The 72,089-nt window shown below is 37.5% G+C and overlaps 1 protein-coding gene and 1 pseudogene across 1 annotated transcript; one reads left to right on the plus strand and one right to left on the minus strand.

Annotated features, from left to right (window-relative positions):
- Positions 1-6,556: 6,556 nt before the first annotated feature.
- On the minus strand, positions 6,557-44,221 carry LOC131904868 (selection and upkeep of intraepithelial T-cells protein 10-like). Its single transcript, XM_059255866.1, has 7 exons — positions 44,128-44,221; positions 38,863-39,138; positions 35,323-35,472; positions 34,979-35,000; positions 32,899-33,032; positions 28,166-28,288; positions 6,557-6,771 (listed from the first exon to the last, which is right to left on the minus strand). Exons 1-7 carry the CDS (start codon positions 44,201-44,203, stop codon positions 6,557-6,559), a joined length of 996 nt encoding a protein of 331 aa, XP_059111849.1. The 5' UTR covers positions 44,204-44,221.
- An 11,473-nt stretch (positions 44,222-55,694) lies between these two features.
- LOC131904869 (E3 ubiquitin ligase TRAF3IP2-like) lies at positions 55,695-60,436 on the plus strand (annotated as a pseudogene).
- Positions 60,437-72,089: the final 11,653 nt, after the last annotated feature.

Here is a 72,089-nt window from a genome sequence, read left to right on the forward strand (position 1 = left end):
ATTCTGCTTGTAGAATAATTGGAGGCTCCCTCACATTAAAAAATACAGCAGAAGTAATCGGATCTTTCAGATTACTAGCTGAGGCACTAAAGAAAGAGGTCCCAAAAGGAGGCTCTTGAACCAGATATGCAAAGGAACATCGCTGCCTGAGGGTCTGAACTTTTTTGACTCAAGATATGTGAAGGCAATACCTTTGCATCAAGAATGGCACGGGGAGTATAGCTTTCCCAACATATGGGCAAAACCTTTGGAATTTCCTGTTGGGGCATAAAGGTCACATCTAGAATACTGGTCAGGAGCCAGACTTCTCTCATCTCATCACATTGTTTGTATCTTGCTTGATATTTGTGCTTCCTGTGCTTAGTTTCTGCCACTACGAAAAACAACCTAGTCATTTTTTACAGTCACAAGGATGGGTTAATTATAGATAAAAAGTAGTTCAGCTCCTGTACCAAATATTTTTTAGTGCAAGTGCCATTTACCTGTTAACCTGATGGTATTAACAGCAGGGTTGAAGGCAGGATGTATTACTGTCTCTCAGTGAAGCAAACATGAACTCTCCTTTCAGCTACATGGAACTGAAGATTGCTTATTGCTATTGCTTCTCTGTGTCCCATGAAGAACAACCACAGAGCTGATTCAGCTATTTAAATATTTTATTAATTTATATTTTTCATTTTCCCAAAACTCTGTGAAAATAATATGTTAACTGATTTGACCAACAGATTACACAATGCATCAAAGAACATACCATTCTACTTGTCACCAAATGTGCTCTGTTATGTCTCATATTGTGAATTTCATCCCATGCCTAGTTTGTGCAAACTTCACTCAATGACATGCTTTATCCCCCTTGAGTTCATTCTTTTTGTTATTGCTAGACTTTGAAATTCTTCATTTGACATTTCAACTACTTCAGTATATTTTTATCTTATGATTAGGCAGTTGACACTGAAATGTTGCCTTTTTTCCTTTCTTGTGTTACTGCATTGTGACTTGCATATCTGTTGGATAGCTCTCACCATTTACTTCAGGATTTTCTTACTAGGGGATTTTCTTGAAGGCTCAATCCCTAGTATCACTTAGTGAGGAGAAAATAAATCATGCAACAACAACAATGGCCAAACTAAACCAAATAAAAGGAATACAATATGTATTTAAATATGTTAAAATCAACTGCTGAATCACCAGTGATCACAGAAAATAAAATACAAAGACATATAGAGGAAGCAATAAACCTCTCCCTTGAGATACTGCCTGCCTGTAACTCTCCAAGATCTGGAGAATAATGCAATGGATTTCTTCTCCAATTCTAAGGCATTATACAGATTCACTGTCAAATTAAGTGTCCCCACTGGAATTAAGACTTTGAGAAAGGTTGGCTTGGTTTGTGAGTTTGATTGGCAGTTTTGATTGGCATATATCCCCAAGAATATATGACTTAACCTGTGGGTGTGGTTTTGTCTTTCTTTCACTGCTGTGAGAGAGCTGAGTCTAGAGTTTTGGACTATTCCCTGTTTCCCCTCTTTTATTCTGGATTCCCTTTTTGTGTCTCTGTGCTTTTCCTCTGTCTTATCAACTCTTTAATTATTCCTCCTCTTTTTCTTCAGAACATCCTGGCATTTCTTATTTATAAGGTCATTCATAGATAACTTATAATCTACCATTTTATTCAGAAGTCAAAAAATACCTTTTATTACAATTACAATCCATATTTCAGTTATAAAGATGCTCTGTGTAGAGTAATTTAGCCTATCTTCTGGAGTGATTTATTCCTTGCAAGATTCCTCCCAGAAGACTTTATACTCTCATTAATTTAAACTGGATAATTCAAGTTAACCAATTTGTAAACTAATGTTTTTCTTCATAATGCTTTTCAATAATATCACAGCATCTCAAAGGAAATTAATATATTCTCAATAGTGTTCCCATCTCAACTAAACCTCTTGCCTTTAGTAAGAGGTGAAATCACAATAACCAGTAAATTGTATTTCTTTAACTGTCCATCTTACAGGAGCACAGGACCACGCACAGTACCAAGGATAGAGAATCTACAGTGCAACTATGTGCTGTTTTATCACAGAAGAAAATAACTATGTGATCACAGAATTTTGAATATGACCAAGTATTTGACATTATGAGTGTGAAGATGTATCTGGCTATTCAAGTTCAAATATTTGTGGTTCCTGTGAACAGTAACCTACTAAAAGTTGGAAATAAATCAGAGTAGGTGGTACAGTAATAACAAGGATAAAAACCAATAATCCAAATGGTGGAAATGGTGGTAATTTTCAGAAAATAAAAAGAATTTTTATTAGCAGTGAAATGTTGCATTTGTGTTTAATTACTCTAAGTAATCATAAATATTTGTAGTGATTAAGCATCTTAATTCATTGATCATAATTATTAAGCTGAAAAAAGGCACATACTATATGTTCTCACTTATTTTTGAAAATTTGCTGCCAATCTGATAGAACAGAATGAATTAATAGTCACTGGAGTTAGGGAAGGTCCTGGAGAGGATTTATGAACAAAGGCACAATGGAATGTCCCAAGACATGAAGTAAAATTACTTCTGGTTCTTCTAGAACATAGTAGAGTAGCTACATTTAAAAAAACTATGACAGTTCAAAAAAATTTCTAAATACAATTCAAATACCCCAACACATCAAAATGATAAAAGATTGGAAGATAGAGATGCTTATTACCCTGAGTCAATTACTAGAATTTGAATTTTACATTGAATGGTTTGGTATATGATATCTCCTAAAAGCTCCTGCAGTACAAGATTGTTCCTTGTCTCATGGTTTTAGGGTGTGGTAGAAATATCAGGTGGTGGAGCCTAGATGAAGGAAATAGATCACTGGAGGAATATTCATATGTGCTATGCATTTACCACTGACCTCTACATCTTCCTTCTCCTCCCCTTTTCCTCTTCCTTCTTTGTCTTCCCCCTCCTTCTTTCTTTCTCTATCTCCCTCCCTCACTCTATACCTTTCTGTCTCCCTAGGCAGGATGTAAAAACCCTCACCTCACCCAAACAACACAACCAGATAACAATGATTTAAACTCTCTGAAATTATTATTGTTGTGGGAACCAGCCCTCAGAAGGTCAGGTACTGAAGAGGAGATGTGGAGTCAAGGAACTGTGGACAAATGCAGAGACACACATGAGAACTTTATCTGAGGATCAAACCTTAGATGTTCATTTTATTTTTTTCTTTCTGCTGCTCCTACTGTTTTCTCTATTCTGTTCTTCTACCCCATTGTTTTCCTTCTTCTTCCCAGTTGTTTTTCTCCTCCATCTTCCCTGATGTTCTCCTCCTCCATCTTCCTTGATGTTCTCCTCCATCTTCCCTGATGTTTTCCTTCTACTTCTCTTATTTTTTCTATCCCTTTTATACCACCTAAGACAAAAATTTCTACACCAGAAAAGATTACCTCACAACCACAAGTTACATGTTTTCCAGAAACAAATTGAAATCTTTACACAGGAAGAAATTACATTATGATCACAAGTTACATGTTTTTCTCAGAAGCCCACAAGTAGTTAAGTATTTTTCTTTGTATTAATTTTCCCACCATAGAATTTTCACCCCAAAGCAATGATTCTTTTATAAATTGATTAACAAAATTTTAAGAAAGCCAAGGATATTTCAGCCACTTACTTTGTACTGACAGGCAGCTGTTTGTGGTTACAAAGAAAGGATCAATCATATTATTATTTATCTGACAAGAGACCTTAAAAGAATCACAAATCTAAACTTTTAAATATACGAACAATCAGTTATTTCTACTTTAGATCCTCAGAGTACACATCCACTCATCTACATTTTTTTATTAAATCACACTAGGAAGCCAAGGGTAAAAATGGATACAAGAAATTAATCATCACCTTTGGTCACCAACCCATCTTTAGCAAGAAAGGCACATCAGCTAGTAATATCTAGGCTGCCTTTGTTCTTGTTCCTTGATCTCAAAGAATTACTTGTTCAATAATTAACAGTGTGCCTTCCTAACTTTAAATTGTTCCCCAAGATTGTCTACATCAAAGCCATTAACAAAGATATCTTAACCTAACTTTACTAATGATCTACATCTCTAAATTCTTTCAAAGGGTGGTGGTTGAATCATTAATCTGCTCAATCAACAATGCTTAGAAAAAGTCAATCACTATTATTGTAAATACCAGTGACACTGCCCAGTGATGGGCTAGAAACCCCCTTAGAGTTTTCATCCAACTCATAGATTGTGAGAAACATGGTGACCTCAAGGACAACAAGCAGAGCTATGCTCAGTAACAGCATAAGGTCCTCACAAAACTAGTCCTCTGTGCTCTGTCTCTCCAAGCCTCACCCAATGTGGTTATGCTAACTGCTAGGCTGTTTTCCATGAGTTCCAAAGCTGCTTTCTATTCCTCTAGCATGGCCCTCAACAATCTATAAAAAGTATTTCTCCTTTAAGTTGATTAACTTGGGTATTTTTTACAATGATGAAAAGCCCAATAACAGAAAATTTAAACAAAAAAGCAAGATCATTGTTGTGCAACAATGTCTATGAGTTGTGTGGCATTCTTTGGAAGTGATTTGTGAGTACAACCTGGAAAAGTTTGGAGGTACAGGTTCAAGAATCTTTAAAACATTTCTAGGGTGATTCAGGTGGGACATTGGAATAAAAGAACAAATTCTTATTGCAATGGGGGTAGTAAAACTGTGCTCATGAGCTCTCAGAAGAGAACAAGAACTTTTTTGATAAATGGACAAGAGAGAATTCATGTTACATTCTGACAAAGAATTTGTTGACATTTTATCAATTGACTATTGGTGAACTAATTACTTTTGCAGAGGAAATGTCATTGCAGCATTTAGCTATAGTACAGATAGATACCTTTTTTATTGTATTTGGTTTTGGTTTTTTGTCATTTACAAATAGAACTGTGAACACAAAGCAGAGCAAAAGCTTTGAAAATTTGCCATTTATCCAAAAAGGAAAAGGAACCTGTAAAGTTTTGTCCAAAGACACCATGGCCCTGAAGGTGTAGGGGCCATTAGACAATGGGGAATTGCCTTGAATGCATCACAGTAACTGGCCAGATCCCACACATCACAAGCTGAGGTTATTAACTTTTGGAAGTTTTCAGAAGTCTTCGAACACAGGGTCACCAAAAGAAACATCCTTACATTCTTTCTTCCAGGCACACAGAGACAACTGCAGCCATGGTCCAAGAGGATGTACTTATCATTTGAGCTAGCAACATTCTTTGGTGTCATACATATGATGCTGTTTGGGGCACAGTTACATTAAGTTTTCCTGGGGAGACATGAACGTCTATTCACACTATATTGAGCACCAGGAACAGGTCAAATAAAAATTCCACCAAAGTCCAATTTGGTGAGCCACTGAGATTATTGGGCTTACTTGGGGAACATGAGTGGTGGGCTACACGCAGGAGCATGAGTGGTTCCTAGACAGCTTCATCATAGCAAATTATTTCCATCATTAATGACAACCTCATAAGCATTTCTTCAATTAGCTGCTGTTCAGTTAACTTTCCCCTTCTTATACATTCTAGAATCTTCCAAGATTATTTGTAGCAAGGGTGTGGTAGGAAGGAAGGAGTCATGGCTACAATCTCAGATGATAAGTCTAAGACCCTCCTCGTCCTCCTTCAACAACATCATTACCAGTAGCACAGATTTTGCTACCTCTGTATTGTCCTGATGGGATCCCCAGTTTCCTGACACAGCCACCTGCTGTCATACCTCTCTCTCTCTAGCCATCAGGGACCCCATCCACCCCTGAAACTATAGTCAAAGACAAACTTTCTTTGACAAGTCAATTTAAATTGTGGCATTATTTTTACAGACATATTTTTATTAAGTAACCTTTACAACACTTGTAAACCACAGGTAGACTTGGTTTTTCCCATTCTCCCTGCTTTGATAAATACACAAGCTCTGTTACAAAAATAATGCAAAAATGTTGACACCAATCTACTATGCCCCAGAAATCTGATCAACTCTTACCAAGTATCCAAAGTCAAGATTAAAAAAAAAAGCAGGTGGTTAACTTACTCCTGATTCTGACCACATTATTTTTCTAATTCTCATGTTCTCAAAATATGCCCTTAATTTCCAGCCAATGTCTCTGTTGTGGGGAAATGATTATTCGTAGTCCAGCACCAACTCTCCTGAGGGGAGGCAAACTGGTCCCTTTAATCTCGAGCTCAATGGGGGCAGCAGCCACCCCATGCACCAGCCTGCGGTGGTGCGCACAATTTAACCCTTAGCTCAGACAGTCCTCCCTTTGCAGAACAGGTCCAGTGGGGGAGAACACTACTTCCTCTTCTTCCCACCTTGGTGCGGCACTCCTTTCTTCTTGCCACCGAAAGAGGGAGGCCTGGAATGCTTCTTGCCTCCCAAGCCTCCTTTCCTCTTCTCTCCCTGGCCCGGCGGTCCACCTTTTCTCTTGCTCAAAGGTCCCTGCCGGCCCCCCTTTCTCTTGCCCTTCTGGCCCATTTTCCTCCCCTTAGCAGCCTCTTCTTGGTCCTCCTCCCTCATCTGCTTCCAGCTGAGGCTTCTTGCTGTTCATGACTCAAAGTAGCTCCAACTGGTTCTTCTTCTCGGCTGCAAAGTCCCCAAAGAGGGGCTGAAACTTCCTCTTCTTGCCAGTAATTAATAAAGGTGTTGATTAGCAAAGAGTGGGGTGTTGCTAAGAAGAATCCTACCCTGATGGCTTTTGGAGAAACGTAGACGACTTTGGAACTTTGGACTAGAAAATCAGTCAAAGTTTACACAAATAACTTAACAGGCAATTCTACTAGGAGCCTGGAAAACAGTACTGAGAATAGAGTGGACTAGATAGACACAGCTCAAGAGCTTCCAAGGGAAATAAAGTCTCTGTAAACAACTGGACTAAAGGCCATTCAAAGGGTATTTTGGCAAAAAAAAAAAAAAATCTGGCTATCTTCTGTCCGCGTATGGCCAATTTGCTGAACTTAAAAGTAATGGACTCATTTCTTTGGCGTAGGATATTTCAAGAGTATATAATTTTAGAAAATTGTCTCTCCCTCTCCTAAAAGCTAACAATTGCCAATAACTCCAAAGCTAGGGATGAAATTTCATGTTCAATTCTTATTACTTGCTGTGGTTTGGTCTGGTTTAGGCTTGCACAGGTCTTTTGCATGCTGTTACAATTATTGTGAGTTAATGTATAGCTTCTGTGTTGTAGCAGAATCTACTGCTCACTTATAGTTATTTCCCACCTCTGGCTCTTACATGCTCCTACAATGATCCTTGAGTCCTGAGAGAGGGTTGCAGTATATATGCCCACTTTAGAGCTGAGCATCCTGCAGTTGTTTAGTGCCTGTACCTTGGCCAGTTGTGAGTCTCTGTGTTAATCATTGTCTACTGCAAATGTAGGCTTCTCGGGTGAGTTTTCAGAGATGCAGTGATCTGTGAATATAATAACAAGTTATTAGGAATTGGTTTAATGCTATGTCCATTAGTCAGGATTATGGTAGTAGGTCCCTCCCCCCACTTACAGCCTATGTCCTGTTTAGCCACGGGTTCTTTGCCTGATAATGGAGCCAGATATGAGATTCATCTTGTGGATTGGAACTTAAATCCAATGAAAAAGTGGTTGGTTAATCTTTTGATGTCTGTGTCACTATTACAGCAGCAGGCTGGCAGGGTTCACAGCTGTGTATAATTAATAATTACTTTTATCCTCTGGTAGCATACATAGTACCTTCCAGAACTATGAAAGCTAGCTAATATTGATGGAGCTTTCAGATCTGAGCTGGAAAGATGGCTCAGTCTTTAAAGACTAAGGCTTACCTTCAGTGATTTCTTGTTCTATTTCTTTACATTGAAACTGTTTTTATTAATCATTTTAAGAATATATTCTAAAAAATCCAAACACCCATTTTTTTCACTTAGTTTCATCATCATCTCGAAAAAGCAGAGATTTGGGTCCATTTATCAGTGTATTTTAAGGATTTTTTTTCACTTTTAATCATGTTTGTCTGTGACTGTGTGTGGGTATGTATATGAGAGTACATATGCAAAAATTAAGTTTCGAAAGGGTTTTGGATTCTTTGGAACTGGAGTTACATGTGCTTATAAGCCATCTAATAAGGGTACTGGGATCCAAACTCTGGTCCTCTGAAAGAGCAACAAATACTCTTAATCACTGAGCCATCTCTCCAGCCCCTCTCACTGATGTATTTTAATTCTTTCAGGAAATATTTAGACTTTTTGGTTCATTTTATGTGTAGGTATTCTCATACCCAGGAGTTATTATTTATGATACTAATATATTTATTTTGATACTATTATATGAAAATTGCAAAGATAATACATAGGTAATATATTTTTGAATTTTTGAAGACTAGGAAAATATTTCATTTTGCTGCTAAACATTGGCTTTATATGAAAGTATATTATTTGGTTTAAAATACATTTCCCTAAAGTTTTGTATCATTGTTTTCACTGCCTTAGTGATCCTTTCTTCAAAAGTGAAATCCTATGTTCACATTTGAAGAAAATTTGTCAAAGAATCATTTTAAACAAATCCATGTTGATTCAATCCTTACTGAGTTTAAGATGTGGAGGAGAGTATGCATCACAGGCCACATGGACACTCATTGGCATCTATATGATGACAAAGCTCAAAATAAAAATGTCATTTTTTGCCCTGAAAATACATATACAAACAACAAAAAACAGTCTCAGCACGTTGTATTTATATATCTGTGCATACATATACATATATGTGTGTTTAACAAAAATAAAGAAAAAGAGACTATCATTTTGAGGGGGCATGAGAAGGCTTGGAAGGAGGGTACCTTAAAGGAGATAGAGAATAAAGAGAAGGGAGATGCAATGTAATTGTATTTTAATTTAAAAATGTATTTTTAAAAATCTACACTTTTTAGACAGAACAAAATTTGATCAAAGAACCTCTCAATTGTATATTTTGCAGATATAAATTTTATAGTTCAAATCAGAATCCTTTTCTCTCTTTCTTTACTGTCTCAGGTTCCCGAATTGAGACTGCAATTCAATCTTAAGGGCTGAAGAGGATTGAAGATCTCCTCTTCACAGCTTCCTTGGGGCTGATTGAAGATCTCCTCTACAATACTTCCTTGGAGCTGGACCGTTTCCTCTCTGCAATCTCTGAGGAACTGAGCAAATACATAGATATTTTAGTTTGAGAAGGGTCTGGGAAACTCCATACTCATGGAAGGTTGTGGGGTCATCTTATAGTATAATCTGACACATCAACACACACACACACACACACACACACACACACTGTATCATTTAGCAACTTGTTATTCACAATCTTCATATTAATGTTAATAAAAGGTCTTCTTCTACCATAAGGTACTCAAGAACCACAGTGTTAGGAAGTAATTAGACTTAAGGCAGAATCTGACAATGTAAATCATGGTAGATGATGACATTTTGTTTCAGTTGTTTGGTGTATATATACAGATCTCTTAAGATGACTGTCCTCAACATCTTAACTTTTGAGTTTAGAAATGAGGTCTCGGGAACTGTTATCTTTATAGATTATTTAAAGCAGAAGTGACTAAAACAGTTCATTTTTATAAAGAAACATGAACTGTGAAGTCTCTCTTCATTTTATTTGTTCTTCTCTCACACAATACATCCTGACTACAGTTTTCCCTCCCTCCACTCCTCCCAGTTCCCTCCACCACCTCTCCTCTCCCACAGATCCACCCCTCCTCTGTTTCAGAAAAGAGCAGGCCTCACAGGGATATCAACTAAATGTGGCATAACAAGGTGAAATAAGACTAGGCACATACCTTCATATCAAGGCTGGACAAGGCAACCCAGTAGGAGGGAAAAAGTGTGAAGAGCAGGTGAAAGAGTCAGAAATATCCCCTCTCCCACCGTTAGGAGTCCCACAAAAATGTCAAGCTAACAACCATGACATTTGCAGAGGATCTAACACAGACCCATGCAGGCTCTGCAATTATCACTTCACTCTCTATAAGTCCCTATGAACACCACTTAGTAGATTCTGTGGGCCATGTTCTTGTGGTGTCCTTGATCCCTCTGGCTCTTACAATTCTCATCCATCTCCACCCCCACTTTCTGTGGGATTCCCCAAGCTCTAAGGGGAGAGACCTGAGGAAGATCTCCAATTTGGGCTCCCTTTACCTAATGTTTGGCTATGGGTCTCTGTATCTGATCCCATAAGCTGTCAGAGGGTGCCTCTCTGGTGACAGTTGGGCTAGGCACTGATCTATGAGTTTAACAGAATATCATTAGGAATCATTTTGTTGACTTTTTTCTATCTTAGGTCTCTGGGTTGTCTAGTCTCCAGTTCCTGGTCATCTAAACAATGTCAGGCATCGGCTCCCTCTCCTGGGATGGGCTTCAAATTAAAGCAGTCATTGAATGGCCACTCCACAAGTTCTGCCCCTCAGTTGCCCCAGCACACCTCACAGGCAGGATAGATTGTAGGTCAAAGGTTTTGTGTCTGGGTTGGTCCAGTCCCACCACTGGAGGACTTGCCTGGTTATAGAAGATGGCCAGTTCATGATCTGTATCCTCCATTACTAGAAGTCCTTGATAAGGTCACCCTAATAGAATCCTGGGAGTTTCTAGTAAACTAGGTTTCCACATGACCCCCAAACACTAATTCCACTTATCCTTCCCAGTGCTATTTCCCTCCATCCCTCTGCTTAACTGTCCCCTTCTGTTCCCATTGTCACTTGCCCCCAGAACACTCACAAAAATGTACTCAATTTCCCCTTCCCATGGAGATCCATGTGTCCCCCTTAGAGGCCTCCTTAATACTTAGTCTTTCTGGGTCTGTGGAATTATACCATGATTATCATTTATTTAACAGCTAATATCCACTTATAAGTGAGTACACACTATGTTCATCTTTCTGGGTCTGTGTTACCTCACTCAGGATGATTTTTTTTCCTAGATCCATCCATTTGCATGTAAATTTCATGATGTCATTTTTTTAACAGCTGAGTAATACTCCCCTGTGTAAGTGTACCATATTCCCTTTACTCATTCTTTGGATGAGGGACATCTAGATTGTTTCAGATTATTATGAATAAAGTCACTACAAAGTTAGTTGAGCAAGTGTGTTTGTGGTAAGATGGAGCATCCTTCAGGTATATATCCAGTAATGGTATAGCTGGGTCTTGAGGTAGGTCAATTCCCAGTTTTCTGTGGAACTGCCATATGGATTTCCATAGTGGTTGTATAAATTTGCAATCCCACCAGCATTGGAAGGGGGTTCCCCTTGCTCCATATCCTCTTCAGCTAGAGCTGTTGCTTGTGCTTTTGATCTTAGCTATTCTGACAGGTGTAAGTTGGAATTTCAGAGTTGTCTTGATTTTGCTTTTCCCTGATAGCTAAGAATGTTGAACATTTCTTTAACTGTTTCTCAGCAATTTGAGATTTCTCTATTGAGAATTCTCTGTTTAGCTCTGTATACCATTTTTATTGGATTATTTGGTTTGTTGATATCTAGTTTCTTTAGTTCTTTATATATTTTCGATATTAGTCCCCTGTTAGATGTGTAGCTGATAAAAATCATTTCCTGTTTCATAGGCTGTTGTTTTGTCCTATTGACAGTGTCCTTTGCCTTACAGAAGCTTTTCGGTTTCATGAGGTTCCATTTATTAATTGTTGATCTTAGTGCCTGTGCTATTCGTTTTCTGTTCAGGAAGCTGTCTCCTGTAACAATGTGTTCAAGTCTATTCCCCACTTTCTCTTCTATCAGGTTCAGTATATCTGATTTTATGTTGCGGTCTTTGGTCCACTTGGATTTGAGTTTTGTGTAGGATGATAAACATGGATCTATTTGCATTCTTCTACATGCAGGCATCGAGTTAGACTAGCACTACTTGTAGATGCTTTCTTTTTTCCATTGTACACTGTTGGCTTCCTTGTCAAATATGAGGCATCCATAGGTGTGTGAAATTATGTCTAGGTCTTCAGTTAAATTCCATTAATCACCTTTCTGTTTTTATGCCAATGCCATGTGGGTTTTATTTCTCTTGCTCTGTAGTACAGGAGAAATCAGGGCTGGTGATACCTCCAGAAGTTCTTTTACTGATGTTGATCCTACTGATCCTTGAACATGGGAGATCTTTTTATCTTTTGATATCCTCTTCAATTTCTTTCTTCAATCAAAAACTTGAAGTTTTTTATCATACAAGTCTTTTGCTTGCTTGGTTAGTGTTACCTCAGAATAATTTATATTATTTGAGGATATTGTTTCTCTGATTTCTTCCTCACTCCATTTGTTATTTGTATGTAAGAGGGCTACTGATTATTATTTTTTAGAGTTAATCTAGTGTCCAGCCACTTTGCTAAAGGTGTTATCAGCAGTTCCTAGAACTAGAATTTGCTAGAATTTTGGGGGTTGTTTATGTATAATAACATATCATTTGTAAATAGCAATGGTTTGACTTCTTTCTTTTTTTGTGTCCTCTTGATCTCCTTCAGCTTTCTTATCACTTTAGCTAGAACTTCAAGAACTATATTGAGTAGATATGGAAAGAATGGACATCCTTGTATTCCTGATTTTAGTGAAATTTCTTTGTGTTTCTCTCCATTTAATTTGATGTTGGCTATTGGCTTGCTGTACATTGCATTATTATGTTGAGGTATGTTTCTTGTATCCCTGATCTCTCCAAGAGTTTACATCTATGCCTCAAATGCAAGCATACCCACCCTTGTAAAAGAAACATTACTAAAACTTAAATCACACATTGACCCTCACACATTGATAGTGAGAGACTTTAGTACCCCGTGCTCACCAACAGACAGATCATCTTGACAAAACTCAAAAGAAATACTGGAGCTAACAGATGTTATATGCCAAATGGATCTAACAGATATCTACAGAACATTTTACCCAAACACAAAAGAATATACCTTTTTTCAGTGCCTCTCCAAACTTTCTCCAAAATTGATCATATACTCAGTCACCAAACAAATTTCTACTAGAAACATCTACTAGAAATTTTGAAATAATACCCCATATCCTATCAGACTGCCATGGATTGAAGCTGGATTTCAACAACAGAAAGCCTACAAATTCATGGAAACTGATAAACTCTCTACTGAATGAAAAGTGAGTCAGGACAGAAATAAAGAAATTAAAGACTTTCTAGAATTCAGTGAAAATGAATACACAACACAGCAAAGCTTATGGGACACCATGAAAGTAGCGCTAAGAGGAAAGTTTATAGCACTAAGTGGTACATTAAAAAGAAATTTTGTGAGATCTCATATTAACAACTTAACAGCACACCTGAAAGCTCTAGATAAAAAAGAAGTAGGCATACCTAAGAGGAGTAGATGCCAGGAAATAACTTATGAAACTGAGGGCTGAAAACTATAAGATATAAACAAAGAGAGTAATACAAAGAATCAATGAAACAAAGAGTTGGTTCTTTGAGAAAAATCAGCAAGATAGACAAATCTTTATCCAAACTAACTAAAAGACACAGAGAGAATATCCAAATTTACAAAATAAGAAACAATAAAGGGACATAAAAACATATTCTGAAGAAATCCAAATAATCATTAGGTTATACTTTAAAAACTTGTACTCGCCGGGCAGTGGTGGCGCACGCCTTTAATCCCAGCACTTGGGAGGCAGAGGCAGGTGGATCTCTGTGAGTTCGAGGTCAGCCTGGGCTACCAAGTGAGTTCCAGGAAAGGCACAAAGCTACACAGAGAAACCTTGTCTCGAAAACCCAAAAAAAAAAAAAAAAAAAAAAAAAAAAACAGTACTCCACAAAATTGGAAAGCCTTAAAAGCAGTGGATTTCTTGATAGATAATTTTCTTGATAGATGCCATTTACCAAAGTTAAATCAAGGACAGATAAACACTTAAAACAGACCTATAACCAACCCCTAAGGATATAAAAGAAGTCATTAAAAGCCTCCCAATCGCTCAAGGCTTTAGGCCCAGGGGTACAACCTGTGCCACCATACCCCCACCCACTGCAGCCCCAATTACAGGCCAGTAGGCAGGACTCCTGCAGGCAGGCTTGACTACCACCCCCCATTAGAACCTGTAACTTACAAGCCCCACTCTACCCACCCCAAACCCACCCATCCTTGAGACTGCAGCCTCTCCTTGAGACACAGACTCCACCAGCTCCAATTGACAAAGAACTCTGATTGGACCAAGAGTGTCAATTGGACCAAGAGAGGTTCCCAGAGACACAGACACCATTAACACCAATTGGAGGAAGAGATGGATAGATGCCAGTGCAAGAATATATTCAATAGCATAAAGAGAAGTATAGCACCACCAGAACCCAGTGGGTCTACATCAGCAAGACCTGAACATCCCAATGTAGAAGAAGCAGAAGAAAATGACCTTAAAATGACTTTAAGAAGATGATAGAGGTCTTTAAAGAGGAAATGAAAAATCCCCTTAAAGAAACTGAGGAAAAGACAAACAAAAACTGGAAGAAATCAATAAATCCTTTTAAAAAAAAAAGGTCAAGAAAAACAAGAAAAAGCAATCAAACAGATGGAGGAAACAGTTCAACATTTGAAAACTGAAATAGAGGTGATAAAGAAGACAAAAATGGAGGGAATACTGGAAATGGAAAGCCTGAGTAAATGAACAGGAACTCCACATGCAAGCATAACCAACAGAATGCAAGAGATAGAGGAGAGAATCTCCAGTATTGAAGGTACAATAGAGGAAATAGATTCATCAGTCAAAGAAAACATTAAAGACTACAAAATCATAACACAAAACATCCAGGATATCTGGGACACCATGAAAAAACCAAACCTAAGAATAATAGGGATAGAAGAAAAAGAAGAATACCAGCTCAAAAGCACACAGAATATATTCAACAAAATCATATAAGAAAACTTTTCCAACCTAAGGAAGGAAATGTCTATGAAGATACAAGAAGCTTACAGAACACCAAATAGACTGGACCAAAAAAACTCTCCTTGCCACATAATAATCAAACCACTAACCATACAGAGTAAAGAAAAAATACTAAGAAGTGCAAAGGAAAAAGGTCAAGTAACATAAAGGCTGACCCATCAGAAAAACACCTGACTTCTCAATGGAGACTCTGAAAGACAGAAGGTTCTGAACAGACATATGAAGACACTAAGAGACCATAGATGCCAGTCCAGAATATTATACCCAGTAAAATTCTCAATTGCCATAGATGGAGTAAATACGATATTCTGTGATAAAACCAGATTTAAACTACTGTGGATATTGCTTTGTATAAATAAAATGCTGATTGGCCAGGAGCCAGGCAAGAAGTATAGGCGGGACAAGCAGAAAAGAGAATTCTGGGAACAGGAAAGCTGAGTCAGGACACGCTGCCAGCCACTGCCATGAGTACCAACATGTAAGATACTGGTAAGCCATGAGCCATGTGGCAAGGTATAAATTTATAGAAATGGGTTAATTTTAGATGTAAGAACTAGATAGCTAGAAGCCTGAGCCATTAGGCCAAGCAGTTTAAATAATATAAGGTGGGAGCTGGAGAGAAACTCTCCAGTTACAGTCCACAAATCCAGCCTGACAGAAAGCACTAGAAGGAAAAATCCAGCCTAAGGAAGTTAGATGCACCCATGAAAATACAGGGAATAGATAATCCCACACCAACACATCCCAAAGAAGGGAAACACACACCACTACCACCAAAAAATAACAGGAATTCACAATCACTGGCCATTAATATCCCTTCATATCAATAGACTCGTTTCGCCTATAAAAAGACACAGACTAACAGAATGGATACAAAAACAGGATCCATCCTTCTGCTGCATACAAGAAACACACCCAAGCCTAAAAGACAGACACCAACTCAGAGTAAAGGGCTGGCAAAAGTCTTTCCAGTCAAATGGGCTTAATAAGCAAGCTGGTGTAGCTATTCTAGTATCTAACAAAATAGACTTCCAACTAAAATTAATCAAAAGAGATTGAGAAGGACATTACTTATTCTTTACAGGAAAAATCTTGAAGACAAAGTCTCAATTCTGAACATTTATGCCCCCAAATACAAGGGCACCCACATATGTAAAAGAAACATTACAAAAATTTAAATCAACATCAAACCATTTGAGTCATAACATCAGTTAAGTCCTTTATTTCTCTGTTAAGTTTCAATTTGAGAGATCTGTCCAGTGGTGAAAGTGGGGTGTTAAAGTCTCCCACTATTAATGTGTGGGGTTTTATATGTGGTTTAAGCTTTAGTAATGTTTCTTTTACATATGTGGGTGCCCTCGTGTTTGGGGCATAAATGTTCAGAATTGAAACTTCATCTTGGTGGATCTTTCCTGTGATGAGTATATAATGCCCTTATTGATCTCTTTTGATTGATTTTAGTTTGAAGTCTATTTTGCTGGATATTAGGATGGCTACACCCGCTTGCTTCTTAAGACCATTTGATTGAAAAGTCTTTTCCCAGCCTTTTATTCTTAGGTAGTGTCTATCTTTGAATTTGAGATGTGTTTCTTGTATGCAGCAGAAAGATGGGTCCTGCTTTCGTATCCATTCTGTAAGCCTGTGTCTTTTTATAGGTGAATTAAGTCCATTGATATTAAAGGACATTAATGACCAGTGATTGTTCATTCCTGTTATTTTTTGGTGGTATTGTGTGTGTACTTCTCTTCTTTGGGGTTTACTGCTGTGGCATTATCTATTGCCTGTGTTTTCAGGGGTGTATCTGACTTCCTTAGGTTGGAATTTTCCTTCTAGTGCTTTCTGTAGGGCTGGGTTTGTGGATAAGTATTGTTTAAATCTAGCTTTGTCTTGGAATGTCTTGTTCATTCCATCTATGATGATTGAAAGTTTTTCTGCGTATATTAGTCTAGGCTGGCATCCGTGGTCTCTTAGTGTCTGCATTACATCTGTCCAGGTCTTCTGGCTTTCAGAGTCTCCATTGAGAAATCGGGTGTTATTCTGATGGGTTTGCCTTTATAAATCACTTGGCCTTTTTCCTTTGCTACTCTTAATATTCTTTCTTTATTCTGTACATTTAGTTGTTTAATTATTATGTGGCAAGGGGACTTTTTGGGGGGGTCTAGTCTGTTTGGTGTCCTATAGGATTCTTATATCTTCATAGACATTTCCTTCTTTAAGTTGGGAAAGTTTTTTCTATGATCTTGTTGAATAATGAAATTGAGGAAAAGGCAAACAAAAAATGGGAAGAACACTATAAAAAAAAAACTAGAGGAAAGGACAAATAAAGCAGAAGAAAACAATAAATCCCTGAAAGAAAATCATGAAAAAACAATGAAACAGATGAAGGAAACAGTCCAAGACCTGAAAAAAGAAAGAGAAAAAATGAAGAAGACACAAACAGAGGGAATGCTGGAAATAGAAAATCTGAGTAAATGAACAGGAACTTCAGATGCAAGTATAACCAACAGAATGCAAGAGATGGAAGAGAGAATCTCTGGCATTGAAGATATGGTAGAAGAAATAGATTCATCAGTCAAAGAAAACACTAAAGTCAACAAAGCCATGACCCAAAATGTCCAAGAAATTTGGGACACTATGAAAAGACCAAACCTATGAATAATAGGGATGAGGAAAGAGAAGAATACCAACTCAAAAGCACACAAAATATGTAAAGACTTAAGAAACTAGACAGCAAAATACCAAACAATCCAATTTTAAAAATGGACTACAGATCTAAACAGAGAATTCTCAAAAGAAGAATCCCAAATGGCTGAAAGACATTTAAGGAACTGCTCAACATCCTTAGTCATCAGGGAAATGCAAATCAAAACAACTCTGAGATACCATCTTACACCTGTCAGAATGGCTAAGATCAAAAGCATTGCAGACAGCTTCTGTTGAAGAGGATGTGGAACAAGGGGAACACTCCTCCACTGTTAGTAGGACTGTAAACTTGTACAGCCACTCTGGAAATCAGTATTGAGACTTCTCAGGAAAGTGGAAATCAATCTACCTCAAGACCCAATGATACCACTCTTGGGCATATACCCAAGGGAGGCTCAATTATACCACAAGGACACTTGTTCAACTATGTTCATAGCACCATTATTCATAATAGCCAGAACCTGGAAGCAACCTAGATTCCCTTCAACCAAAGAATGGATTAAAAAAAAATGTGGTACATATACACAATGGACTATTACTCAGGTGTAAAAAAAAATGACATCATGAAATTTCAGGCAAATGGATGGAACTAGAAAATATCATCCTGAGTGAGGTAACCCAGACTCAGAAAGACAAACATGGTATGTACTCACTCATAAGTGGATACTAGATATAAAGCAAATGATAACCAGACTACAACCCACAGTTCCAGAGAAGCTAGGAAACAAGGAGGACCCTAAGAAGGATGTGTGGATCACCTTGGGAAGGAGAAACAGAGGAGATCTCCATGAGTAAACTGGGGATGGGGGGCAATAGAGAGGAGAGGATAGAGGATTAGAACATGAGGGAATAGGGTGGTTGAGCTGGGAGAGGGACAAGTGGGAGAGCAATGAAAGAGATACCATGATAGAGGGAGACATCACGGTGATAAGGAGAAACCAGGTGCTAGGAAAATCCCCAGGAATCCACAAGGATAACTCCAGATTAGACTACTAGCAATAGTGGTGAGGGTGCCTGATCTGGCCTACCCTGGTAATCAGATTGGTGAATACCAAATCCCTTAAAGCCTGCTCAACAACTACAGACTGCACGCACAACCATCCCCTTTTGCCCCCCACCCCTGGTTCCATATTCTTGTCTACAACTTCAGAAGAAGACTTCTGCTTCACCTCAGGCCAGACTGGATCTAGGGACCCCGTGTCTACAATTTCAAAAGAAGATTTCAGCTTTATCGGAGCACAGGCCTTCAGTTTTACTGGAGCACATGGCAGATCTAGCGACCCCGTGCTGACAGCTGTGTTGGAGGCCAGTCTGATCCTAGAGACCCAAGAGACCAGATCAGATCTAGGGATCCCTGTCAGCACCCCTTCCACTTGACTCCATATCATAGTTGATGACTTCAGAAGAAGAATCTGGCTTTACCAGAGGCCAGGCCACATCTAGGGACCCCTAGATGCCAAAACCCCAGAAGGGACACCCTACTAGACCTGAAGACTTGCTAGTCACCAGAACCCTTGCTTATTTAGGCCAGAAGACCTGAGAGGAAAGAGAAACTAAAGAACAAAACACACATCTAACAAAGACAAACTCAGGAGTCAACACCTACTGCTGGTAGCTAGTAGCCATGTCAGAGGAACAGCAGGTTGCAATTGGGGTTCAGGGTGTCAGCCCACCAGAAGAAAATCTCTCTGATGAATGTATCTCATTTATGCAAGGCTTACCAAAATAGAGACTCCAGAATGTCTTTTGCTTCTTTTGTGCCTTTACATGTTGCTGCTACAATCTTTTCTCTGGTATCTGACATGGTATATTTAGATGTGGGGAGTCTACCACTGCCTGTATTATGGTGTGTTTATCTCATGAATAAATCCTGATCTACTGAGCATTTACATCTGTGGATTGTCAGGAAGATGATTCATCCTTAAGTTGTATAATTTTCATGAATAAAAATGAATTCAAGGATAGCCTACACAATCAGGGCCCATTAGTTCTCCCTAAGGATCTAATTCTGATCACAGCTCAAATTAATGATTGACATGAGCCAGAATGGCTGAAATTTCTTTAATTTTATTGCTGAGCACCACTATCTGATACAAAGCTTCAAAATAGATTTAGATTAGACAACATGCCTTGCTAATAGTTTTTAAGATAAACATTCCCAGAAAAACTATCTGTAGTTCACAAGGGCATAGCTGAGCAATCTGGCTAGGTCATAAATACAAAATAGCCCAGTTATTGCTAGCTGGCAAATGATTAATCCCTTGCACCCATTCCTGACCTCAATTTGTGAAAATAAATTCTGACTAGTCAAGGCTACAAAAAAATAATTTGACTCTGTAGCCCCAATAAGGATTATAGGTTTCTTTTGATAGTCAGGAATCACACACAGGATAAAAAGTACATTTTAAGATTTATGCATTATGGTACCATAATATCCTAGAAAGTGCCTGCTGAGCTGATACTAAAAGATACATGGTACCTGAGCCTGAACTAGAGAATCTGTGACACAAACCTGGCACTCACTAGGCAACTTGGAAATCTAAAGAGAATTCAGAATTTATGATTCCTGATTGCAGAGTGTTGGTTAAAAATGTTTATGTGGTTGTGAGTTAGTTTAATTTGCCTGCTTGAAAGAATGCAGGGGCAAAAGGTCGAAATAAATATACACTCAGATAGGTTGCAAGTACATGATTTTCTCATTTTCTTGGTTTCTTCAACAGTTTTAGGTGTACTATTCATTTAAAATTCCTTATAAGATTACCTCTCAAGATAGATAATAAAGTAATTGATTCTTTCTTTGTAACTACAATTTACAGCCTGTCAATAAAAGGGTTGGCTAAGAAAATAAGCTCCTTGCGTTCTACTTAGATATATTGCATGAGAGTTATTGAGATGTCTGTTTCTAATTATATTTTTACCTATAGCATGAGACTTTTTTGTGACTCCTGTTTTGCCTAAAAGAGTTTTTGGGGATATGTAAGCTGTAAAAAGACATGAGAGGAGAGAGCAACAAGGGAGAACAATATGAGTGAGAACATCATGAGAGAATAAAAGAAGAAACCATCAAGAGAGTGTGTGAGTGTCCTCATTTTCTCTAACCCCTCAGATAGAAAAACACTGTGGATTCCTTTCAAACCCTATGCTGCCTTAGGGGCTGGTTCCCCAGAGCAGAAATAACCTAGACCTATAATCATCCCAAATCCAGATGCCTAAATGCCAATGTAAGAACACAACCAATAACAGAATAGGCAATATGGTATCACCAGAGCCCAGCTATTCTATAGCAGTAAGACCTGTTTTCTCCATCCATGGCAATTAACAGTTTTGCTGGGTAAAGTATTCTGTGCTGGCATCTGTGATCTCTTAGAGTCTGCAAGACATCAATCTAGGCCCTTCTGGATTTTAGAGTCTCCACTAAGAAGTCAGATGTGATTCTAATAGGTCTGCCTTTATATGCTAAACATATAAACACAGCTGAAGCACAAGAAAATAACCTCAAAATTACTTTATAAAGGTGATAGAGGTTCTTAAAAAGGATATGAACAAATCCCTTAAAGAAAGTGAGAAAAAGACAAATAAAATATTGGAAAAAAATCAATAAACTTCTAAATGAAAACTAAGAAAGCACAAACAAACAGACAAAGAAAACTGTTCAAAACCTGAAAATGGAAATAGAAGAAATAAAGAAAATACAAACTGAGTGAATGATGGAAATGGAAAATCTGAGAAAGCAAACAGGAGCTACAGATGCAAGCATCACCATAGCATATAAGAGATGGAAGACAGAATCTCAGGTGTTAAAGACATGATAGAGCAAATATATTCATCAGTCAAAGAAAATGTTAAATCAAAAAAATTTCTAACACAAAACATCCAGAAAATCTAGGACACTATGAAATAACCAAAAGTAAGTATAATAGGAATAGAAGCGCTAGAAGTAAACCAGCTCAAAGACCCAGAAAATCATAGAAGAAAATTTTCCCAACCTAAATAAGAACATGCCTGTAAAGGTACAAGAAGCTTAAAAAGTACAAAATATATTGGATCAGAAGAGAAAATCCCCTCACCACATAATAATCAAAATACTAAACATACATAACAAAGAAAGAATATTAAAAGCAACAAGGGGAAAAGTAGCATGTAAGGGTAGACTTATTAGAATCATGCCCAACTTCTTAACAGAGACCATAAAATCCAGAAGGGCCTAGACTGATGTCTTACAGACTCTAAGAGACCACAGATACTAGCTCAGACTACTATACCCAGCAAAACTGTCAATCACCATAGATGGAGAAAACAAGATATTGAACAACAATGTTAAATTTAAACAATATCTGTTCACAAACCTAGCCTTAAAGAAGGTACTAGAAGGAAAATTCCAACCCCAGGAAGTTAACTGCACCCACAAAAACATGGGCAATAGATAATCTCACAGCAGCATAACCCAAAGAAGGGAAACACACACACACTACCATCAACAATAACAAAATGACAGGAATTAACAATCATTGGTTATTAATATGCCTCAATATCAATGGACTCAATTCATCAATAAAAAGACAAGCTAACAGATAGGATGTGAAAAACAAGTTCCATCAGTCTGCTGTATACAAGAAGCATACCCCAACATCAAAGACAGATATTACCTCAGAATAAAGGGTTGGGAAAAATGGAGACTTTAAAACCCCACTCTCCCCTTTAGACAGGTCATCCAGACAGAAATTAAACAGAGAAATAACAGAACTAACAGACATTATGACTCAAAAGTACCTAATAGATATCTATGGAACATTTCACCCAAACACAAAAGTATTTACCTCCTTCTCAGCACCACATGGAATCTTCTCTAAAATTGACCATATACTTGGCCACAAAGCAAATCTCAACAGATACAAAAATGTGATATAACCCTCTGTATCTTATCAGACCACCATGGATTAAAGCTGAATTTCAACAACAACAGAAAGTCTACAAATTAATGAAAACTGAACAACTCTCTACTGAGTTACCACTAGGTCAAGGAAGAAATAAAGGAAGAAGTTAAAGACATTCTAGAATTCAATTGAAATTAATGCACAAGATACCCAAAATTATAAGAAACAATGAAAGCACTACTAAGAGGAAAGTTCATAGCACTAAGGGCCTTCATGAAGAATTTGGCGCTATCTTATACTAGCGATTTAAGAGCTCACCTGAAAGCTCCAGAACAAAAAGAATCAGACATATCTAAAAGGAGTAGATGCTAGAAAATGATCAAACTGAGGGCTGAAATCAATAAAATAGAAACAAACAGAACAATACAAAGAATCAATGAAACAAAGAGATGGTTCTTCAAGAAAATAAACAAAATAGATAAACCCTCATCCAAACTAACTAAAAGCCAGAGAGAGAATATTCGAATCAATGAAGTTGAACAAAAAGGGGGACAAAAACAACAGACTCCAAGAAATCCAGAGAAATATTAGGCCATACTTCAAAAACCTGTACTCCACAAAAGTGCAAAATCTAAAAGAAATGAACAAATTTCTTGATAGATAGCACTTACCTAAGTTAAATCAAGATAAGATAAACAATTTAAATAGACCAATATCCCCCTAAGGAAATAGAAGCAGTCGTTAAAATTTTTCTAAAGCAAAACAAAAAACAGAAAAACAAAACAGGGCCGGAGGGTTTTAATACACAACTCTACCAGACTTTCAAAGAAGTGCTAATACCAATACTCTTCAAATTATTCCACAAAATAGAAACAGAAGGAACATTGCTAAATTCTTTCTGTGAGGCCACAGTCACCCTGACCCCCAAACCACACAAAGACTCAACAAAGAAAGAGTTACGGTCCAATTTCACTCTGAACATCGATGCAAAAATACTCAATAAAATACTGAAAAACCAAATCCAAGAACACACCAAAAAGATCATTCACTATGATCAAGTTGGTTTCATCGCAGAAATGCAGGGATGGTTCAACATATGAAAAACTTTTAATGTAATGCATCATACAAACTGAAAGAAAAAAAAAACACATGATTATCTTGTTAGATGCTGAACAAGCCTTTGACAAAATCCAACAACCCTCAATGATAAAAGTCTTGGAGAGATGAGGGATACAAGAGACATACCTAAACATAATAAAAGCAATATACAGCAAGCTGATTGCCAACATCAAATTAAATGGAGAGAAATTCAAAGCAATTCCACTAAAATCAGGAAAATGACAAGGCTATCCACTTTCTCCATACCTATTCAATACAATACCTGAAGTTCCAGCTAGAGCAATAAAACAGCTAAAGGAAATCAAATGGATACAAATTTGAAAGGAAGAAGTCCAAGTATCATTATTTGTACATGATATAATAGTATACATAAGCGATCCCAAAAACTCTACCAGGGAACTCCTGCATCTGATAAACACCTTTAGTCAAGTGGCTGGATACAAGATTAACTTTAAAAAATCAGTAGCCCTCCTATATACAAAGGATAATCAGGCTGGGAAAGAAATCAGAAAAACAACACCCTTTACAATAGCCTCAAATAATATAATGTATCTTGGGGTAACTCTAACCAAGAAGGCAAAAGACTTGTATGACAAGAATTTCAAGTCTTTGAAGAAAGAAATTGGAGAAGATATCAGAAAACAGGAAGATCTCCCATGCTCATGGATTGGTAGGACTATCATAGTATAAATAGCCATTTTACCAAAAACAATCTACAGATTCAATGCAATCCCCATTAAAAAACACACAGTTCTTTATAGTATTGAAAAGACAATACTCAACTTCATATGGGAAAGCAAAAAAATCCAGGATAGCTAAAACAATCCTGTACAATAAAAGTACTTCTAGAGGTATCACCATCCCTGATTTCAAGCTCTACTACAGAGCTAAAGTAATAAAAACTGCATGGTATTGGCATGAAAACAGACAGGTGGATCAATGGAATTGAATTAAATCCACACACTTACGGACACTTGATTTTCAACAAAGAGGCCAAAATATACAATGGAAAAAGAGAAAACATCTTCAACAAATGGTGCTGGTCTAAGTGGATGTCAGCATGTAGAAGAATGTAAATTGATCCATATCTACCTCCCTGCACAGAATTCAGGTCCACATGGATCAAAGACCTCAACATAAAATCAGATAATAATAAACCTGATACAAGAATAAGTGGGGAATAGACACAGGAGACAACTTCCTCAACAGAACACCAATCGCACAGGCACTAAGACCAACAATTAATAAATGGGACCTCATGAAGTTGAAAAGTTTCTGTAAGGAAAAGAAGACTGACAAGAGGTAAAACAGTAGCATACAGAAAGGAAAAAGATCTTCACCATACCCATATCTGACAGAGGGATGATTTCCCAAATACATAAAGAACTCAGTAAACTAGATATCAACAAACCAAATAATCTAATTAAAAATGCAGTATAGATCTAAACAGAGATTTCTCAACAGAAGAATTTCAAATGGATGAGAAACACTTAAGGAGATGTTCAACATCGTTAGCCATCATGGAAATGCAAACCAAAATGACTCTGACATGCCATCTTACACCTGTCAGAATGGCTAAGATCAAAACCACAAGTGACAGCTCATGATGGATAGAATGTGAATCAAGGGCAGCACTCCTCCATTGCTGGTGGGAGTGCAAACTTGTACAGCCACTTTGGAGGTCAGTGGTGGTTTCTCAGAAAACTGGGAATCAACCTACCACAAGATCCACTTATATTGCTCTTGGGCATATACCCAAAGATACTCAATCATACCACAAGACACTTACTCAAATATGTTCATATCAGCTTTATTTGTAATAAACAGAACCTGGAAACAACCTAGATGTCCCTCAGCAGAGGGATGGATAAAGAAAATGTGGTATATTTAAACAATGGAGTATTACTCAACTTTTGTTTTGTTTTGTTTTGTTTTGGAGACAGCATTTCTCTGTGTAGCTTTGTGCCTTTCCTAGAACTCACTCTGTAGCCCAGGCTGGACTCAAACTCATAGAGATCCTCCTGCCTCTGCCTCCCAAGTGCTGGGATTAGAGGCGTGTGCCACCACTGCCCCGCATATTACTAAACTTTTAAAAACAAGGACACCAGGAAATTTTAAGGCAAATGGGTGTAACTAGAAAAAAATCATCCTGAGTGGACTAACCCATACCAGTAAAGACAAACATGGTATGTACTCACTAATAAGTAGATATTGCTGTAAAATAAAGAACTATGCTACAATCCACAGACCCAGAGAGACTAGATAACAAAGAGGGTTCATGGGAGGAACACCCAGATCTCCCTTGGAAGGGGAAATAGAAGAGATTTCATGAGTGGACAGAGGGCAGGTGAGGATGGGAACATGAATGATCAGGATGTGGGGGGTGGAGGGATGAAGGAGAGTAATGAAAAAGACTACTGGAAAGGGAGGAGTATTTTGAGATCAGGTAAAAACCTTGTGCAAGGGAATCTCCCAGGAATCTACAAGGAAGACCCCAGCTTATAGCAATAGCATATACATATGCCAAATTGGCTGTCTCCTGTGACCAGATTGGTGCGTAGCCCAATTGTCATCAGAGAAGCATTATCCAGTAACTGATGGAAACAGGACAGACCCACAACTAAACATTAGGCAGAGTTTCAGGAATCTTGTAGAAGAAGAGGAGAAGAGTGAAAGAGCTAGAGGGGTCAAGGGCACCACAAAAAAACTCAGAGAATCAACTAACCTAGGTTCATAAGGGCTCACAGATATTGAACCAACAACCATGGAGCCTACATGGGACTGACCTAGGCACTCAGCGTATATGTTACAGTTGTGTATTGTGGTCCTCCTCTGGGATTCCTTATGGCGGGAAGAGGGCTTGTCTCCAATTCTTTTACAGGCTTTTGAGCACCTACTCCTCATGCTGGGTCACCTCATCCAGCCTTAATACATGGAGAGGCACTTAGTCTTACTGCAACTTGGTATGTCATGTTTTGTTGATACTAATGGGAGACCTGCCCTTTCTTAAACAGAAATGTAGGAGTGGATGGGGTGGAGGGTAGAAGCAGAGGTGGGATGGGGCAGAGAGACTGGAAAGAGAGGAGGGAGGGGAAACTGTGGCCAAGATGCAAAATGAATGAATGGATAGATGGATAGATACATACATACATACATACATACATACATACATACATACATACATACATATATACATACATACGAAAGAGTTACCGGAAATGGTGACCTTTGTTCTGTGAACTCCTGTGAAAGCTGGTATAAGGGTAGGATTTCATCCTCCAGTGGCTGGCACTGTGCTTTCTGTTCTTTGGCTAATGGAAAGGAAACAGTGGAATAAATCATATTTGGGGATTGCATTAAACCAAAAGGAAAGAATATTCCTGAAAAAAGAAATCCATAGCAATCAATCAGTAAAAGAATCTCAAGTATACATTGTTTCTTTTTAGAATATGTGTTGGAAGAAAACCTGTATTAAAATTTATGTAGCCATTATAAAATGTTGTGATGACAAAAATTTTTACCTTATGATGCCAAACAATATTGTTTTAAGAAAAGAAAAATGTACTTTTCTTAGTGTTTTAGGTGTTTATACCTTTCCCCATTTTCTTCTATCTTTTTCTTTTTTATATTGGCTAAATGTCTAAACATGATTTCACACACACTGGGCTTTCTCATTCACTCTGTGAAACAAGTCTTCCCTTCTGGGTGTGAGTACTTGCCAGTCTCCAAAACATATGACTGTCTCTCTTCCTCTTCCTCATCTCCTCATGCCAGCAGATGCTAAGATTTACAGTTTGAGGGTCCTGATGATTTTCTCTTACACTAATAAAACTGTACCACAGTTTCCCTTCATGTCTGTCTTTAAATTGTTTTATTAATGAAACTAAGAACTCAAAGAAGAAAAGCAAGATTCTCTCTATTTTAATAGGTTTAAATAGCTCTGGGGGGGTCTATTTTCTCTCTGGGTGCCCCTGGAGACCTTTTCTGAGTCTGCTTTATTGAATGGCTTTGTAAGAGTTCAAAGAGAGTTTGATACAGGAGATGGATAAATGAAAACTCGTGGAGTTAGTTTAGTCTTGGTAAGTTATAGAAGATGCTTCCTTAAAACAGCATTCGGTGAGAATCCAGCATTAAAGATGGGAAATTAAACTTTCTCAGTGGGCAAAGCTCAACATGGTAACAGCATTGTGGAGGAGACGGCTGATAGAACTCCCCATAGTTGAGGTTAGCATCACAGAAAGTACTTAAAGGAAGAACAGTGAATGTTATAAGAAAGTTCTCAGTTAAGGTCTCAATTTTCCCATCTCAACTAACCTAATAAAGATAGTTTCCCACAGGCAAGCCTACCTGAACACTTAGCAAGGTCTAAACAAATCCCACAATATCTCCCAATCTGCTTATGGAAGTAAAGAAAGATAGCAATAACCCAGGCCTCTATTTTCCTCCAGTTTTACCAAGTGAAGATTAGATTCATGGGGATTCAAGTAGAGAGACAGGAGACTCATCCTTGGAGTTCCTACTCCCACTGCGTCACTTACTGTTTAAAGTCACAAATAGAAGCAAAATGAGTCCAGTGAAAAATAGCATCATTACAACCAAGATTATGCATACATCCCACAGCCAATTACTGTACAGTGGGTATGCATTGTCCAAAATAGAAGCTGGAAAAAAAAACAGAAAGAAATGTTAAGCATATTTTAAAATAATTAAAATAGAGACAGACAAATATGCGTAAATTTAGAAGCCAAATCACAGAATCCTAGTCAACAAGAAAGAGGAGGGGGTTTTGAGTAGCCTTCATTTGAGGGGCAAAGGGTAGGACACCAATCCAAAGTTTTATGACATAACTTTACAGTTTGAGGAAGTCAAAGAGTTTGTGCAGTTCAGCTTGAGCCATGCATGTAAGTTGTAAGATATTGTTATTTTTACTCATTTATCCACAGGTAGTTGAGAGCATCCTCTTGCTTAATTTTATTCTCTGGTTTAGGAGTTGCCAAAGCAAGATGTTGCAGGAAAAGCACAGAGGAAATACATTGGTCCATTGAGCAGTTGGATAAGCCAACATGGTCTGCCATTGCAGCACAGTAGACTAGCAGATTCTAATATGCAGCATACTAAGAATGTGATTGTAACATTTGAGAGCTCCAAGTCAATCCATGAAGGAATAAGTGGATAGGTATACTGAAATGTGATACATGAAATTAAGAATGCAAAGGATAGGTTATTATAATTGTAATTGCTACATTTGAGTTTGAGTTGGAAATTGTTAAAAAACCAAGGTGGAAAATATAGTAAGAAATAGAATCAAGTAGAAAGCTGAGATCAGTAGTCATCCAGAGATATAAAAGAAGAGTTAAACAAAGGAGAGAAAGAAGCAGTCGATGCAATGGTAAGAATCTTTCAGGCCTTAAGGAACGTTCTAACAGAGCAAACTGTGATGCCCAACAGATACTTATTATGAAAAACAAAAGTACTCTCACAGAGAGATGTATGTGCACATGTGAATGCACACACACATACACCCCAAGTAGTTTGTGCTGCCATACTGGACGTGTGTCCTTCACTGGAGGGCAGTCAGCACACTAGAAGCCACAGCCTCAAAGAAAATTGACTCTCCCTCTCCCAACAGTTATCAGCTGCCAATAACTCTATAACTAGGGGTGTGACTTCATGCACAACCTGCCTCTCCATGCTGGAGTTGTCTGGCCCGAGTCTGCACAGGTCTTGTGTGTGTCATCTCAATTGCTATGAGTTCATATGTGTAATTGGCCTGCTGCATAAGGAAAACACTGTTTCCTTGTAGTCATCCACCACCTTTTTTCTTGTCTTCTGCAATGATCCATGAGCCTTCAGAGGAAGGCGGGATATAAATAACTAGCTTAGGAATGACCATCCAAATGTCTTTTATGCTCTGCACCTTGATCTCTGTGTTGATTGTCATCTACTAAAAACATGAGCTTCTCTGATGAGAGCCAACTGATGCATAATCTGGGGTCCATGTCTTATGTGGTAGCTATATACACACTGCATCTTACCTAATATCTGAAGTCCAGTTCTTTTTCCATTGTGTTTGATCTCCTGTTTAATGTTGCCACTGAGTTGTTGTTTTAAATTTCAGTTGCTATAATTGAATCTATATAGACATTCTACTTTTGAAATATTATCATATTTTATTAAGGTTTTTCATTGTTAATATTTTAATGAATACTTTTCATTTTTAAATACAAAAATACTCTTCATTTTTATACAAAAAATATATTTCATATGCTTAATATATAGGAAGTCCAGACCATCATTGCTAATTTTGAAAATCTAACCCTCTTTGACAACTACCCCTCAATATGCCATGGGAGAGCCCATCAATTAATTGTCTTTGTCTTCAAATTTTGCAAGGAATTCATACAAGTTAATAGCTGCAATCTTGCTAAGGAAAAATAATTTCTAAATTCTATTCCTTCTTGCAAAAATTTACCTATTTTTTATTTTATGTGTATGAATGTTAGAGGCCAGAAGAGGTCTTCAGAACACATAAAATTGTAATAGTGAGTTGTGGGCTGCCACATAGATGCTGGAGCAGAATCCAGATCCTCTTCAAGAGCAACAAGTGCTGTTAACCAGTAAGCCATCTCTCCAGCCCTAAATTCTATTCTTCTTAGTATTCCATGAGATGTACTGTTTTTTTCTTTTTTTACTTTATAATTTAATTTAATTTTATATATCAGCCACGGATTCCCCTGTCCGCCCTCTTCCCACCCCTCCTCCTGCCCTCCCCCCAACCCACCCTCCATTCCCATCTCCTTCAGGGCAAGGACTCCTCTGGGGATTCAGCTCAGCCAGGTGGAGCTCAGGGAGTCCAATCAGTGAGAAAGAGAAGGGATTGTATGAGCAGCAAGAGTTGTTGAGACCATGATTGGAAAAAACACAGGGACAAATAGCCAAACTAGTGGAAACACATGAACTATGAACCAATAGCTGAGGAGCCCCCAACTGGTTCGGGCCCTCTGGATAAGTGAGACAGTTGATTAGCTTGAACTGTTTGGGAGGCCTCCCAGGCAGTGGGACCAGGACCTGTCCTTAGTGCATGAGATGATGAGATGTACTGTTTTACTTGGCAATTTTTTTTTACAGACTATTTCAGTGTTCACTACTTTGGGCTCCTTAGATGAATGTGAATATTTCTATTATACTCCTCCTTATGAGGGTTCTGAGAATTAGAATTAGTCCATTTAATCATGATATGGACTTTAAAACCAGGGTATAAGGATTCCAACAAAAACATAAAACGAATGGAAGAGGGGAGATAGGGAGAAAAGATTCATATGTATTTATATTTTCTATTATGTAAAATACTATTTTTGCTTTCTTGGTGGCCAAAATAACTTTAAAATTACATAGTTGTATAAGTGTTAGATGGATAGGAAGATGTGTTGTAATCAGAAAGACTGGTTTAGGACATTTAGTGTATTCCATCGTGATGGATAAATCTAATTAATCTTATCAATAAAAACCAGGAGTCAGATATTTGGGGTAAAAACCTGAAAGATCAGAGAAGCAAGGGAGCAGGCATCCTACCTCTTCTGTTCTGCTGAGCAAAAGGGCCGAGATCTAGTCTCAGCCCTGCCTTACCACTTCCTGTACCTCTCTCTACAGTCCTCTACACCTCTATAGTTAACTAGTGGCTAACTCCACCCTCTGACTCCAAGCAAGCTTTATTTGTCAGAATACAAACAAAATATCACACAAGACCATAGTGCTGGAAGTTATACCTTCATATCTTTATACACTTTTGTTATTTTTCTATTGACTCTTTAAGATATTTTCTTTGAGTTCATTTTTCTGAGGATTTGAGGCTTGTTTTTATGATTTGTAGTGAAATAGATGGAATGAGTTTTATTGACAGCCATTATTCTGAAATATATGTTAAATCAGAAGAGGGTATATCTGTATCTAACATCTGATATAATTCTGTCTTATGGATGAGTGCAAACACCTTACAAATAGTAATTTGATCTTTTGGTTTATTTCGATAGTTATTTCTTATAAAATACTTCCTCTTAATATCCACAATGAAATGAAAAGTTTTTCTAAATTCTCAGATACTATCCTATAAACAGTATATGTTGTAACATGACCAGACTTCCAAATACCCTATAAATACACACCCAAGAGGATCAAACATCAGCTTTCAGCATTCTCAGGAAATTAAAATGAAATCAAGTAAGAAAAATTATATTTTTTTCATTAATTAACATAGGGGACCTCTAATACAAAAGTTTTTTTTTAATGTTTATGAATTCCTGGCTTAGGATAAATGTTGGTGACATAAAAATTGTACTTTGTGAAAGAAGGCCTATACATGTGGGACCCCCACAATAGACTGACTGCTGGCAATGGTCGAGAGATAGCCCGAATTGACCTACTCTGGTGATGGGATGGCCAGACACCCTAATTGTCGGGATAGAAACCCCATCCATTGACTGAGGGAACTGGATGCAGAGATCCACAGCTAGGCCCTGGGTAGAGCTCCAGGAGTCTAATTAGCGAGAAAGAGGAGGGTTTATGTGAGCAAGAATTGTTGAAACCAAGGTTGGATAAAGCACAGGGACAAATAGCCAAACGAATGGAAACACATGAACTATGAACCAATGGCTGAGGAGCCCCCAACTGGATCAGGTCCTCTGAATGGGTGAGACAGTTGATTGGCTTGATCTGTTTGGGAGGCACCCAGGCAGTGGGACCAGGTCCTGTGCTCATTGCATGAGTTGGCTGTTTGAAACCTGGGGCTTATGCAGGGTCACTTGGCTCGGCCTGGGAGGAGGGTACTGGGCCTGCCTGGACTGAGTCTACCAGGTTGATCTCAGTCCTCGGGGGAGGCTTTGCCCTGGAGGAGGTGGGAATGGGGAGTGGGCTGGGGGGAAGGGGAGGGGGCAGGAGTGGGGAGAACAAGGGAATCCGTGGCTAATATGTAGAACTGACTTGTATTGTAAAATAAAATTTAAAAAAAAGAAATAAAATGAAGAAATAAATCTTTTCATTGCTATACAAGCAGCTGTAACTGTGAGTATGAAAATACAAACAGCCATGATAGAAGCCTAAAACTTTGGAAAATATATAGTTACAAGGAAGCACAGGAAGCCACTGGGATGTCACTGAAACTCTGCCTGCTACTTCTGCAACAAAGACTACTCAACTTTGTCTACATAGTTCCAAGATGAGAAGGCATTAGACAAAGGCAAGGTGAAATGACAGATCCCAGTCTAGTTGCACTCACCTCTGCTCCTGAAATTCAAATAGAAGGGGAGGAAGCCGATATAAAAAAATAATAGTAGACACTCCCAGGTAAGCTCATAGCAAAGCTTCATTTTATTCGAACCTGGAAAAGAGTAAGTAAAAAGATTTAGGAGGCTAGGACTTTGGGAATGCATTGGAATAGAAAGAGAAATGCAGAATATAGGTAGTTTCTTGAAGGTCTCAGTGCTGTATTCATTTGTTTATTTAACCTATGTCAGGGCTAAAGCCTCATAAGCAAGGTTTTTAGGGTTAGGGTTAGGCTTACGATTAGGAATTTTTAGTGAAGATAAAACTTAGAATTGGGTAAAGCTAAGATTAATGACCATTTAGGATGAAGACAGAGCAGGCTTAAAAATAAAATCAAATAATAAATATCTTCTCACTTTTCTTGTGAGTGTGCAGCATGTAATTAGCCTGAAAATATAATTTGGATGACGTGGGGGACCCTGTTCACTATAGGCTTGTCTCAATCCTTAAGTGCACAAAGGTTGTAGGATCCAGAGAGTAGGGTTTCTTTGAAACTCAAAACTAGCTAAAAGGGGGAAAAGCTGCCTTGGAAGCCAAGACTTCAGCAGTTGTAATGACTTCCACGCACCCAACAATATCCTGTAGCATCCTTGCTGCTTGACCATTCATTCCTTCTTAGCTTGATCTGTGTATATTCTAGGAAGCTTACTACAGCGTGAGAAAGATTGCTTCACGGCAGATGGTTGCTGCTTACCAAACCATATATTAGAAAAATGACTGATTGGCTGAACATTTAGAGAAGAAAGTAAATAGCAAGATAGTTGGGTTATTCTGAACCATACCATGCAATAAACCAATAACTATGAACACTAAGGGTGAAAAGATCTAAAAAATGTGTTTTGTTGATGTCTGTTTGTTTTGGTTTGTGTTGAATACTGGCTTTGTTCACTTTATGTATATATGAGTTTTCTTGTTGTATTTTTGGTTGGTTTTTTTTTCACTATATTTTATCATAAATATCAGCAATTACCAACAAGAACATTAAAGAAAAAAAGAGTTTTCTTATTCAAAATAAGCTCTTTTTCATTCTTTTATTTTATTGTCAATGTCTATAACAGTTCCAATATTTAAGAACTATCCAATATATAAATGTTGAATAAATGAATAAATAAGTCAAGTTGGCTAGTGAAGTAGTAGCCACTCCACCATTGAAAGTACAAGGAAGGTTTTGCTAGTCCACATCTTGATGAAGAGTATCATGGTTGGAGCAAAGTGTCTGGGATTTGAAACACTTTCATTTCAATTTATGATCTACATTTATAGATTTATTCAGCTTAAACAATTTACCTAAAACTTTGGTCCTTAATAACTTGTTCATCTAGAAATAATAAGTAGAACTTCATGAGGTTGTTTGGAAAAACTAGTAAGATATTGATTACAAGCTATTTATTCTATTCCCCATCATATTATGAATATACATTCAGGATGTTAGATGTTTTTATGCATTGTGTACATGACTGCCCACATTGTATCATGTGCGCTCATGCTTTATTTAATGAAGCTAGGCCTCATTTTCACAGTAACTCTCAAATGGACTTCATCCTTTGAGTTAGATGAAATTATCTCCAAAGTCCCCTAGTTAATATCATCCTTCACCCATAATAACCTAGAATATACAAAAAGTTCTTTTCTCTTATGAAGTCTAAAGTTTCTGAAGCTAAAATTTTATCGTCATTTGGGCTTTGGGCAAATAAAGGCTAGAATGAAGAACCCCTTCCTATTCTCCTCCACATTGTGAAGAATGTAACCTACCTGGAGACAGACCTAGAGCATGCTGGCTTATCTGAATGTTTTAACGGTCTAAAGTGTTTACTCATCATGTCCTGATGTCCAGCACTCCTGTTCAAAACATATCCTGTGCCTTCTATACCACCGGTCTTAGCTCCTTTAAATTAAGATCACCCCTAATGTATATAGTATTCAGGTTAGTCTCATAGAACAAAGGAAAACTTGGGAAAATATTAGAAAAGATGAATAATCCAGCTATTTGTTGCTGTATGTTTCTCTTTCTCTTTCTAACAATGTAAGAAAGCCTAGAAATTTTCAGCAATAACTCTAAAATCTAACAAGTACCTATGGAAGAGAAAAGGTCTATTATGATACAGATTCCACAAACACCAAAAGTGAACAGAAATTAGTAATGATACCTCTAAAGGAATCCTGAGACCTTGCAAGCAATTGTGATGATAGCTGCATGCTAGCCCTGAAGAACCACACAAGGAAGAAAGGTGGCAGCTTAGCTTGAGGATCTCTGAAGATTTTGAGACCCTCTTTGACAAAGAGTATTGGGATACACTAAAGTTCTGGGGTAAATAATTTTGTATATATCACATTTGAGTATTGTGTTTCAAGAAGAAATAGTTTTGGAACTCTTTACCTCTCATGAATTCACATGTTTTCCACTTGAGAAAACAAAAAACAAGTATTCCTCTGAGACAATATAAAACAAGTATAATGATCAAATATATTACAGGACATGAAGGTCTCTTTGACATCAATGACATATACTCTGGTTTGAAGAGGACATCTGAAAGAGAATAGAAGGACTTGGTGTTATGAATTGGATATACATTTCCAATGAAAAGATTCACAACTGAGGCTTAGTCCTCAGTTGGCAGATCCAATCACTGGGAAGTGTCTGGATCATGAGGGCTCTGACTTTGTCAGTGGATTAATCCATTGATGGATTCATAATTTGATGGGATTTTTTGAAAATGGCAAAAATGTTAGTCAATGGGATTGAGTGGATAAAGTAGGTAAAAAAGTACATGCTTTTGAAGGATATATCTTGCCCATGTCCCACTTCCAATTGTTCTTTCTTGGTCATCTTGAGAGTTGGTTATTATTTGAAACTGAGATAATCTAAGTACCTGAAGAGAAGGATGATTAAATACTCAGGGAGTCTAGGGAACCTTGCCACAGTGCCTGGAAGAGGGCCACTGAGGCAGCTGTGAAGAAGAGGGGGGTCAGATATGGAAACACTGAGAAGTTTTGGCAGAAGGGAATTCTGACTGTGAGCATCATGATGGTCAGCGCTCCATTCATGGTGGCCAAGAGTAGGACCTGAGGATTGCAATAAGATAGTTTCTCAGTATCTGGACCTATCTTTCCTCCATATGTGGTTTATTGCTGGAAAGGAGGAAGAGAGAGAAATCCCGGAGACATAGTGTAGTGGATTGCTTGTTTCCTGCAGCCCCTTTTCTGCAAAGTGGGTTACTTGAGCAGGGCCTGAGAATACCAGGACCAGCATGCAGAGTGCTAGGTTCACTCTATTCTCCCTGTCTAGTTCAGGTTCCAGTGCTCTGTTTATGTCTACCAATTCCCAAATATTTGAGTAATACTATTTGGCTTGGATGCACCATTTGTGGTTGAGCACTCCAAAAACACCTATTCTTTACATTTCGACCAATTGTGAGTTTCTGTGTTAACCAATATCCAATGCACAAAAACTTCCCTGAAATGATCTTAAAGCTGCACTAATCTCTGGGTAGAGAGATTCCAATTTAAAAGGCAATTTGACACTATATTCATTCAGCAAAATAATAGTGGTTTCAATCCTGGGGCCTATATGATTTACAAATACCAGGTATGTGTTTCTTCCTCTGGAGCAAGCTTTAAATCCAATTAGAAAGTGGTTGATTTTCCCCATAACATTCATGCTACTATTATACCCATGGGATATCATGCCCTGCTGGTCTTTATTGAAGTTCACAGGATTCACATGTGGTTAAGACAGTCAATCACCTTTTTCTCCCAAATATCCTTATATTCTGGAGACAGTTGTGTCTCTCAATCTGACTTTCAGGCTATTGAAACAATGTGACCCGAAAGAAATGATAATGTCCCCAGGAATCTCATACTGGGAGAAGGAAAAGGCTGTAGTACAAGGGGAAACTTGTCTCCCCTGAATAGACATTTCACACAGATCTAGCAACTTGTCAGACTCCCTTGTAGGATGAAACTGAAACCCAAACAATGATGGGTCAATTGTGGTGGTGCCACACCTTGACCAGGACTTCTTAGCTTTTACCTGGGCCTTAGTTTAGCCAGTTGAGTCTGCTCTTACTTCAGGTTCATATTGGCACGGAAGAAATTGCCAACTGGAAATTTTGTGCACAGTAGCTCATTTTAATTCCAAAAACTGTACATGGGACAATTTGCAAGATATTCATTTTGCAGGGTACAAATTACATACCAGGATCCCTCACACAAAGAAACTCACCAAAACTGAATGAACATATCCTTAGTTATCTCCTTAAACCTTTGTCTCACTTAGGGTTCCTGAAGATGGACTTGGGAAATCACTGGATCTCTTTTCCCCTCTTCCCAAAGTAGCCCCATAGAATAAATCTATCTTTTCTGTTTTCCCTATTAACTTAGCTATTTTAAGTGGTTCCTTGGCACAGACTTTGGAAACAATTTTAGTATCAGGTCCTCACCTTCCACCCTATGGGTCCCAAGAACTGAACTAATGTCCAAAGGTTTTCTAACGGCTTATCCACCTTGCCTTCCCTTGCTAACAAGGTAAAATATCTTCTTTCATCTATTTCTGTCCTATTATGGGACTAATAACTTCCAAATCTTGTTTTTCCTCTGAGTCTAGTTTCATTAACTAACAGCCCTCATCTACATATACAATACAAAGTACAGAATTAAGTGAGGCTGTTAAGCATACATTTCCTTCATCAACAACACTCTTGCATGGATAGTTGAGTTTGATAATCCTGTCTCTTTACTTACATGTTGTATTAGAAACTTTTATCACTGTAACAAAATGTTTCTTAAAAGGTTTAAAGAAGGAATGCCTTATTTAGGCTCATAATTTCAGATGGTTTATTCCAAGGTTGCCTTGCTCCTTGGTTTCTGGACCACTGATAAGGCAAGCACCATGGAGGGTAACACAGGAAGGGTAGAACTACTAGTTCAGAGTCCATGTACATTGCTCTGAGACACAGAGAGCAGAAAAATGGATTTTTTCACCAATACTGTCTTGTCATGCAAGAGGAGTCACTATTACATCAAATCCCCTGCAATTAGACTCATGAGAACTACAGGCATATTCTATGGCAAGAATCGCCAGACTGTCATAACGCTGTCAGGCTTGATTGTGGTTGAAGCTTTGTTTTTACTTCTCCCTCCAGAATCTGGGATAGGACTAGAGGCTATTTCCTGGTTCTCTCTGTGTAATCATCTTGTTCCTATGCTTTTCATCCCCCCATCATCTCTTTCATGCTTCCTGGTGCTTTATTTTTGTATTTATAATATGTCCTTTCCCCTGTTGTCTTCACTCCTATTATCTACAAAGGCACATACAGAAAGATTCTAATCTTCCTTTTACCTCAGATGATATATATGCTATTTTCCAGAGGAGACCAAACAATAATTTTAAAGGAGAAACAATATTCAAGGGCCCAAACTAGAAATAGAAATTTCTAGAAATTTATGTGGAAGTCACAGCTTTTGAATCCTTAACATGCAACACAAAATGAGAGATCATTGTCCAATTGTTTCAATAGCTTCTTTAAGATTTATTTTCTATATATGTGTGAGAGTGGATGCATGTGCACATTTCTGCAGGAGCATGTGGTGTCCAGAAGAGGGCACTGGATCCCCTTGAGCTAGAGTTACAGATGGTTGTGAGCCATCCAGTATGGGTGCTAGGAACCAAACAGGCCCTCATAGAGAACAAGTGCTCTTAACCTCTGAGACTTCTTTCCAGGCCCAATATCTTTCTTTAAAACATTGTTCATAGCATCCAGTATTTTTCTGATTTCCAGCAACTCAAATAGTACAGCTCTACAGCACTTTGTAACTTGTAATATAACTTCACATTTATTATTTCACTTAATTCTCTCCTCAACTTGAATCCTTGATCAAAACAATTCATCTTTGATAGAACCAAGGCATAAGAACATACCTGGTAGGACAATGCTTCTCTTTTTCTCTTGATTTGTAGTTACATTGTAAATGGAACAAGTAACAGGACCATGTGTTCTGTTCTTCAGAAGAATGCTGCTCTTCAAGTACAATAATCCATTCTGAGAGTCAAATTTTGATGAATGTGGAATTATATTCCCCTTGCTGTCTCTCCATGTCATCTCAGCAGGTGGGATCAAACTTCCTGAAGTACACTCCACCAGTACCCCTTCTGCATCTGGAACCTGAATGTTAATCTGTATATCCAAGCTCATAGCTAGGAAGAGGAGAAAGATGATGTTATGATTGGTAGTGTGGATTCAAAATATGAAAAGTTTGTGGAAATGCTCATTCTCAAATGGATGCTACCTGTGTCCTATATGTGCGTAGACACAATTAGGGCAAAAGCAATACTTCTATGTAAACACAAGCTGAAAAGAGACAAAACACAATCAGAGAAAAGCTGATAAATCAGATTTCATGAAATTTAGTAATTTCTGTACATCAGAATATGGATAAAAAGAGAAAGTCACAGACTAGAAGATAGCTATACTCTATCTGAGAAACAAACTGTGTTCAAAATAGATAGTAGGTGCTTATTTTATAAAAATTCAAGCTAATTTTCTAAAATGGAAAAACAGTAGAGACATATTTAATTTAAAGAGATGTCCTAATGACCAAAAAGTATATGAAAGGATGTCCAACATCATCAGCCATCAGGGAAATGCAAAGCAAAACCTCATTGAAACATAATTGATCCCCATTACAATGTTGAAGAAGCAGGACAAGGACTGACTGACATTGCCACAGATCATAAGACACAGGACTCTATTTATATGGAAAAGTGTCAGTATCAACTAAAGTTATACATATACCTTTGTTCACAACCCAGAAATTTTTAGTAGATGTTTACATGTTTTAAGAATTATTAATGACAGTATTAATCCTAATAATAATAATAATCCTAATAACCCTAAAACTCAAAGCAACAAAAATAATACAAACACAAATCCAAATGCTAATACTGAAAACATATTCAAAAGAACAAACAAACTCCTGTCATATCATAAATGATTAATGATGAATAATTTTAGCTATTTTAGAGATTGTTATAAATGAAATAATACAGTAATGTTTGTGATTAATGGCAATGGAAGTGAGAACAATGGTCACTTTGGCAAGAAGAGCATGGTATTGCCTAGGAAAGGTTAAGACAACATTTTGGGATGCTGCAAATGTTCAGTATCTGGAGCTGAAGAATGGATTCGTGAATGTCCCTATAAGCAAAACTTCACTGAGTTGTACACTTAATATGCTTTACTGCATGTACATATATCTCAATACAAAAAGTTAAACAATAAATCCAAGACAAAACCAAATTCAACTAGGTATTCCCATCTCTATACTAGCTACTTTGGCATTTACATCACCATATTTTGAGCATAGACACTGAATCGAGTTCTTTAGAAAGTTAGACTACTATGCAAATAGCAAATAAACACAGTTTTTAAAACAGATTTTAAAAATTAATATATTAATACAATTAGAGTTCTTGCTGTCAAAACTCTACGTGATGCGGTAAGGAAGAATTATATGAAAATTGAAACAACTTCCCTGCTGAAGACAAACTCACAAAGTTGATAAACTATAAAACTATTTCCCAAAATTAATTAAAAACCCTACAAAATAAGCATCCACTGGAGGATCAAAACAGGGAAACAACTAGGTGCAGAGAGATGCTCAATGTATCTGCTTCTGTAACACTTACTGGGGAAAGGAATTAAAGAATCTAAGGTGATGATTGGTGATCAGAATTCTCAACCCAATAAAACTATTTCCCAAAATTAATTAAAAACCCTACAAAATAAGCATCCACTGGAGGATCAAAACAGGGAAACAACTAGGTGCAGAGAGATGCTCAATGTATCTGCTTCTGTAACACTTACCGGGGAAAGGAATTAAAGAATCTAAGGTGATGATTGGTGATCAGAATTCTCAACCCAAGAAGGTAAAGATGATGTTGGGTCTATCCATCCCACATCCAGATGAATACAAGAAGAGAGGAAAGAAACAGTGAGCATTTTGGAGGCCTGTAGGAGCTAGGGAAGCTCTTCATGAACTGAGTTTATCACCTGCCCATGTAAAACCCTCACTACAGAAGGGAATGCTATGGATTGTGCTCCTGTAAGAGCCACACCAAAGTAGAAGGATCTATTCTATGTACACACAGAGGTGTCAGTACTCTCTAAAAAGCTTAATCATTCAAGAAAGTGTAACTAAATTACAAGGGATGATGCAGAATTGCATGTGACTTGATAGATCAATACTAAAATTTTCATACATATATTTATACATATGTGAAGTTTTATATGTAAAAACTTAAATTGGTAACATTGAATTTGTATATAATATCTTGAAATAATAATAAATCTTCCATTTTTATTTTAATGATGTATGTTTCTTTAACATATCTTTCATTATTCTTTAATAGTGCAGCATAATAGTTCAGTAGATCTATATAGTAGAACACAAGTAAAGTGGTTTTAAGTGATCACAAGATGAAATTCTCCAAAACTGTAAAAAGAATAGCAAAACATTCATATAAAATTACTTTACTTTTTTTTTTTGGTTTTTCAAGACAGGGTTTCTCTGTGTAGTTTTGGTGCCTGTCGTGGATCTTGCTCTGTAGACCAGGCTGGCCTCGAACTCATAGAGATCCACCTGGCTCTACCTCCTGAGTGCCGGGATTAAAGGCATGTGCCACCACCACCCAGCTATAAAATTACTTAAAACTCATATTTTAAAAGCAATTTGCAAAACTTGTACATAGTTCATTTGAAATTATCAAAAAGAATACATGGATATATAAGTATTTTTCATGTATACATGTCTACATGCATTTCTATACATACATACATATATGTGCATGTTTGTTTTATACTTGGTGTATAAATATGTGTGTATTCCTATGCATATAATCTCAGGCATTGATATATAAGAAGAAAATTATATTAGCTTCACTTGGGAGATTAATTCATGAATTCATAACTATGTGAAGGATGACATTTCACAATGGATCCATAGATTCTTTTATTTATGTCCTCAAGTGAAGCTACCACCCCCTCATCTAGCAAATATCCCTCTTCAGAAAATGGAGACCATCCCAGAAACTGTGACTAGGCACAATGTAGAAACAAAAGATTGTGGGAAGCCCAACCCACAAGCTACATCTACATTATAGTTTCTACTTCTACAGCTCAGAGAAGATAGCACAAAAGGGGATGGAAATTTTGTAAGAGCCAGAATGCCAGGTCTGCACTGAGACAGTCAGTCTCTCCAAGAAATGGCTGATAAACAATACTAGAACAATAGAATATCAACAGGCATATTAATGTTGAAGGAGGAAATTAGGGTTCTACCCTAGACAAAGAACTACAAGCAACTAATGATTGCTAGGAGAAGAAGCACCTTTATTGGTTCTCCAATGCCGAGTGATCAGCCCTGAGACTGTATACACACAAACAGCACAAAAATACTCAACAAGTTATATTGATACATTTGTATATATTTGTGCATGACAGGAATAATTAAATAAAAAATGCTGTCAACTTGAGATTGGTGGAATGACATAAGAGGAATTGCAGGCAGGATACCTGGGAGTGTCTGGATGGAAGAAGGTGATGTAATTCTATTTCAATTAAAAATATATTTGCAGATAATAATTTTCTCATTTTTGAAATTATAGTTGCATAATTTCCTTCCTTTCCTCCCTTCCCTGAACCCTTCTCATGTACCCCCTTGCTCTCTCAGTTAAATTCATGACCTCTTTTTCTTGAATTATTGTTACAAATACACTCTTTTATGTTGTTTGGTTTGGTTTGGTTGTTTTGTTTTTGATACAGGGTCTCATTACATTGTTCTGATGGCCTGGAACTCTTGATGTACACCAAGGAGGCCTTTAACTCACAGAGATTCACCTGTCCCTGACTCCCAAGCTTTAGGATTAAAGGCTGCCTCTTCACTTTATTGACAATTTCTTTGCTAACAAACTATTTAACTTCGTGAAGTACCATTTGCCTATTCTTGGCCTTATTTCCTATGCTATTGGATGGTGAATGCAGAGACTCATGGGTGCTCAAGATACTTGGAATAAATGATAGTTAAAGGTCAGGGAACATTGGGAAAGAGGAAGCAGAAAAAATGTAAGAGCCAGGTGAAAGGGAAAACTGCTATAAAATGCTATCTTAAAGAACAACACAGCCATTGAAAACATGATCTCACAGCAGCTTTAGTAGCCTGCATGGACCTTCATAAGACTGAGACTGTCAGTGAATACCCCAACTGTCATCACAGAGTTTTTCTCCAAAGACTGATGGAAGCAGATGCAGTGATCCACAACCAAACACCAGGTAGAACTCCAGAAGTCCAGTCAAAAAGAGAGAAGAGGGATTCTATAAGCAAGTGCATCAGGATCATGTTGGGGAAACTTGCAGAGATGACCAAAGCCAACTAGTGGGAACTCATGACAGTTGGATCAATGGCTGTAGAACCTGCATGGGACTGGACTAGGGCCTCTGAATGGCGAGATAGTTGTGTAGCTTGAGCTGCTTGGGGACCCTCTGACAGTAGGATCAGAATCCATCCCTGCTGCATGAGCAGACTTTTTGGAGCCCACTACCTATGATGGGACACCTTGTGAAGCCTTGCGGCAAGGGGAAGGGCTTGGACTTGTCTCTAGTGGATATGCCTCCCCATGGGAGGCCCTTGCCTTCTTGTTGGGGGGAGTATGGGATAGGTTGGGAGGGAGAGGCTGGGGTGGTGAGAGGAGAGAAGAGGGAGATCTTTGATTGGTGTGTAAAATGAATGAAAAAAATCTCTTAATTAAAAAAAAGACTGAGACTGTCATCATCATTCAGAAAATTATTCATTTCCAAGAGTAACGGTCCTACTCCTCCATGCTGAACTATTGGCTACTGGTGGATTTTAACGCAGAAACAGTCATTGTCTTCTGTTGTGTGAACCCACCACGACCCAAGAGATAGTCCCAAATTTGTGGGCACACAAACAATCCTGATTAAAATCAGTGGCTTACAAAACAAAGCAAAAAGCACAATTCTGAGGAGGGGACATGTCAGGAAAAGAGGAGTTGACAAGGGTGAAACAGAAATAAGAGAGGGTTGCAGGAGAGTACACAGAATGCCTTGTAAGCATGTATGAAATTGTCAAAGAACAAATTTAGTCACTAAAATAGGAAGGATGTCTCTACCTTGGGTGAGTACGGTGATCTGTAAGAGAAGAAAGGCCATGAAGAATCTAGCTAAACACGAAGCTGCAGGCTCCATCACACCTGGAAAATGAAATTTTAATCACGGTATCAATTTTGGGGCAGTAAGAATCATGGCAACACAGAGAAAAGCAACAAAAGTCTATTCCAAAATTCTATCTTGTGAGAAAATTCCCCTTGCAAGGAAGTCTTAATGACTGCTGCCAACCCCTGAGGCAATCTCTTCTAGCATCCTATCTTGTTTTGCACTTGGCTCCTTGCCTTCGGGAGATTAACTTCACTAAAGGGAGCATTATTCACCCATAAAGAAGAATGAAATTCTGTCATTTGTAGCAAAATGGATAGAACTGGAGGACATTATATTTCACAAAACAAGTCAGACACAGAAACCTAATTATATTGTGCATGTATGGAACCAAAGCCAACCTAGACAATTACTTCAGAACAAAGTCAATCTAAGTAATTCCCTCAGAAGACTGGAGACACACAATCACCACTTCACATTATATGTAAATATGACCCATATAAATCAATAATATGAATGTGAATGATAAGACTATAGAGACGTTAGATTATTTTATAATGACACATTTTATGAAATTAGGACAAGAACAAATGTATTAGTTTATGAGTAAAATAGCAAAAGAAAATGTTTGGTACAACTCTATTAATGTATTCATTTTTCATTTTTATTTATTGAGATGTTACTGACAATATATATATATATATATATAGTAATGGTATGCAATACAGTGTTCTGATACCTCCTGATGTTGTGAAGTGATTTCTATAGCCAAATTATTAAGATATCTATCAGCTAAAATATTTACCTTTGTGTGGGTGATAAGAACATTTAAAATCTACTGTCTTAGAAATTGTCAAGAACTCTATACACTATTATTAAGTATAGTCACAATGCTGTGCAACAGATTCCAGAACTTACTCATCCTAACTGAAACTTTGTTTCTACTTTGCCCAGTATGGTCCAGCCCACATGACTAGAATCTAGCAAACACTATTAGACATTCTGTCTATATGAGTTCAACTTTTATACATTATGTGTATAAGAAATATCATGTATGTTGCTCTGTGTTTGAATTATTTTACTTAACAAAATGTCTTCCAGGTTCATGAGAGTCATCACAAATGCTAGGATTTCCTGCTTTTAAAAAAATTGGACTTTATTTCAGTACATATATATGCCATATTTCCTCATTTATCAACCCTTAATAGATGTATAGGTGGTTTCCATTTTTTGTCAACTTGTGAGCAGTGATGCATGAACATTGAATGGAGGTGTCTCTTCAACATATTGATTTTTCTTCCTCTGGATCATATAATCTCTTGATTTTCAAGCATACACATTCATGTGTTTAGAACCAGCAAAGTTACATGTCATGATCTTTTAAATTATCCTTGTTATTGAGGACAATCTTGGCTTTTACTCCCTGTGAAATGCAGCAATTAGCTTACTTTTATTTTAGCTATACTTTAAAATAAAATAATTACATTCTTCATTATTATCATAATCACATTCTTCATTATAATCAGGCGCTCAAAATGATGAATAGTGTGCATTTGCCATAGTGCTCCTCAGTACTCTTCTATTTGTTTCCCTTTACTAATTTTCAGCTAATAAAAGTTAAAAGAAATATACTGTCTGAAGTAATAAAGATCTACAATGTATATTTCTTTGCTTAAATACTTAAAAATAGCAAAGAAATGAAAGAGAAGTAAAAACAAAAATATCTTGACAGAATAAAATGACTCTGAAGTCAAGAATAAAAAGAAGCATACTGCTCAGAGCATATGACCAAGCAAATGAGCAACGACCATGATGGGCCATTTAAAAGCTGCTTTAAAGTTTCTCACATCCTTGACCAAAGAAAGCAGAGGACATATAAATAAAGACAACCAATGTAGAAAGAATATCATCTGACTACATGAGGTATCTGAGCATCAATCGGCTGTGTCCCTTTTATTAAAACGGTCACTATGAGATGTGCTATGGACAGATGACAGTCAGTAGGGCTTTCTGTGAGAACTCTGGGGAACGGATGCACCCAGCAGCTTATTTTTCCACTCTGAAGTGTACATTCCATTTCAAGAGAAAGCTGAAGGCGGCACCCCACCCCTGGGTAAGATTGTTTGTTTAAGCTCACCTTTAACATTAGTGTTCCACCAATAATGTTCAAGTATGAGTTTGAAGGTGACTTGACTCTCCCTGAGAATAAAACATGAAGCAATACTATTATTTATTATATTATCTGGGCAATTTAAAATGGCTACAGTGAAGAAATTCCCAAAGGTGTCATAATGATATGACATAGGGAAATGCTGTGGACTATGTTCTGAGTCTTTGAAAGTGAAAACTAAGGGACCTTCCTTATCTTGATAAAGTTTTTAAAACATGTCTTAAAAATATTGTAAACATCATTTGTATAAGAAAAAAATCTTTGAAATCTCAGTCTTTAATTCTGGAGAACTAAATATTTTAACTAGCACCATGAGAAAATAAAGGTATCAATGGCACATAAATACTGTAAAAGAAAAAGGAAATTAAATAAATATAGAGAATATAATAGCGTACATAGAAGACAATAAGAAAACTGCTTAATATAAATGGACATAAAATAATATTCTTCCACCTTCAATAAAATTAAAAATGCATTAGATCTTTTCAGAGTTTAAAGATATTATGTTGGTATGGCTGAGTAAATATATGGTAGTCACAGATAGTATAATACTAATGATTCAATTTACAGATACAAATTACCTTTGTATTAAATTATATATTCAATAAAATTCTTACATAATGCTATCAAAATATTTTAACCTTCATTTTTATTTTATATGTATGGTGTTTTGCCTGCATGTACGTCTGTGAACCTCATGATTACAGTGCCTTTTTGAACCAGAAGAGGGAGTTAGAACCACTGGAACTATAGCTACAGACAGTTGTGATCCACCATGTGTGCTGGGAATTGAACCTAGGTCCTCTGAAAGAACAGCAAGTGCTCTTAACCACTAAGCCATCTCTACAGTCCCATGCTGTCAGAATATTAAGAGCAATAGAGCAGCTTAATCTCAAAATTATTTGAAAGAAAAGGAAGTAAATCTTAAATCTTGACCCATACAACACAGATGAAATTTTGGTGTACTCTTCCAGAAATAAAGGTGATGTGTCAGAGGGAAGCTGTGGAGTTCAACCAAATAATCACTTTGAAACACTTTAAGTTGCAGCATGAAAAGGTGACATAGGTATTGAGTTATAGTGGAACAATGCCACATATCTCCTTCTAGCCTATAATGAAGCTTCTCTTGAACCAAGTAACACTTGAAAACCTGTATAAATAATTCAGAATGTTTTCAAACACATTACATAGATAGATAGTACATACAGCATATACATATATGTCAGGAGTTTTACGTTTTTATATTTTTAAGTTATAAACTAGAAAAGGTTCAGGATATAATGGTTTCAAGATAGGAGATTTGGGGTTTTTGAGTATATCTAGAAATGATATAAAGATAAAAACAAAGAGAATTAAAACAAAAAGAAGGGACATTGCTCCAAGATAATTGTGGAACCATGCCTGTCTCTAATTCCCCACCGACTGAAGAGGAAAAAACAGAATCTAATCAGAAAGTTGCACCATATTAAATATTTAAATAAATTAAAAGTGATAAAAATAAAAAATCAGCAAGCAAACCTTCAACTGATCTCTAATTTTGATACTGTGGAAGACTTTGGGACTCTATACAACCTTATCTAGCTGTCTAGTAATTAAATGCCTATGTGGGAAAATGAGAAACAAACGCAGAGATGAAGTGAGTTTGCTCACTTTGGGCTAGACTATGCTGTATCTTATTAGAGAATCTTCTGATGTCTCTAGTGATGATGTATGTGGAACTCTTGTTAATGTCAGAGCTAATGGTAATAAGATACCACTATGGAGTCCTGAGTGTGAAAACAGAGAAGCAGGCACACACACACAAAGGGTATACAAGGAAAGGTTAGGACTTTCTCCAAAGATAGCCATTAGTTATCAATCCCAAGAAGACACTATAAAGAGTAGCTCCATCACTAAAAATAGGTTTGCTGTTCAAGAAGACACCTTCTAAGTATCCTCACAGTATACTTAGGTCAAGCAATTGAGATCAGGAGCTGAAGCAAAGCCTCATCAAAGCAGAGTGACTGCACTGAAATTTGATTCCATGTAAATGTTTCTAAGATATAAGAGAAGTTTTATTCACTTTTGTCTTTTACTTCTGTGTTCACTTTTTTCTAGAGTGCTCACTATCCCAATCAAAGAATTACATTGTATGTCATCTCCAAAATCCACAATTGTGTTCCTGGGTCACTCTGTAGCAGCTGATTAGAATTACCATTACAGACACATTTGCCTTTCCACATCACTCAAAAAGAATGTGTATTTCTAGTACCTTAGCAGGAAAAAGATCTGTTTCTGTTCCACTCCATGAAGGAGTGTTCTGCTGATATAAGAGCCTCAACACAGTTTTCTAGGAATCTTTGGTTTCTTTTCACATTTTTTTTTTTTGCTGTACTCTTGCTGATGGCTCTTGATTTTAATTTGTTTCCTTCCTTGATAGCATTTAGTGATTCTGATTTCAGTTTTTCATTTGTTTTGCTATTGTTTCTTCCTCATGGAACATTGGTGAAGGATCCAGAAATATGACAGAAAGATGGCATAAAAATTGAATTTGTGAAAAAAAAGTACGAGAGAATGAACAAGTTTAAAATTATTGACATTTATTCAGCTGACTTTATATTTCAAGCCAGAAGTATGAACCAGATCATGGAACATACCTGAAATACGCACACAGAGGGAAGATAAGAGCAGGGGAAGGGGGAGGGTGTTGAGCTGTAAGCTGAATAGGGTGGCTCACACATGCAATCCTAGAGTGGAAGATTGAGGAAGGAGAATTGGTATGAGTATGAGCTCGTCCTGGGTTACATAGTGAATTCCAAAGCAGCCTGGGTTATGTAGTGAATGCCTGTCTCAAACAATAACAACAAAATAATTCAATGTCTTCAAAGAATAAAAATGAAGTCATTCCATACCTGACCAGCACGGTTAGATGCCAATATATTAAGAGTTTATAAAAAGTACCGCATTCCCTTTTAATTTCCTCTCATGTTCTAGCATTATACAATTGGAGCTGTTTATCTAGTAGAAAAGGCAGTCTTCAGTAAACACTGGTTTCAAGGAAGTAGTTACAATGACCTTCTGGGGCTGGAGAGATAACCCAGTGGTTAAGAGCATTTGCTGCTCTTCCAGAAGATGGGAGTTCACTTCCTATAACCCATATCTAGTGCTCACAACCACCTGCTCACAACTCCAGCTCAGGGAACCTAAATCCCTCTTCTGATTTATGAAAGTATTAGCATCAGCATAGCATACACAAACACAGATACATATGCACATAAATAAATCAATCATTTTTTTATTATTTAAAAATTGCTTCCTGCTCCATGGTGAGCTCTTTTCTCTCATTACTCCCACACTGGGTCATATCTGTATTCTAATCTCTTAACAAATGTTTCCATGAGTAGAGTGTGGTTTATTTCACAATATAGTTATCTTGTACTTCACTAATTAATTCTGGTCAAGACTTCATAGGAAAAGAAAAACGTGTATTCTTTCCTTTTTAAACAAGTTATTTTCCACCTACTTAAATGAAAGATTTGTTTGCAAAAGTAACTTTAATACTAAATGTTTATTTTACCACTTTGTTGAGTTTAAATGTGAACACTTCTGCTCAGATTGTGAGTTGTGTTCTGACTTAATGAGAAATTTTACATATATTTGAAATTAAAATATGCTATCCCAGAGGAAACTCATTTTAGCTTCAGAATAATTATTATGACCATAACTATTACTTTAGCATTTAAGTATAGACTGAAATAGAGAGCAATAGATCTTCCAAAAAAATCAAAAGTGTAAAATTTGAAAAATATACAGGACAAATGAGCACATCTTCAAAAAAATAGAAGAAGAGGGAACTCTTTGCTTGCAGATGTACTCTACCAAAGGATTAAAATACAGATCACAGAATAACGGAGAACAATAGCAGTAAATTCAAGTCTAGATTAAAGGAGTAAATTTCTATAAATAATAAATTTGTAGTCAGGCATGGTGCTGCACACCTTTAATCCCAGAACTCAGGAAAGTCAGGATATACATATATTTCCAAGTAGATTTAAAGGGCAGGTTTCTTTTGACTGTCTAAAGGAAGGTAACAGGCAGGGATGGACATCATATGTAAAAGTAAAAATTACCTTTACAGTACCTTCAAGAATGGGGTGGAAAAATATCACTATGTATTCACCTTTTATGTTACACAATAAATCATATAATTTTAAGTTAGAAATTGACAAAGTTGAATATTGTAAATCTACAGATAGTTCTTAAAACAAATATATGGGCAAAATGAGAAGGCTTAGAGGGTAAAGTTGCTGCAGCAAAGCTTGATGACAAAAGTTCAATCCCAGGGACCCACATGGAAGAAGGAGGGAACAGACTCCCTCAAGTTGTTCTCTGACCACCACAGACACAACATGACATGAACATGTGTAGGAGAGTGTGTGTGTACATGCACACATATGTGCACACATAAATAAATAAATGTAAAGAATAATATAAATTAAATACACTACTAAAATGAGAAAGAATACTAAGATACTCAGCAAGCACAAAACGGGGCACAAAGTAAGACACCAAGACAACAACTGCCTACTAAGCCTGGTATGATGGTATATGTCTGATAGTTCAGCACTCAGAGGGCTGAGGAAGGAGGCTAGAGATTTTCTTTTTTTTAATTTTATTTTATAATTTAATTTAATTTTACATATCAGCCAGGGATTCCCCTGTCTTCCCTCCTCCCGCCCTCCCTGCCCTTCCCCCAGCCCACCCCCCATTCCCATCTCCTCCAGGGCAAAGATTCCCCTGGGGATTGAGTTCAACCTGGTAGATTCAGTTCAGGCAAGTCCAGTCCCCTCCTCCTAGGCTGAGCTAAGTGTCCCTGCATAAGCCCCAGGTTCCAAACAGCCAGCTCATGCACTGAGGACAGGTTGTGGTCCCACTGCCTAGATGCCTCCCAAACAGTTCAAGCTAATCAACTGTCTCACTTATCCAGAGGGCCTGATCCAGTTAGGGGCTCCTCAGCTATTGGTTCATAGTTCATGTGTTTACATTAGTTTGGCTATTTGTCCCTGTGCTTTTTCCAATCTTGGTCTCAACAATTCTCGCTCATACAAGCCCTCCTCTTTCTTGCCAATTGGAATCCTGGAGCTCCACCTGGGGCTTGGCCGTGGATCTCAGCATCCGGTTCCCTCAGTCATTGGATGAGATTTCTAGCACCGACAGTTAGAGTGTTTGGCCATCCCATTACCAGAGTAGGTCAGTTCGGGCTTTCTCTCACCTATTGCCAGTAGTCTATTGTGGAGGTATCTTTGTGGATTTCTGGGGACCTCTCTAGCACTTTGCTTCTTCCTATTCTCATGTGGTCTTCATTTATCATGGTCTCTTATTTCTTGTATTCCCTCTCTGTTCTTCATCCAGCTGGGATCTCCCGCTCCCCTAAGCTCTCTTTCCCTCGAAACTTGCCCTTCATTATCACCACTCACATCCAGGTTATTCATGTAGATCTACTCAACATCCCTAATCATCAGGGAAATGCAAATCAAATGACTCTGAGATACCACCTTACGCCTGTCAGAATGGCTAAGATCAAAAACACTGAAGACAGCTTATGCTGGAGAGGATGTGGAGCTAGGGGAACTCTCCTCCACCACTGGCGGGAATGCAAGCTTGTACAACCACTTTGGAAATCAATATGGTGTTTTCTCAGAAAATTGGGAAGCAATCTCCCCGAAGACCCAGCTATACCACTCTTAGGCATATACCCAAGGAATGCTCAATCATACCACAAGGGCACTTGCTCAGCTATATTCATATCAGCATTGTTTGCAATAGCCAGAACCTGGAAACAACCTAGATGCCCTTCAACTGAAGAATGGATAAACAAAATGTGGTACATATACACAATGGAATACTACTCAGCAGAGAAAAACAATGACATCATGAGGTTTGCAGGCAAATGGATGGATCTAGAAAAAATCATCCTGAGTGAGGTAACCCAGACTCAGAAAGACAAACATGGTATGTACTCACTCATAGGAGGATACTAGATGTAAAACAAAGATAACTAGACTGCTACTCACAACTCCAGGGAGGCTACCTAGAAAACTGGACCCTAAGAAAGACACAGGGATCACCCAATGACAGAGAAATGGATGAGGCTAGAGATTTTCAGCCCAGTCAGGGACACATGCTGGGCTACAGACTTCCCTGGTCTACATAACTAAACCCTGTCAATCAGAGAGACACAAACTAAAACTAAAACTTCATTGAGATTCCATCTCACCCTAGTCAGAGTGACAGTCACTAAGAAAAAAGTATGAGCAAATGTTGATAGGAACATAGGGATAAAAATCATTTATCTGCCGGGCGGTGGTGGCGCACGCCTTTAATCCCAGCACTCGGGAGGCAGAGCCAGGTGGATCTCTGTGAGTTCGAGGCCAGCCTGGGCTACCAAGTGAGTTCCAGGAAAGGCGCAAATCTACACAGAGAAACCCTGTCTCGAAAAAAAACCAAAAAAAAAAAAATCATTTATCCACTACTGGTGGGGATGTAAAACACTCTGGCTACTGTGGAATAAATATACAAGTTTCTCAGAAAGCTAAAAGTAGCTCTATCATATGACCTAGTTATACACTCATAAGAATTTACTGGTAGGACTCAACCTCAACATAACACAAAGGTAACTATATATTAGCATTGATTGCAACACTATTCACAATAACTAAATTACAGAAGCACCCACTGATATACAACAGCACAGGACTGGATAAAGAAAATGTACTGTGTATAGAGAATAGGATTTCTCAGCCACAAAGAAGAATAAAGCCATATTCTTTGTAGAAAAATGGATTCAACTAGAGATAATCATATTAAGCAAATTATGCCAGTCTCAAAAAGACAAACATTATATATTGTCTCCATTTTGGGTTCCTAAATTCCAGATAGATACATAAAATCATGTATGTATATATGACATGAAAATAGAAGTAAAATTCCCTAAGGGAACAAAACAGATGGAGGAAAGGGGGAAGAAATGGAAAGTGGAAAAAATGCCCAATGTATAATATATTCTTTTATGAAAATGTACTCATGTAATATAGTGCCATATACAATGTATACACATGATAACATTTAAGAAAATAAGTCAAATTGAAATGAGATAAGAATTAAAAATATTAATTATACACAGAAAAGTTAAAAGAAGAAAATGGAAAATTTTATGTAAATGTATTGCTACATTATTATGTTAATGTCAATAAAGACTTCAATACAAATAGTATCAACTGAAATCGAGAAAAATTGAACAATGATAAAAATCCAGATATATATGTGTCTGCTCCTATTCAGATTCAAAAGATGTGGAGCAAAAAACTACCCAGACTAAAAACAAATAGACTAATCCACAATTGTGGTTGCAGATTATAATGTTCATCTTCTATTAATTCATGAAAACAATAAACTAAATTTTGTGAAGCTTAAGAAGAATTTAAAGTACTAAAAATGATTATTTCTCACTAATAAACATTCAAAATACTACAAGGCATGTGGAAGAGAATATTAACAATATGTATGTGGCCATGGGGTTTTTATAGACATATATATTATATGTATGTACATATATATGTAGCTTACAATTTAATAATAGACAAATTTTAATAGACAATATTAATCACTATTGTGGGATATTTGTATATTGTGTGAAGATGTGTCATTGTGACTGGTTTAATAAAAAAAAACTGAATGGCTGATAGCTAGGCAGGAGAGGATAGGCATGACTTCCAGGCAGAGGGAGGAAATAGGGTGGTGAGGAAGAACCATAGAGGCAGGGATTAAGTGGAGCAAGTCAGATATAGAGGATAAAGGAGAGGTAAAAAGACATGTGGCAGAACAGAGATTAATAGAAATGGATTAATTTAAGTTATAAGATCTAGTTGGGAACAAGCCTAAGCTAAAGATGAAGATTTCATAATTAATAATTTAATAATAAGTCTCCATGTCATTGTTTGAGAGTTGATGGTCCAAAGAAAGCCTGACAAGAAAGTTCAGCTACAAATCACTGGTGAAATTTTTTAATATTAACTTTATGAATGAAGATTTGTCAGTGAAAAATGAGACATATAAATATGACTGTCAGTCACCAAGGAAATACAAAGAAAAACAACAGAATGTATATATGATCATACACTAAAAAGCTAATTTTTTTATTTTATTTTGAAATTATAACATAAATAATTTCTCTCTTCTCTTGACTCCCTCCAGATACTTCTACATACCTCTCTTTTCCCTCTTTCAAATCCATGGCCTCTATTTTCACTAATTGTTGTTACAGACAGACAGACAGACAGATAGATAGATGATAGACAAATAGAAAGAGAGATAAATATAGATCAATAGATATATGTATGTATGCATGTGTATGTACATATACATTCTGACAGATAAGACTATTTCTCCTTACTTTCAACATTCCTTTGATGCCTATAGTTTTTTGTATAGAGTTAAGGCCTCATTGTCTTTCCCCCAACCACTTTGGCATGGCTAATGTTGCTGTCCAGTTCATGCTTAGGCAGTCATATTGATGAAATTCAATGGGTGTGGCTTCTGACAATACTAGGAGACACAGTCTCACAGCAAACTCCTTGATCCTATGGCTCTTACAATCTTTCTGCCCTTTCTTCTACAGTATTCCCTCGGCCTTAGGTGTAGGAGTTAGAACAGCTAACCTTGAAATGACTGACAATATCAAACATGTGGGAAGACATGGATAAAAGTTAATTTTCAAATATTTCTAAGGATTATGATTCAGTGCAATTGGATGAAGAGTGTTTAGTAATAGAGAACAACAGAGCAATTAGGAAAGATAACAACAGTGTTTCAGTAACATGCACTTGACAAAGAGGATGAGGCCAAAGGAAGAATAGCCACCAAGGGACAAGCACTTGGTGATCTGGGGATTGAAGGGCATCACAGTAAATGGTTTGGATATCAGAATTTTGGTTACATACACAAGGACTAAACAAATATTTGGAGGAATAAGAGGAGCCAGTATCCTTCATAATTTGAGAAAGAAGGTACACATACAAAAGAAAAATAAATTCTGTGCCATTGAATTAGAATTAAAGCAACTGATGAAGTCATTGATTTCAATGTGTATAAGTATATATGGAATCAACATGAATATCTAGGTATACCGATAGATATAAGATGATAGATAGATAGATAGATAGATAGATAGATAGATAGATAGATAGATAGATAGACTGAAGATAGATGGTAGATACATACATAGTTACATCTGTTGAGAGAGCCTAGGAACAACACATTTCAGTATTACTAAGGGCATTTAGCACACAAAAGGTTCTCAAAATACCCTTACACTCAATGGCCCACATGTTTTTGGACAAACAACTAATGCCAGGGCCAGAGTATGAAAAGAAGAGTATGAAGTAAGAATAAGAGGGAGACATGGGTTTGGGGTTCACTCTGTCTAAATTAGGGTACAATTTGAGTTTTGAAATAAATGTCATAACAATGGATTATATCTGTTAAATAAAGTAGCCATGAGTTCAAATTGATATAAACAGACAGATTTAAATAAACAGAAGAAAAATAAGTGGGAAAAGAAAAATTATTTCCTTAGAGTAGAATGTCAACTTATAGATGAATAAAAATATTGAAATTAGTGAACAGGGCCATCCACTTAACAAACATCCACTCAGGTTTCTAAGCCTCCTATTATCATCTGTGCATTTTCTTATGAAAGTTTTAGAAAAAGAAATCTTCCAGGCCAGTCTAGCAGGAATTTCCCTCTTTGATAGTTTCAATATCTGCTCTGGTCCCTCTTATGTCATCCACTGTGATGTCTGATAGCAAGAATCAATCCTGTTAGTACAGTTCAGCCAGAATTCTCCCCATGCCTGCTCACTCTGAGAAATTCTCCATCCACCTACATCAGTCTGTCCTGGACTATAAGCTCCCAACTTGTTCTTGTTATATTCAGTTGGGTGTATGCTCACCTCCCTCAAAACCCCATTATCATGAGGTTGTATTTTTATCATGAGGGTCCTGAATAAAGTTTTCCCTGCTTAACAAATATCCTTAAATTATTGTTTTATAATATTAGAAATCTCCATTTGCCCCTATGATGCTAATACTTAATTTAGCAAGAAACATAATAGGCACAAAACTAGTAGATAAAACTAAAAAGTGAAATGAGACTTTATGTGGTAACAATGGAGAACCCCCCCAAAAAAACATAGTTACAAATAAAAGTAGTAGGGAGGTAATAATGGAGATATATGGTAGACACCATTTTAATCAAACAATCAAAAGTTTCTAAATAATATATTAATATCTGGTGGGTAAGAACATGGGATAATCATATCTGATGGCCCAGGCTAAAATAATTATTGTTCATCTAATCAAAAAAAATCATACAAATCAAACTGGTAGGTATTCTATAATATGTTTGCCCTATAATCCTTTAAGGAAAGATTTAGAAACTTTCCCAGATTTAAGAAGACTTGAAAAATCTGTATCACAGGTGCCTTGCATAATCCTTGATTGATTTATTTCACTATAAAGAGCATTGCATGAATAAGTAGTAAGACTGGAATGGATTCTCTGGATAGATTGGACTTTTTGTACCATTTTTGTGTCAATTGAAATTCCCGGGGGTGGGGGTGGAACTCACCTGTGTTAAACATCTACAAGGTGGATTGCTTAAAATTTCTGTGATTATAGAGAGCTGGCATGCTGCAGGTCCAGAACCAATTATCTTGAGCTTCCTTTAGCCATCTAAATAGGTATTTATTGCCCAGACTGTGTTTGACTTAACACTCTTGTGGCTATCAGTAAAATCCTTTTTTAAAAATGTGCTGACAGTGATATTAGAAAGATGGTTCAGTGGCTGAGAGCACATACCCTCTAGCAAAGGACTCAAATTCAACTCCCAGCACCCACATCAGGCATCTCACAACCACCTGTAATTCCAGTTCCACTTCTGCAGGCACCTGCATTCACATGCACATACCCACACAGAGATACAACAAAATAAAATAAAATTTTAAGAATATACAAACAGACCTCTAGCTTCCACCAACTCAATGGCTAAGAATTTCATCAGGCAGCATCTGAGGGCTAGAGAAGTTTCTCAGTTTGCTTGTAGCCCACTTATCTGATATTCCCACTAATGTATTTTTAAAGTATCTTGATTTATGATTTTCTTTGTCCTGTTCTTCATGAAATTGTTCCCAGCAGTTTCTCCTAAATTTTTATTCCTGGGCCATGATCACTCATATTTGGCTGCAGAATAAATTGTGTCTTATTCTCAGAGATGAGACAGTTTGCATTAATACTTGAAGCAAAAATGAATGATTGGAAATTGTTCCAAAGTTCAACTTCTGAGAGATAGTTACTCCCATACTGAAAGTGAGAATGTGGTAAACCAAAGGATAATGGGCTGGCAATACCCATGAAAGAACTAAAAACATAAAGAACTAATGAACTGGATTCTGGAAAGTGAGAGATTTTTTTTTTAAATGAGAAAAACCCTGTGGCTGTTTTCACTTCTGATAAAATCTTGGGAGGAGGAATCTATCATAAAAAAATGAGGAAAAAATGCTAACAGTCATATATGGGCTGTCATAACATATTAGAGGAGCCTTCACAACAGAGTGGTCTGTGCATATCCCCAGAATGCAAATGAAAGGCAGAGTGTGGAGCCAAAAACCTGTAATCCCAACGTTAGGAGTGGGAGCAGAGATAGGGGGATCTCAGAAGCTTGCTGGACAGCCAGGCTAGCCAAATCAGTGAATTCGGGGTTCAGTGAGAAACGCTGCTCCCAAAATAAAGTGGAAAGTAATTGAGATAGATAATTGATTTTGGCTTCTGAACACACACACACACACACACACACACACACACACACACACACGAAGCAAAACAAATTTCGTTTGGGGTACTATACTTAGAACATTACATCTAAAAAACATAATTGTTAAATATTATATCAAAATATAATTTATGAATATAACATCAAAATTAAATATAATCGTGCAAATACAATTTGTACAATGAAAACTATAAAGTATTCTTTAGAGAAATTAAAGATCCACATGAATGCAAAGCTGTAACAAGTTCATAGATTGACAAATATTATTCATAAGTTTACTGCTAAATTTTACCTATACTTTAAACTTAATATTAAAATATAAACAGGTTTTTAAGGAATTTGACATAGTGCATATATGATTATGTGGGGAAAGCCCAGGATCTTATTCATAAATATTTATTTAAAATTTTAATATTATTTATTTATTTCCCTGAGGCAAGATCATTCTATGTTGCACAGGATGTCTTTAAACTCCTTGGCTCAAGCAAACATCCAACATCAGAGATTATTAAATCTTAAAAATGCATATTTATGGTATATACAGTTGTAATAGGGCTCAAGACCTTAGTGGTCCCTGAGACCTTAGGACAACTGGCTCCATGGTGGAAATACCATTCAGGCTAATGAAACTCAGCATACAGACAGCACCACCTGCCCAAACTAAAACAAAGGCTAATACATAAAAGCCCCCAGTTCTAGGAAAGTCTCTAAATGTACTACCTTTGCTTTTGGCTTCTCTAGTTCTGCTTCTGGCTAACTGTTCTTGTCAACACAGAACATGGTTTTGTGCTTAAAAACTCAACCTTAGAAAGGCTCAGTGCTACCCTGGGATCCCGAATACCCAGTGTAGTCACAGGTTGACTTATAAAAGACTTTCTATTGGCTTAAACCCTTGTCCTGGCAGTCTTCTCTGGTGAATACCCCACAACACTGTGATATTTGGATAAATTTACAGAACTGTACAGATGCATATGCTAATCTGTACAGGAAATTTTTTGTTTAGTGTTCTGTTTGTTGTGGCCCTATATAGCAGAAAATTTGGACAGGCAATATATAAAAATTTATGGGCATTTAACAAAGGAATCACTCCATAATTTAGACAAATCAGACTCCTCCAGTGGTGTCAAAAAGACCATGCCATGACCACAGACTGACAGGAACAGAGCAGCCCCAGATCTATCCATGATAAACACTGGGTATGATTCCCAGCCCCAAGATATCCTGGGCATCTGCATGTTACCTATAGGACCTCCATGGGCCTCTGACAGATGTAGCATGTGCATAGAAGCTGCCTCCCAATCTTTCTCCTCAGACTCCATGGAACTATCCAGACCATAGTTTTGGAGGGCCCTATAACCAGGTGCAATATGTCCATGACTACCTTTGAGCAGACTACCAGCAAGTCATCCAGCCTGTTCTGTGAGTGGCCCACACCCAGTGCAGAGTAAATTACACCCAGAATTACCCCCAGCCCCGAAGACCAAGAGAGAAGCCTGCACACAGAGACTGCTCCTTACCAAGGCTCCCAGGAGACCAGCTCTATCACACACCACCTAACAAAGCTGTAGCTTCTGAGAAATCCTTGGAACATCTTGCAGAGTTAAGACCACAGGGTCTGCAGGCTCCATCCACAGCTACTGTGTTTAGACTCCATAGCAACCACCTAGGAACCTCCAAACCCAAGGAACTCTAAAAACTAGCAATTTGCCAGAGGAATTACACAATGTCTTCATCACTCATCCTACAAACAGCTGCGGAGGTGGTGAAATTTGTGAACTTTTTGTTGGTGAATGGCTTCAAACAGCAACTGACATACATGAGATAGAATCTGAGGTATGGATATCATTAAATAGTTGGAGCACTGCCTTAAAAATAAGACTGTAATAATAGTCATAGCAATCAGCCCCAAAGCAAAGCCCCAAATGCAAACAAGATATGGAAGGTACTGCATCTCAGCTGGACAAGGATGAGCATGACTTACTTACTAAGCACATTCATTGAATGGTGCAAATTGATTTCATAAAACAAGGGACTATGAATTTCAGATTCATCCCTGTGCTCTTCCCAAATGCCAAGAAGGAGCATATGCCCACCTAACTTCAGAACACTCATGTTTCCAGCTCGTCCAAGAATGAAAATCCTGCTGCAGCTGCTCCAAAAGGAAAAGCATGTGGCTCCTTCCTGAGGTCCTCTTCTCACCCTTCAGGTGATAACCTTGTGGCATCAGTAATCTCCAAATCAGTAGGACCCCATTTTCACAGTGTTCTTCTAGCTGAGGCTGGGTCATGGCATTCAAGGCTATTTCTCAATGTCTCCTGGGGGCATTCAGGGCCCAGAACACCTCTTCTGCAGAGTTTCCTGTCTCCTAACACTTTGAATGCTCTGTATTTCTGCCTTTGGAAAGCACACAAGGTGCCCATGTCCTCATGAGTCTGAGTTGTCCACACTGGGCTTCCAGGACTTAGTGAGTAGATACTACAGGGGATGGCAGCAAACACATATGACCACCAACACTCTGTTATCACCTCAACTACTTTTATGTGTTTGACAGATGCTTGTGTGTCCTCAGACCAAACTGATTCATGTTCAAATAATAAAATGAATTTAAAGCAATTTTACTTAGAGTAATTGAATCTCTGATAGAGACACTAAACAACCATGAAGACTTGCACTGACTTATGAAAACTATCATATAGACCAGCTTGTTACTTAAAATCTGGAATGAACCAAGTTAGACTAAGGTGATAGGTGGTCTAGGAAATGTATGGCTGTATCTGACAACATGGACAAGAATTCTGATCACAATCACGTATAATTAGCATGCTTGGTCAAGGTTTGCTACTGGAAAGGAAGCCTCAATAATCAAGTGAACAAGATGCTTCATCCAATGGATCCTCAATCAGCCTTTATTCAAATCAACTCTAGTGTTTGTTTAATGAGCCAGCCATGATGAAGACATGAAAGTTTATGAGATTTTAAAAAATGGATTTTTCCGTCTCTCCTTCTTCTCTTAAGCCACTGATTCCACAGATGCCATTAGTGAGGACTAAACATCCACAGATTTTCCACTATTACTTATTATTTTGGATCACTTCTTCCACACAGAGAAGAGCAATTTGTCTTCACTGAGTTAGATAATTAACATAAAACCCTATCTTGTTGAGGAAGTATTATAGGCATGCTTCCCATGACCTCTTCTTGGGGCACTAAATTGAAAATCTGTAGTTAAAACTATCACAGCTGATCAAAAAGTGTGCAGTTTTAAGAAACATATTCTTCTTTATAATACAGATGGACATCTACATGTAAAGTTGAAATGTTTCCATTCTGTAATCATCAGATTGACCCCAGCACCTTAGATTTCTAACAAGGTAGCACACTGAATCTGAAGGAGACTGGTTTAAACAGTTTGGACTATGTGGGAAAATAAGGATAAATCATTGTCTTAAAGAGGAGCAAGCATCTGAGTTTTCTGTTTTCATTAGTGCCATAACAACCTAAAGAAGAGAAGGCAACATATGTTCTGAAACCGTCTTTGTCAGCATCCATTTGCCTCTGAACTGTGAAACACAAACTATTGATCTTTGCAAGCACTCTACAAACTAGCCAGTTCAAAACTTCTCTTATTGAACAATACACAGTAGGAGCCAATGTACTAGGAAAATTAGAAATTGAAAAATTTACATACTATAGACTACAAATGGCCACTATCACGATGTAAGCAAAGTATTAGATTACTCACCCAAATGTGATTTAATCAATGCAAAAATGTCAGCATGTCCTTGCTCCCTCCAGGTTCTCAGAAGCAATACCATGGAAGTCAATGATGCTGTGTGATAAGAAATGAGAAGGGCAGAGCTAAACTAGCAGCCAGTTCAGTCACAGTGCATAATTCAAATTAGTAAACCTGAGCCAAGCCAAGGCAAGTCAGCACCAGAAACTGGAAGCCTTTATGAGGTCAGTCTAGCTCTACACCCTCATGAAGGAAATCCCCTCACTTAACATTGCACAAGACCAACTTGATTTTTTCTTTCAGCTTTATTGAAGTATAAATAGTAAACTAAAACTGTCTGTATTTTAGGTGCGCACATTAATATCTTGGCATACAAAACCTGAATTGCCACAATCAAACTAGTTTTCATATGTATTACCTTGTTTATAAAATTTTTGTGGTAAGTTCTCATGAGAACTAACTACTAAGCACATTTAAGAGAGAATGTTAATGTGGCCACCTTGTACATTTCATCTATAAAACTTAGTCATCTTACACAGCTAAAATGTTGATAAGTTATCACCTCATTTCTTCCTTGTCCTGGTTCATTGCAAACAGGGCAAACACTGTTCTACTCTCTATTTTTACTATGCATGTGTGAATGAGATACAATGTTTATCTTTCTATGTCTGACATTTACATCACATGAGATACATTAGATGCCAGATGTGGAACTACAGGATTTAAATAAAATCTTCCTCTCAGTTTTGTCTTTCTTCAGTCCCATCATGCCTTGTTATTCTGGAATTTTCTCTTTCAGAATGAGAATGTTTATTCTGTGCTGTATTTGCACAATCACAGCTAAGAGTGGCTTTGAGTCTTAGAAGAGACTGAACTCAGAATTTTTAAAGAATATTAGTACCAGTAAGGACTTGGAGAGTCTGGAGATGGACTAAATGCATTCTGCGTTATGGATGGTCCTGAACCTGTGAAGGCCAAGGGTGCAGTGCTATGGTTTGAATATGAAACACCTCTCACAGAATCATGTGTTGAACACATGATCATCAGGTGATGGCTCTGTCTTGGAAACCTCTGGAAACTTTAGGAGCTGAAGGAAATATACCACAGGGATCTTCTTGTCCCTGACTCCTTCCTGTCCCACCCACTGCTTCCCAGACAGGGTGAAGTAAAGGTCCTCAGTCATCATGCTGTTCTGTCTCATTATGGGCAGAAACAGGGACTGGAAGCCACTACCTGACTCTGCTGAAACTATCAGCTAAAATAAATATTTTCTTCTTTAAGCTATTCAGTTAAGTATTTTGGTCATAGCAATAATAAGTAACTGGGGATAATTAATGAAAATTGATAAGATATACCTTCTATCAGGATAAAAAATCAAAACCATGTCATTATCTTGATAGATTCAAAAATAAACATTTTACAAAATTTAACAATTTATTAATGATAAAGAATATTACTGGAAATGCTATACAAGGAATTTATCATGAACGCCATATGCAAAGTTATTTATTTGTTTTGCCTCTCACAAAAAAAAAAGGTTTCCTCTGGGGTAGGAAGTTTATAGATCAGTTATCACTGTATCCTGAAATACATTCATCCTTTAGTTTCCATAAGATGTTGGTCCTTGGAACCCCATATCTACTCATGGATGCTCAAATAATACACTATTTGCATCTAACTGATTAAAATCTTCTCAGTGCTTTAACTTATCCTTAGATTAGTTGTGGTAGCCAATACAATGTAAATCTATAAAAAAGTTGCTATACCATGTTGTGAGGATTAATATAGTTCTCATGAGACCCCAGTAAGCTTCCCTTAGGAATAGATTACTACCAAAAGAAGAAGAATGATCTCATTATAACCCATGCTGCCACATTTTGTCTTCTAGAGTTAAGAAGATAAGATCAGCACATGTTTGTATGGGCACCACAATTTTGTAATAATATTTGACTAAATGCTGTTTGTACCCACAGATGCACAAGTATAGAGCCCATGGTCTAAAGAGCTGCCTTTATTTATGAGTTTGAACAGTCCTTATATCTTAGATAAAGAGAGGGATACACTCAGCAAAGGGGGAGATTCTGACTCCCCAGCCACTACAGTGGAAAGAGTGGGAGAGATTAAGTATTTCACAAATTAGATACCAGAGTGAGGGTGTAATGTCTCATCAACCATTGAGAATGGGTACCTTACCAGCAGGGACTCACGGGACTCATGCATAGATGGTATCTCAGTTCATAAATATAGTCACACCCAAACTGAGGACTTATTGATTTATGAACTAATTTGTGAACCATTTGTAGTATGAATCAATATCTTGTTCATGCTCCTTAAGAACCTCCCAGGCTAACCAGTATTTACTTAAGACACTTCTAATAGACAAATCTTCAAACCCTAAGCCACAGTCCCCTCAGTCCCAGCCCCAAATGACCAGAACCCTGGAGGGACTGAGACCAATTCAGCTTTGGTATTATTTGGAAAAGCACAAAAACAGGTAAGTCTTTAAAGTCTTATAGAATGGAGGAATGGCTTTACAGGAAACTATGTGGTAAAACCTATGAGTATAAAATTATGATTGAAAGTTGATATTTTCCTGAAGATTTCAGATTGGCTTTGTGGTTTCTGTTTATGACAACTGAGGCTAAGTTATAGATTATCAGCAGTTTTCTTTACTGTGCATATAAATATTGATTGTAAAACCAAATAGAATCCTTCACTCTCCCTTCTCATCCACCCTACTTAACTAATCAATCACCATGTGACCACCTCCAAGTCAATTTCTGTTAGAACCAGTATGCATGACATCTGGAATTTTAAACAGATTTCCAGTAATTTGAATAGGAACTGAATCTCCACAGCAGCTGACTTTTGATAAAGTATTCCCAAACAATTTGAGAAATATACCTAATAATATCAGCACACCATAATGCCTTTCCCCTTTTGATGGTGCTATGGTTTGGCTATAGTATAAGTGTCCCTTCAAAGTCTGTGTGCTGTAGGTTGCTGAGGCAGAGACTCCTTATGAGTTAGGGCATGGTAGAAGATAATTAGGTCATTCATGTGCCACCCACAGAAAGGTTGGATTCCCACAGAAGTCAGTTGTTTTGAAAAGCAAGCTGGCCTCATCCCAGTCTCACCACTTGATCTCTCACAAGTACTCCCTTAGTGGTGATGACACACTTCGTGGAGCCCTTGCCAGAACTGAAGAGATAGAGATGCAGATCGCTGATTTATAATTACTAGCTTCCAAAACTGTGAATTAAATAAACCCCTTTGCAAAATACCTAGAGTCACTCGTGCATTCTTCTCTATCAACAGAAAATAGACTAGGAAGACAGGAAAAGTGCAGTGATATATCAAGAGGCTCATAGTACTTGGGGAAATTTTCTTCTCCTAGCAACAACAGGGATTTTCTTAAGTAAGCCATTTCTCCTCCTGAAATACATAAAGTGGTTTCATGGTAAATAAGTATGGTTTTAAGGAGAGTGCACCACTCTTAAAATGACAAGTTGGAAACCATTGCTGCAGCCGTGGATGGCCAAAGCTCACATGAAAGTTTTGGGGGTTGGGTGTGTCCTTCAGTCATTTAATTATAATTATACAGTAATTGTGCTGAATAGGATCATAATGATTGCCAATAACACCTGTGTACTGTGTCTACTCATCATCTAACAGTGCCAAGTACTGTACATGCATTGGCTCTGATTTGGAGGGCTGTCCTGTGATATATTACACTGTCCTAACAGCTAACCCAGATGTTGTTATAGAGGGAACACAAGTGTCAGGAGTATTTGTAAATAACAAAAGCAACAATTATAAAAATAATATTATGTTGGCTAGGTAGTGTCAATGACAAAGAAAGATGAGGGTTTTTTTTCTTAGTCTAACTTCTGAGAAAGTATATGAGTTTCAAAATGTTGACCCTACTTCCTGGCTCTTTGGTCTAGTACAGGAGAAGAAAAGCAGTAGTAGTTAGTGACGCCCACAAAGGAGGTGATTTCCAACTGAGTCAAATTCTCTTTAAGGGAGTGTATCAGAAAGGTTTCCCAGGGAAATTAAATCATGATTGTGGTACCCGAGATAAAGTATGTGGAGGAATAATTAGAATCAAGGCATGGCCCAGCTCAGAGAAAATGGAATTCTATTTTAAAAGTTTCCATCTTTAGATGGTCTGCTGATTCCTTCAAATTACACCCCTACCTATCCCTGCTACTTTCCCTGGACTGCCACTACCTAGTTCTAATTGTTTCTGATGAGATCTGGAGGGCAGGAAGGGAAAGCGACTGGACAGATTAGAGGGAAGTCTGAGTTCTTATGATACTCTTCATTCAGATTAACTTTGCTTCTCCAAAGAAGATATGTTTAGCATGATTTTAAGGAAGTTTCTAGCACTTTCTAAATCTCCATTTACTTTTTAATTTGGTGAAATTTTAAAAATATCACAAACTCTTTTCTTATCATCATAACAGTTCACCAAATAGGCTGCTCCAAGAAATGTTAAAGATTTTTTTTTTAATGAAACAATGGACACATGATGAGTTACTAAATAAGTGGAGCTACAGCCCAAAACTAGCCCCTTCATCCCGGAGACTGGGATGCTTCACAGAATCAGGCAGAGTTTCTGAGATCTCACTAACCAACAGAGACAGACAGATCCTGTCGAGATTTTCTTTCACAAAGTGAAGGACAAACTGTGTGTTATTTGCTTTTCATGTTGCTGTGGCAAAAACTTTACAAGAGGCAATTTAAGAAAGGAAGGATTTTACTTTAGCTCGTGGATAGATGCAGTACATTGTGGTGGGAAGACACAGCGGTGGGAGCATGTGGCTGGTTCTCCTCACCTCCACACATCTTGAAAGAAGAGAAAGAAAAGATGGGGTAAGATATAGGGATGGCTTATTAAACACCCTCACCCAGCAAACTCACCTCCCCCCAATACAGCTACCACCAGCTAAGAACTAAGTATTCCTCTGTAAGGGCCTAGAGAGAATGTTTTGCCTAACTCATCTCAAACTTGAATTCCTCAATTTTTAAAAACTAGAGCAATCTCAACAGAAACAGGAAAATTTATTCTTTGATTTTTAAAAATGCAACATTTGAGTAAAGAAAGGTTAACTGCTCTTGTAGAGAACCAAAGTTCAGTCCCCATCACCACTTACAGCAGTTCATAACCACTTCTAACTGCAGCTCCAGGGGATTCAGTGTACACACACACTAAAATTAAAATAAGTTAAAGAGATATTATGTATGATGATGTAGTCAGTTTTCCTGACCTTACTACCCACTCCCTGTCCCAGTAGCTGCTTTCAAATTACCACACAGAGACTTAATATTATTTATAAATGCTTGGCCAATAGCTCAGGCTTGTAGTAGCTAACTCTTACATTTAAATGAACCCATATTTCTATTTATGCTTTGCCACATGGCCCATGGCTTGTTACCTGATTTTCTACATGTCCTGCTTGCTCAGCAACTGACTGGGCTCTCCCTGCTTCTCTGATTTTTAGGTTCTTAACCCAATATTTGACTCCTGACTCTTTATTGTTAAAGATTAATTAGATTAATGCTTCATGTGGCATCCAACTTTTGGGGCATGAATTCATGAGATAGCTGCTTTCCCGTGGTTTTTCAGCCACCAGCACCCACCAGAGCTGCACGCAGGAACTGCACCCATCACAGCTGGCTTTTCCTTTTCTGGCTCAAGCCCTCTGAGCAAGTCTGGGATTTTCCTCTTGCAGCCTGTCTACAGTAGTCTCCACAAGCCCCAAACTCCACAGGTGTGTGGGCTCCAAACACCACTGGAGTTAGCCCCTCACCAATGGCCAGCTCTGCCTTCAGGCAACTCTGTGGTGGTATTTTACTTGTACTGAAATGTGATTTTAATTGTATGTTAATAAATAAAGTTCCCTGGGGGTCAGAGCTATTAGAGCCATAGCAAGAGCATGGCAGTGGTGGCACATGCCTTTAATCCCAGCACTTGGTAGACAGAGCTAGGTAGATCTCTGTGTGTTCAAGGATACAGCCAACATTGGAGACACATGCCTTTAATCTCAATACCATAAAGGATCTGGAGGGCTGTACATACAGGCAGTGACGAGGCAGTCACGTGTTTGGGTTTACAACCAATGAGAAGGCAGAACAGAAAGACTATTTAAAGACATACACACAGGAAGTAGGCCTTTTTCGGACAGCTCTCTTGGCTGAAGCAGGAAGGGTAAGGCTCTTACCTCTGACCTCTTGGCTTTCTTCTCTGAACCGGCTCTGTGTTTCTTATTTAATAAGACGGTTGGTTACATCTACATTACTCTATGCTCACTTCCTCTTTGTCACACCTGCTGCTTTTCCACATTCTCCTGTGAATGCCTTTCAGATGGCTGGCTCTTTGGCTCCTTTTCTCCATGGACTGTGGATTTTCCCTGGACTCCCTCCTCAGGCTGCTGGCAGCAGCTGTCCTCAGCCAGGCTGTGCACCACCTGTGTTCCCCACCAGATGTGCTAAGCAGTACCATCCAGCCTTACACTTCATTGTCATCATCAGCAGATTTGGTGACTCGTAACAACTTGGAATTCTTAAAAGAGGGAATGAGTTTAAAAAGGAGGAAAAAAAATTTTTCCCACATTAAAAATGGGAAACAATATTGTGATGGAAGGAGTTAGGTCTCTGTATGATTCCTCAATGGGTGATTTGAAAGTGGAACAATTAAATGAGGGGATAATTAATTTAGCTGAGAATTACATAATGTCAATTATAATCATTATTGGCTTGGTAATTCTTGTTTTATCCTTTAAAAATTTGGTTGATATCAGTGCCCAGATACAGACACAGGCCTTAGAAAAGGTTACTAAAGAAAATAATGCAATTTTGACTGATAAGTTACAAGCCTTAGAAAAACTCATTAAAACAGATAATAAAGACACCTAGACAAAGACAGACGAATTTAAAGGACAATGAATCTCACCATTACATTATAAAATTAGACACAAACAGTCCAAAGTTATCAAAAAAAAAAAAAACCTTAATTTATCCAGTCACCATACAGGAACAACCACCAAATGACAGGCATCTCCAAGGCTATGGATTCCTGTGGAAATGTTAGATTTGAGGAGATTTAAGGAAGTTATAGTCTTATATGGTATGCATTCACATTTTGTGATGCAGATGATGTTAAATTCATGCTCAATTAGTAATAAAATTATCCCACAAGACTGGGAAGACTTGGTTACAGCAGTATTGGAACCTAGTCCTCAATTACAGTGAAGGACCTGGTGGAAAGATAAGGCTAGAACATTGAACAATGAAGTACAGCTAGAGGTATTGAAATTTCCTAAGACTATTTTCTTGGAGAGGGTTATTATGCTGATATACAAAGACAGTCTGTATATGATGGCCACACCTTGGCTCTTTGCTGTGCAGCAGCTTTGAATGCTTGAGACAGAGTTGAGGAAGTCAAAAAGAAAACTAAGCCATTTACTGAAGTTATACATAGTCCAAAAGAAACCTTCACTAATTTTTTTTTACAAAGATTGACTTCAGCTGTAAATAGAATGATACCAAACCCAGAATCAAGACAAATACTAAATGAATCTTTTGCTTTTGAAAAATGCTAATTCACAGTGCAAAAGGGTAATTAGGCCCTTAAAGGCAAGATCAGTACCCACAGAGGAATGGATACCAGATACAATCAATATTGAATCTCATAACCATGATGATAATTTGATAGGAGATGTGATTTCCAAAGGCTTGAAGAAAAATCAAAATGTCAGATGTTTTAATTGTGGTAAACAAGGTCACACCTAAAAAAGTTTGTAGGCAGGGCATTCCTAGAAACAATGTTTTTTTCTAGGAATAATCCAAACAGAAGGCCTCTACCTTCTGGAGCATGCAAAAGGTGTAGCAAAGGCTGACATTGGACCGATGAATACAGATCAGCAAGAGACAGACAGACAAGACAATCCTTAGGATAAAATTTCATAAATCTTCCCAAATGTTTGTTTCTGTTGTTCTCTACAGACATATAATACAAATAGTCTTTTTGTAATCCCAATTCAATTAAAAGTAAAGCTGGCTTTGGAGTTGGAGCATGGCCCTCTCCTTCTCTAAACCAAAGCATGCTTGTTAAAGAAAAATCCAATATCTCTGCCTCATGTCAGAAGAGACACCTAATATGGGACAAAAGAAAAAGCAAAATGAGGGACTATTCCATTGCCATATAATATCATAATATCATAAAACTGGTTTTATTTTGACTCCTTAAACCTTTTTCTTAAGGTATAAATATTATCTCAAAATTTATAAGATTAATATGCACATATATTTTAATGATGTGTCATAATATTAATGCTCATAAATAGTACTAACTTATTCTAGAAAAAGGCTTCATCTAGCTTCCTGTACATGATTTCAGGTTTGAGTCTCTATCAGATAACTAGGATTTAAGTTTCTGTACTCTGGATGTACATAACAAATTATGGTCCTTTAACCTCTTTGAGATCTGCTGCATATAGCATTTAATATGTTTAAGTTTTCTGCAGTAAACCATGACCATGCCTAACAGTGAACTTTGAAGTCTCCAAAAGGATGATGGGGCTCCACAATGACAATTCCACCTGCATTGTGGTAATACCACTAAGCTGACAAATACCACCTCAAGACTGGCTTTGGACTACAAAATGCTCAGGACAATTTCAAGGTGGCTAGCAGAGATGGCCCAACCTCACAGACTACTCTAGCCAGGACTTGAGATAAGGCCTGCACTTTCCCATTACACAGAGACTGGACAATACATAATACATTTTGTTCTCCCAGGACTTGACAATTATCCCAATTTTTTCAGGGTCCCCTACAGACACTATCACCCCCAGACAACAGGAAGTAATTTTAAGAACATGATGCTTACATTCCAAAGAGGTGGGGTGGGCAGTTTTTTGTTGTTCAGTGGGTTGTGGATATTGGTCATTGTTTAGGAGGATCAGTTACAAATTCCTATTGGTAATAGTCAGGAAAAAATCTGAACAAAGGAGAATAGATTCAGGCATCTTGTTCTGAAAAGAAAAAGGGGGGATGCTGTGGGATGTTCTGTATGTTAAATGTGTTGCTCTGATTGGTTAATAAATAAAACACTGATTGGCCAGTAGCCAGGCAGGAAGTATAAGTGGGACAATGAGAGAAGAGAATTCTGGCAAGTGGAAGGCTGAGGCAGAGAGACACTGCCAGCCGTCACCATGACAAGCAAGATGTAAGGTATCAGAAGGCCACAAGCCATGTGGCAACTTATAGACTAATAGACATGGGTTAATTTAAGATAAAAGAACAGTTAGCAAGAAGCCTGCCACAGCCATACAGTTTGTAAGCAATATAAATCTCTGTGTGTTTACTTGGTTGGGTCTGAGCAGCTGCGGGACTGGTGGGTGAGAGAGATTTGTCCTGACCGTGGGCCAGACAGGAAAACTATAGCTACAGGGGGATGTAGAAATGATAGGATAATAGGATAGATTATTGAATCTACTTTTAAACCTCAAAAGCAACTATTAGTCTTAAATATTTTACATTGATATGGATTTTTGTATGTTGATACAAATTTGAGGTTATTTTTGTTATACTGTATATATGTTTCTACTCTTGTTTAAGGTATTTGTGTATACTGATACAAGTTTAAAGTTATTTTTGTTAGAACCTACTGTACATACGTTTCTACTCTTGTTCAAGGTATTGTACTTATATAGCTCATTTAACAATGCAATGCAAATTTCTGGTCCTTGAAAGTTATTGTTACAGACTATTTAGGATAATAAAGAAATGCAGGTTAGTAGTTAGTTACCTATTACAATCAAATTTGTAGTCAGATTAGGTATATTTTCAGTGTCAAACAGAGATATATTTTAGATAGACAGGTGGTCTTCAAATACTTCGGTGATCTAGAGAATATTGTATTTAATATGTTTTAATAACATAAGGCTATTTTCTATGACAATGAGACATGTCTGCTCCTGACAGCACCAATCTACTTCAGAGAAGATGGTGGGCATCAAAGAAACTCCATTTGAAGTTTACTTTCTCTGTGGCAAAAGTTAGCCACTAGGCAAGAAATTGCCCTTACCTTGACTGCTGACAGTATGCTGTCCAAATTGGACAAGCAGGACACAAAAGAAAG

The sequence above is a fragment of the Peromyscus eremicus genome, chromosome 2 (genome assembly GCF_949786415.1).
Source record: "Peromyscus eremicus chromosome 2, PerEre_H2_v1, whole genome shotgun sequence".
NCBI lineage: Eukaryota > Metazoa > Chordata > Mammalia > Rodentia > Cricetidae > Peromyscus > Peromyscus eremicus.

Excerpts from the sequence above, each read along its gene's own strand:
- LOC131904868 (XM_059255866.1), bottom strand. The coding sequence starts at position 44,203 with ATGGAGCCTGCAGCTTCGTGTTTAGCTAGATTCTTCATGGCCTTTCTT. Across the intron at positions 35,473-38,862 it reads GAGAAGCATTGTCCTACCAG|ATGTCCTCTTCAAACCAGAG; the intron begins GTATGTTCTTAT and ends ATTCTCTTTCAG. Across the intron at positions 28,289-32,898 it reads TTTGAATTTCAGGAGCAGAG|CTTCTATTTTGGACAATGCA; the intron begins GTGAGTGCAACT and ends TTTTTTTTCCAG.